Source organism: Balearica regulorum, chromosome 4 (assembly GCF_011004875.1).
Source record: "Balearica regulorum gibbericeps isolate bBalReg1 chromosome 4, bBalReg1.pri, whole genome shotgun sequence".
Classification (NCBI taxonomy): domain Eukaryota; kingdom Metazoa; phylum Chordata; class Aves; order Gruiformes; family Gruidae; genus Balearica; species Balearica regulorum.
In genome coordinates, this window is record NC_046187.1 from 82,032,798 (window position 1) to 82,089,977 (window position 57,180).

Here is a 57,180-nt window from a genome sequence, read left to right on the forward strand (position 1 = left end):
GGGACAGAGAACTGGGATGGACACCATGGCTGGGATGGACCCTTCCCTGGGGTGGACATCTTAACTGGGATGGACACCACAGCTGGGATGGACACCGTAGCTGGGATGGACCCTTCCCTGGGGTGGACACCACAGCTGGGATGGGCATCTTAGTGGAGAAGGACGTCTTAGCTGGGACAGACACCATAGCTGGGATGAACATCTCAGCTGGGATGGGCACCATAGCTGGGATGGACATCTTAGTGGAGAAGGACATCTTAGAGGAGAAGGACATCTCAGCTGGGATGGACGCTTCCCCAAATACCATCAGAACAGCCATCTCTCCCCAGCACAGGGGCACCAGTAGAACCAGCCATGTTTGTGGGTGGGCACTGAGGACTCCCCGGGACGCCGGCACCGTGGTCACCCCGGCAGTAGCCCACGTGGCTCCTGGCAGCCGTGCTGCGGGCTCGCGCCCGATGAAGCCGAGCAGAAGAGCTGGCTGAAAGTCAGTCAAAGTCGGTCAGCTGTCGGTGCCACGGCTCAGGCAGGGTCCCTGCTCCGCTGTGCCGGCACACGGGCAGGAATGGGCAGATTGTGGCGCTGCGGGCAGCGATACCGGGGTGAGTGAGGTGCTGGGGACACCGATAAGCCCCGTCTGCAGCTCAGTCCCCGGCAAGGTGGGACGGGGACAGTGCGGGGATGACTCCCACCGATGGGGCGGTTTTTCTGCCACCGCCACCTGCTCGGTGCCCGCTGCTCCCTCGCCACAGCAGGAGCCAGACCCGGTAGCTCCGGCTCTGCTGCCAGCAGCTCTGCAGGATGCGTGCCTCAGTTTCCCCACCCCACCCCTCTTCTGGCCACAGCAGCTGCGAGAGACGGGGAGGGACGGGGTTTCACTCCTGGTTTGCTTCTCCCTGAAGGTAAAAGCGGCCTGAAAGGGTTTATTTTTGGCCAAACCAGAACCGAATTCAGTGTGTTACACCAGAACCCCCCGGTCCATCACAGCAGCCGCTGCCCCGGGCCCCGAGTCGCAGGAGTGGGCGGCAGCCGCAGCCTCCCCTGGGTGCGCGGAGCAGAAAGCAGCAAAACAGGAAGGAGGGGACGGAGACGCCCCATTGCCCCCCTGCAGTTTCCTCCCCGCCACTGAGGTGCTTCGGGGTGGGGAGGTTTTGCTCCGGGAGCCCCGGGACCCTCCAGCCACAGCTCCCGAAACCGCAGCCTCACCCAGAGCCTCCGCCGCGGCCGTGGGTCCCGGCTGTGCCGGCAGAGCCACATCCCGGGCCACCCCTCAGCATCTCGCTGCCAGCATCCTCCTCCTTGGCTCCTCAATGTCTGGAGTCTTTAAAATCTCTCAAATCCTCTCTTTTGGTGCTAAGGTGCCCCAGAGCCCCGCACGCCCCACAGCTTGGGAGGGGGGTGACCCCCCCCCTCACCGCCCGAACCGTCGGTTCAGCCGCGATCCCCACCCAGAGCCACCGGTGGCTTCGCAACGCCCACGGTGACACCGGCCGTCTCGGTGCACATGCTGCCCACGAGCAGGACCCCGGCCACCCCGGGGATTGCGGGGTGCTCAGGGTGGGGGACACAGAACTACGGGGAGCACTGGGGTCCTGCCACGGCCCCGCCGTGCAAAATAACCAGCGATGGCTGTAAAGGATTTGGGAAAACCCCAGCCGGATGGGCACGCTCTGCCAAGGAAGCCTTTTGGGGCAGAAAACTGGTTTTCCGCAGCCGGGCGAAACCTCTCGGCATTTTTGGGGCATATTGCTGCCCAGAACACCCGGCTGGGGGGGAAACGGGGATGCTGCGCGGGGGGGCTCGTCCCCCGGGTGGGGCAGCCTGGGCTGGGTGAGGGGCTCGGGGACACCCACAGCTGCGAACAGCCCCCCACCCCGTCCTCATTAATTAGGGTAATCTTTATGGCAGGTCTCGCTGTGCGGCCATTAAAGCGAGCCAGCCTCCTCCGGCCCCTGAAGCCCCCCCGCGTCGTGCCCCCGCTTCAGCCCCGCGCCCCTGCACCGGGGCAGGCAGCAGCACCCCAGGGAGGTGGGGGGCTTTGGGGGGAACACCCCTGCACCCCACCACGGGGAGTAGCGGATGGGGCTTGTGCGGGTCCTGCTGCACCCCCCCCCGTTCCTCTCTCCTGTGTGCAGTCCCACTCCCCAAAACCCCCTGTTTGGGGGGGGGGGTGCAGAGCAGAGCACGTGGCCCCTTCCCCGAGGACACAGCTGCCTGCAGACCCCGTGAGCCCCCCCTCGTGCAGCTGCGGCCGGGCTGGCCGGAGCCCCCCCTTCCCTTCCTTCCCTCCCCGAGGCCCCCAGCGCGGGCTGGGGCAGCCATCAGAGCTGACCCCCCCCCGGCCCCCAGCCCCAGCCCAACCTCGGTGGCTGGAAGCAATTAAAGCCCTTGGTGGCAAGGGAGGATGTCCCGCAGCTGCCCCGAAGCGCTGGGGGGCCAGAGACCCCCCCAGGACCGCCGGTCCTCCTCCCTGGGGCACTGCGGGGTGCTGCAGCCCCCCCCCCACGCCCCGAGGACCCCCCCAGCCCACGGCAGCAGCGATCCCCAGCCCCACTGCGCTGGGATGTGCTGGGGTGTGCCTGGCATCCCTGCGGGGGGGGATGCAGGACCCCCACACCTTGCACGGGCTCCAGAGAGCAGAATCTGGCCGCGACGGGGGCGTCACAGGAGCCGGTGGGGCCGAACCCCCCCAGGCTGCCCCTGCCCCGGCTGGGGAGGGGGTCTCCACCCCGGCCCCCCTCCTCCTTTCTGTTCCCCTCTGAAAGGAAAGAATGGGGCTGGGGACAATGGGGGCCAGGCCGGGCCGGCCACCCAGGCCGAGCCGCCCAGCGCGTTCCTGCCCAGCGGTCCGTCCCAAGGCCCCCCTGGGATGCAGACCCCCCCCCGGGCAGGCGGGCTGGGGGACGGGCGGTGGGTTTGGGGTTCAGGCAGCACCGTGGCCCGGTGACACGCAGGGGTGGCACGTGGCTCTGCTGAGCCCAGCACCCCCCAGCACCCGCTGCCGGGGTCCTGGAGCCGGCACGTGGCTGGGGGTGGGGGACGGGGGGGCAGGAGGGGCCGTGTCTGAACACTGGGACCCCCCCCGGGTTGCACCATTGCCCACGGACACCCATCTGTGTGCATCGCACACCCACCGCTCCCCCTCCCCAGCTGCGCCCCCAGCCACGCACCCCTCCACGTGTCCCCCCAGCCATGCCCCCCCCGTGCCCCCCAGCCATGCCCCCCAGCCACGCACCCCTCCACGTGTCCCCCCAGCCATGCCCCCCCCGTGCCCCCCAGCCATGCCCCCCAGCCATGCACCCCTCCACGTGTCCCCCCAGCCATGCCCCCCCGTGCCCCCCAGCCATGCCCCCCGGCCATGCACCCCTCCACGTGTCCCCCCAGCCATGTCCCCCAGCCATGCCCCCCAGCCACGCACCCCTCCATGTGCCCCCCCAGCCATGCATCCTCTGTGTCCGCTCCCTGAGCCATGTCCCCCAGTCATGCACCCCTCCACGTGTCCCCCCAGCCATGCCCCCCATCCTCTGTGTCCCCCAGCCCCAGCCATGTTCCCCCTCAGTGTCCCCCAGCCATGCACCCCTCCATGTGCCCCCCCAGCCACGCACCCCTCCATGTGCCCCCCCAGCCATGTTCCCCCCGTGCCCCCAGCCACACGCACCCCTCCTTCTACCCCCCCGGCTGTGTGTCCTCGTTCCCTGCACCCACGTTGGGCCGTGTGCCCCTGCACCCCCAGCCATACCCCCCCAGCTGTGCCCCCCCCAGCTGTACCCCCACGTTGGGCCGTGCCCCCCCCAGCTGTGCCCCCCCCGGGCCGTGCCCCCACGTTGGGCCGTGCTCCCCCCAGCTGTGTCCCCCCCCGGCCGTGCCCCCCCCAGGCTGTACCCCCACGTTGGGCCGTGCCCCCCCCAGCTGTGTCCCCCCCCGGCTGTGCCCCCCCCCCAGCTGTACCCCCACATTGGGCCATGCCCCCCCCAGCTGTGCCCCCCCCAGCTGTACCCCCACATTGGGCCGTGCCTCCCCCGGCTGTGCCCCCCCCGGCTGTACCCCCACGTTGGGCCGTGCCCCCCCCCCCCCCGCTGTGCCCCCCCCGGTCCGTGCCCCCACGTTGGGCCGTGCCCCCCCCAGCTGTGCCCCCCCCGGGCCGTACCCCCACATTGGGCCGTGCCCCCCCCAGCTGTGCCCCCCCTGGGCCGTACCCCCACATTGGGCCGTGCCCCCCCTGGGCCGTGCCCCCCCCCGGGCCGTGCCCCCCCCCAGCTGTGCCCCCCCCAGCTGTGCCCCCCCCGGGCCGTGCCCCCCCCAGCTGTGCCCCCCCTGGGCCGTACCCCCACGTTGGGCCGTGCCCCCCCCCCCCCGGCTCGGCGTGGCCCCGCCCCCCGAGGCCGCCCATTGGCTCCCGCCGCGCCGCTCCCCTGTTATTTTTCGAATATAAATAGGGGCGGTGGCAGGCGCGCGCGCCCGACCGGGCTTACCCGAAGCGGTTCGGCAGCGGCCCGGACACCCGGCGCCGGGTACTGGTACGGGTTTGTAGTCCCGGTCCCTGCACCCCCATGGCGGCGCGGAGCGGCCCCGGCCGTTGTGGGCTGCCCGGCATGTCCCCGGTCACCACGCTGGCGTTGGACATGGACAACCTGGCGGGACTGGGCAGGTGAGCGGGGCCGGGGGGGCGTTGGAGGGGAGGGGGGGGCTGCCCCACGCGCGGCTCCTCCGGCACGACGCGCGGCTCAGGGACCCCCTTAGCCCCTGCAGCTGCTCCTGCCGCACCCCCCCGGGAAGAGACGGGGGTCCCCCAGGGTAGCGGGGTCCCCGCAGGCTGACACCACCCCCCCCGGCCCTCCCGCAGCCACTGGGACACCCCGAAGCGGCGGGTGGCGGGGCTGTCCTTCCAGAGCCGCTGGTCCAGCCTGTCCTCGGAGTCGGTGGCCTCGGACTCCTCCCGGGACTCCGTCTCCTCCGAGTCCTCGGATGTGGGTGAGTGGTGGGCGCCATGCGGCCCCCCGACACCCCCCCCCGGCCTGGGGGTGTGCGGAGGGACCTGGGGGGGCTGGGGGCTTCTCGGGGTGCACATGGGGGCCGGGACCCCGCTCTGCTCCTAGCTCTGCTCTGAGTCACCCCCGGTTTGAAGCGGGCGCAGACTTCCTACGCCGCTTCCGACTGCGGGGGACACCGGGCGAGAGCCCCCACCCCGCTCCCCGGGGGCTCGGGCATGGGCCACCCCGGCGGGGTCCCTGGTCGGGGTGACGTGGGACGTCCTGGCTGGGATGGGGGCTCCTGGGGTCGGTGCCATCCCCCTTGCCATGCTGGGGGGCTGCCCCCCGTCAGCACGCAGCGGGTACTGCCGGCCCTGGCCCCCTCCGCAGCGCGGGGTGCAGCTGGGTTGGGGGGTGCAGCTGGGGTGGGGGGGGACCCTCAGCCCGGTCGCATCCTGCGAAGGACCCCGTGGGCACAGTGCCGGTGCTGTGCTGGAGCCGGGCCTGGGGCGGGGACCCAATGGGGCCCGATTTCCCCCCACCCCCCGGTGTTACCCCTGCCCCTTGTTCCCGCAGGAGTGGGGCTGGACTCCCCCACGCAGGAGGACCCTGCGGTGCTGGAGGAAGTGTGAGTACCCCGTGTCCCCTGGGGGGTCCCCCCGGCCCTCCCCTGCCTCCCGTGGGCAGCGTGGGCCCTGCCTGCATGCCCTCCTTGCTGCGAAGCTGTGGTCCAGCTGTGCCCCCCCCAAAATTTACTTATGGGAGGGGGTGAGAAACCACCCAGCACCGGGGGGAGCGGGGATGTCAGTGCCGGGGCTTGGCACAGCCGCGCTGCAGGCAGGGCGCTGGCAGCGGGTGCAGGCAGGAAGCCTACGCGGTGCTGCCTTGCTGCAGCCGGGCCAAATCCTCTTCCGGGCTGTGCCGGCAGGGACGGCTGGCTGCCGGCTCGCTGCCTCGCCATGCAGTGGGACAAGGGTGCTGAGCACCCCCCCAGGCTCCCTACACCCCCGCCTCTCTGAGGAGCCTTGGGGTGCTGCTGCACGGGCCCCATGGGGTGGGGGTGCAGGGTTCAGCCCAGAGCAAAGCCCTGCGGCACTGCCCCGTGCGGGGGTGAGGGGCTCTGCCTGCTGTGCCCGCTGCCCCCAAGGTCCCCACCGTGCCGGTGGCTTCGCCCCCCCCCGCCGCCTGCCCGGCCGTTGGCAGAGCCGGGTCCTGGCAGATGTGCCGGGTGAATGAGTAACCGGGGGCAGATGGTGGGGCTGGGGCAGCCGTGGGGCTGGGTGTGCTTGGCCGCGGGGGACTTTGCCGGTCCCCGTCCTGTCACCACGTCGTGCGCCGGCATGGCCATATGGCTGCCGGCCAGCATCCCCAGCATCCCCGCCGCGGGCGGATTTACATACAGGTGGAGAGCGGGCGCTGCTGCCGCCCCGCGCGGGGCCCTGCCGCCGGCTTTGTCTGGGTGTGGAGCGAGGTCAGCGGGGCGCCCCAGACCACCCCGGCGTGCGGCCCCCCTCCCCGCCCCCCCCAGCCTGGGGTCCCCAGCCTGAAACCAGTGGTGTCCAGATGGGGCTTTAACCCTTTGTGGGACTGAAAGCCCCGGCTGCTCTCCCTTGTTGGGGGGGGGGGGGGGGGGCACTGCAAGGGCTGGGGCTGCCCATCCCCGGGGCTTCAGGGCTGCCTGGGCTGGGGCACAGGGCTCGACCCCCCCTCACCTCGGCTCTCCTCTCCCCGCAGCTTTGAGAAGGCGATCCTGGCATCCGGGAGAGTTCTCAAGGAGTAAGTGACGGGGCTGTGTCCCCACAGCGAGACCCAAAGGCCAGGCTGTCCCCGTGCCCTTCCTGGGGTCTGCATCGGGCCATCCTTGTTACTCAGTGCCTGGAGGAGCTGCTGCCCTGGGTCTTTTGAGCTGTGACAGCTCCAGGGAGGTCTTTGCCGTACTGTGGGGACCTGGGGGGACCAAGGAGGCCGTGCCAGCCTCAGGGGCGTGGGACACCACCAGTGCAGGACACCCTCGCTCATTTGGTCCTCCTCTCTCCCTGCTTCTTGCAGCAATAAGTTCCCTATTCGGAGGATCCAGTCGCTGCCGGTAAGTCCCGAGGGCTCTGCAGGGCTGAGCAGGGGGAGGCCGGATCCTGCTGCACCCCTGGCCGAGCAGGGGGGGAAGAGGATGGAGCTGGGGAGGGCAGGGGCTGTGCAGCACCTCTCACCCCCCCACCCTGCAGCCGCAGCTCCTGGGGGGCAGCCCGGTCCTGAGGAACATCTCCCACGCCCGGGAGTTCAACGGCTGCAGGGCCAGAGAGCAGCAGGGCCGGAGGGAGCCAGAGGACAAGGTGAGGGGGGGCAGCAGGCTGGGGGGGGGCTGGGGAAGGGGCAGGGGGATGCTTACGCCGTGTCCCCCCCGCCGCAGGAGGGGTTTGTCTTCAAGAAGCCGCAGAGGCCGGGTCAGCGCAGCCAGCTGCCCGCCGGCGATGGGGCTGTGGGCAGGGACCCCTTCGCCCAGAGACCCGGCTCCGCGCCCGACCTGCTGGTGAGAGGGGCTTGGGGGGGCTCCGGGGGGGCGCCGGGGGTGGAGCACACCGCTGAGCGGGACCCTGCTGCTCAACATCCACGTTTGCCCTGGAGACCCGTGGATGTGGGAGCTGGAGGGGCTGGGGGCCCCCCGGACACCCTGTCACCAAACAGGGCTGGTGTGGGGCTGGCCCCACTCCTGAGCTGGGGGTCACGTCCTCCCCAGTTCGACACCCCCGAGAAGGAAAACGTCGCCGAGGGTGAGAGCCCCATCGTACTGCGCCGGTGCTCCTTGACCTCTTCCATGTCCGAGGAGGAAGATGATGGCTTCATGGAGATCCTGGACGAGGAGGAGATGAAGGTAGGGAGGGCTCCTCCACCTGGGGGGTGCTGTGGGGTTGGATGGACCCTGAGCAGGGGGTTTGTCCCTGCTGGGGGGGGGGCATTGGGAAGCAGCCAGTGGGACTCGGCCCCTCCACGCTCTCCTCTGCAGAGCGATGCTGACGTGCCGCAGGGGATGGAGAACCTGCTGACCGCGCCGCTGGTGAGGAAGGAGGAGGCAGAGCCGGTACGTGGGAGCCTTGGGGGTGGCTGGAGCCTCAGGCTCCCCCCCCACCGGGGTCTCCAAGGGGGGTGGTCTGTGGGCGAGGGTCCCTGGCGAAGGGGCTGGTGGGGGAGCAGTACCAGCCCAGAGGCTTTGGACTCATCCTGGGCGGTGTGCGGCCACCGGAGCGGGGATCCTTGTCTCCCCCACCCTCATGGTGCTGGGGAGGATGCAGGGGGGGGGGCAATGCCAGACCACCAGGCAGCAGCACAAGCTCTCCCCGCACAGCGTCCTGCAAAGCGCAGCAAGTGCCGGCAGCTCTTCCGCTCGCCCTCGATGCCCAGCAGCGTCATCAGGCCCATCCTGAAGCGGCTGGACCGGCCCCAGGACCGGGACACCCCCGTCAAGACCAAGCGGCGGAGGAGTGTGGCCGGTACCCCCGGCGAGGAGGCGGCGGAGGAGCCGGTGGGTGACAGGGAACGTTTTGGGGTGAGGGGTCTTTGCCGTTGTCCAGCTCATCCCCGGTGGGACTGTGCCCTGTCCCGGCTCCACCGGCGCCCTCGCTAACGCCCGGGGGGTGTCTCTGGTTTGTGTCCCCGCAGAAAGCGCGGCTGCTGCGCTCCAGGTCCTTCAGCCACGAGGAGATCGAGAACCTGCTGGCCAACGACCACCGGGAACTCATTGGGGACTTCTCCAAGGTGGGGCCCTGGGGGTGCTGCCCCCTTCCCCCCCAAAGCAGGGGGCTGCCAGCGGAGCCCTGGGGGAGCCCAGACCCAGCTGGTTGCCTGGGGACAAGGGGACTTGGGGCTGTGGCTTTCAAGCCTGCGGCCCCCATAGCACAGGAGTGCTGCTCCGGTGCCAGCACTGGGCCACAGCTCCCCTGGGGGGAGCAGCCCGCAATGTTGGGGGGGCAGGTGGCAGCCTGGGGGGTCTCCCTGGGTCAGGATCTGACCCAGCATCCCACCTCTCCCCAGGCTTACCTCCTGCAGACGGTGGAGGGGAAGCACCAGGACCTGAAATACATTTCCCCTGAAATGGTAAGGGAGCAGCAGCCTCTCCCGAACCCCCCCGTGGGGCTGCCTGCCTGTTGTGTGTGTCGTCCCCCCCCCATGTCCCCCACTGTGATGGGCTCCCCCCGCAGATGGTGGCGGTGCTGACGGGGCAGTTCAGCAGCCTCATCGAGAGCTGCGTGATCGTGGACTGCCGGTACCCCTACGAGTACGAGGGAGGCCACATCAAGGTCAGAGCTGCTGCTGTGCCCGTGGGGGCAACTGAAACCATCAAATCCCAGAGGGGCTGAGCCCCCCCACAGGGGCTGAGCAGCCTCCCCAAAGGTGCTGAGCCCCACTGGGAGGAAGGGTGATGGTGCCCCAGTAGACAGATGATGCTGGAGCAGGGGGAGGCTGGAGACATTGTACTGAGCCCCCCAGGATGAAACGGCAGGCAGGGGGGATGGGGATGAAGGTGCCTCCTCTCCCTCCCCAGGGTGCTGTCAACCTGCCCATGGAGCAGGATGTGGAGGAGTTCCTGCTGAAGAAGCCCATTGTGCCCTTTGACGCCAGCAAGAGGGTGATCGTCATCTTCCACTGCGAGTTCTCCTCCGAGAGGGGGCCCAGGATGTGAGTGGGGGGGCTGGGGGGGATGCTGGGGTCTGCCGGAACCCCCGGGCATGGCCGGACCCCGGCTGGGTGACAGTCCCTCCTGCGGCCCCTTCCCATCGCCTTCCCTGTCCCCCAGGTGCCGGTTTGTCAGGGAGAAGGACCGAGCCTGTAACGAGTACCCCCACCTCCACTACCCCGAGCTCTATGTCTTGAAGGGGGGGTACCGGGAGTTCTTCCCCCAGTACCAGGTGAGCCCCCCCCTTTGCTCCCTGTGTTTGGGGGGTGGGAAACACCCTCTCCTGTCCCCAAACCCTGCCCTGCGGGGGGGAAGGAGGAGTCTGGCTCCGAGCATCCTCCCCAAGGAGGGTACCCTGGGGGGCAGGGGGGTCCTGGGGGGCCGGGTGCTGATGGACCTGTGGGTGCCCAGACACACTGCGAGCCCCAGGACTACCGGCCCATGCACCACAAGGACTTCAAGGAGGACCTGCGCAAATTCCGACTCAAGAGCCGCACCTGGGCAGGCGAGCGCAGCAAGAGGGAGCTCTACAGCCGCCTCAAGAACTTCTGATGGCCCTGGGGCACCCCCGCAGCCCCCCCCTGCCTTAGGGGGTACCCCCGCAGCCCCCCCCTGCCTTAGGGGGTACCCCCGCAGCCCCCCCCGCCACCCTGGGGCACCCCCGCAGCCTGCCCAGGGCTGCCAGCAGGCACCATCCCCCAGCCCAAAATCTGGCTGCCCCCAGCTCTGCACAGCACACCTCAGCAGTGGGGGGGCACAGTTAGGGTTTTACTCCACTTAAACCCTTTTTAGGATAAAAGTTTTACCCAAAATGGGAGTGGGGGGGGAGCTTTGGGCTTGCAGCCACCCTGGGCCGTAAGTCCCTGCCGATGGGGGGGCAGAGCTGTGCTGGGTGCTCCCCCAGCTCTGCCCTCCCTGCAGCAGCGATGGGGGGGCTGGGGGTGGGGGGCAGCCCCCCAGGGCAGCGCTCCAGCCCCTGCACCCTGGGCTGGGGGGGGGGGCTCTGGGTGCCCCCGGGGGCTCTGGAGGGGCAGAGCTGTTGCAGAAAAGCACTTAACCCCCCTCTGCGGGTGCTGCGGGGCCCCGGCCCTTCTCTGCGCAGGGGGGGGTGCTGGGGGTGGGCACCCTGTAATGGTCACTGGCTGCAGCAGCCTGGGCGGGGTGGGGGTTGTTTGTTGGTTGATGTTGGGGTTTTTGCCCTCTTTCCCCCCTTATTTAAATAAAGTGGGTTGTTCTGACTCCGCTGTGGTTGTCTGGGCTGGGGAGGGCGGGCAGGAAGCGTTTCCCCGTGGGGCCGTACCCGCGTGTCCCGGGTGGGAGAGCCGGGCCCTGCCCTGGGCCTGGGGGGGTGTGTGGGCTCCGGGGGGAGGGTGGCTGGCGTGTGCAGAGCCCAGAGCTGTGCCCCGCTCCTGCGCGGGGGGGGGGACCGATCCCACAGCCTGACACAGCCCCACACACACCCCCCCCCCGGGCGGCGCCGGGCCCCGGCCATGCTGTGTGTGTGTTCCCCTCCCCGCCTGTACTTCCTCCCTTTGCCCCGCCCCCCGGCCCCTATCCGCCAATCATCGCGCTCCCCCCGAGTAGCCTTGACCGATCACGGCCCAGCGCAGTGGGGCCAAGCTCCCCGCCCCCTTCTCAGCATTCACCAATCGCCGCCGCTTCCTTCCTTCCTCATCGGCCAACCGCAGGAGATCAGAGCTCCGCTACACCCGCCGACCAATAGCAACGCGGCGGAGGGGCGCGTTGACTCCGCCCATTTCCCCCCCCCACACACACGTGACGGACAGGCGGGCCGGGGTCGCGGCGCCGTTGCCATGGTGAGGGCGTTCATCCTGCTGGCGCTGGGCGGGCCGGACCCCCCAAGCCCCGCCCCCTGCCGCGTGCTTTACGCGCGAAACTTCGGGACCCCCCCGGGGACCCCCCTCGATCCCGGGGGTCCCCCCCGGCAGCGTCTCCGTCGCAAGGAGCAGATGCTGGCAGTGGCCAGGTACAGGGGAACAACCCCCCCCCCCCATACACAGACACCCCCCCCCCCGGGAGGGGCTGGGCTGGGCGCGACCCCCCCCTCACCCCGGGACCCCCCCCCCCCCCGTTTCTGGGTTCGGGGGGACCCCCAGAGCTGTGACAGCTCCCTTGGGGCAGAGGGGGGACAGGGCTCGGCGGGACCCCCGGGGCCGTATCACGGCCCCGGGGGTCCCGCCGAGCCCTGTCCCCCCCCGTCCCCCCCCCAAAAATAGAGGGGGTCACCCTGTCCCTGGATGGATGGGGGGGGTCTTAACGCGAGGGTCCCCCCCCTTTCTCTCCCAGGCAAGTGGCCTCCCAGTGCCGGCTGCTTCAGTCATCTTTGGGGCGCCCGTCCATCCCCCAAATCCCCCAGCTCCCCGACGAACCCGTGTCGCTGCAAGACGCCCCTGGGGGGGTTTTCCAGCTGCCCCCCGGAGACCCCTTCCCCGAGCGGGTGAGGGTAACCTGGTTATCGCTGTTCGCCTTGGCTTTCGCTTTCGTTTGCGATCCCCGAGAGAATTTATCGTTGGCCGAAATCACCCTGAGGCGTCTGGCCCCCCGACTGCTCGTTTCCCTGCGTCTCCTCGGTCCCGGCGCCGACGTCTTGCTCCGACCCGACGTCATCGACGTCCTCCTCGATCGGCTCCTACCCCACGGACAGATGCTTTTCCTCAACGAAGGGTTTCTCCAAGCGATGGACCGGGAGATGGGTATCAAAGCATCCCGTTGAGCCACGACCGGCATCCCTGCTCCGGCACGCCCCGATATTTCAGGATCCGGGATGGACAGGAGAAGCGGCTCAGGAATAAAGACTAACGAGCAGCAAAGAGCAGGTTTTTAATCCGTTTAATCTGTTTATCCCCCCGATGCCATCGCGGGAGGGCTGGGGGTGCTAATAGCCGTGCCCGTAAAAATCCAGCCGGAGCCGGGACGGTGCCACGTTCCGACACCTCGTGCACCGCTTCGTGCCGGCAGGACAGCGGGCGGTGGGGCCGTAAGCGGGTGTTCAAAGAGAGGGGGGGTCTCCCGCAGGGGGGGGTTCTGCAGAGCTCTCACCTGCCAGCCTGAAGGATGGATGGGTGCTGGGTGCCTCCGTCCCCGGGCCCCCGGGTGGGGGTTTCCCCGGCCGCGTGCTGCGGGGCAGGCGGGGGTCCCCGGAGGGACAGGACGGCTGGAGACGGGGGTCCGTCATCTCAGGACGGGAGGGACCCCGGGGGGGACGGGGCGGAGGAGTAAATAAACGGGCAGCGGGGCAGGGGGTGGCCGTGCGCCCCGTTTGGTGGTCCCTGGGTGATGCCGCTCGGGGCGGGGGGACGCGTGTGACGCCCTGGGAGGTGGCAGGAGCCGGCACCCCCCCACTGGGCTCTGCAGGGCGCGGCGGTGAGCAGGGTCCTGCCGCGGCAATTTCTGGGTGCTGGGAGAGCCAGGGAGCTGGGAGCCACCGTTCCCGGCTCTCCCACCGCTGCCGGCGTGCCAGGGACGGGCTGGGCGCTGCATCGCCCGGGATGGCCCTTGGGGGGGCTGCCAGGGGGCCAGACCCCAAAACACTTCCCCCCGTAACCGCACCGGTAAAGCTGAAGCATCAGGTCGTGGCACCGGGCACCGGCGGCACCGGGCTTCGGCTGCGGTGGGTCCCTCTGGTCACGACGCTGGGTGGGATCCGGCCAGGCGTGCCGGTGGGGGCTGCGGGCGCAGAGGGGTCCTGCCACCCCCTCCCGCCCCGCTCACAGGGCGGACGGATCCGTCCTTCCCGCGGCGCTCGTGGGCCCCCCGTGCCGTGAGAGGTGTGGCACCGCGGTTGACGCCAGCAAAGGTCCCCAGGGCAGGTCAGGGGGAACCTCACCGGGTGCGGGGGGGGCTGTGGGGCGATGGAGCCAACCCCCCCTCGGCAGGGCGGGCGAGAGGCAGCCGGAGGAGGTGCGGCGGGAGCAGTTTAATCAGAGCCGAGCAAAGGGCTGTCGGCGCGGGGGGCAGCGCCGGGACGGCACCGGGGTCTGGAGCGGCGGCGGCGGTGCGGCACGGGCGCTGGCCTGGGAGCTGCCCCGCTCCAGGGAGGAGCGGGGGTCCCCGGGGGGGCTCATCCGGCACCCATGCGTGGGGCGAGCGGGCCGGCGGCGCGGCGTCAGGGCCTGCTCAGGTCCCTCTTGCAGATCCAGAGGAAGGTGAAGTTGCAGTTATGGTCGTTCCAGAGGCCGTGGCCCACCGGGTGGATCTGGGCGCAGCCCTCCCGGCCCCACTGCCCATGGTCCGTGTTGTCCGGCTGCCCCGGTGCCCAGAAACTGCCGGGGCAGAGCAGGGTCAGGGGGGGTGCCGGGGGGGTGCTGGGGGGTGCCGGGGCAGGAGGGTGCTCACCTCTGGGTCCGGGAGTAGGCAGCCCCATCCACCCAGCGCCAGGAGCCATCCGTGGCCGCCAGCCCGATCCAGTAGGATCCTCCTCTGGCCTCCCGCGCCAGGTAGTCCTGTGGGACGGGGCACGGGTGGGGGGGCGTGCGGGCGGGGGGGCACGGGGAGGAGGGTGCATGAGGCAAGGGGGTGCACAGGGCAAGAGGGTGCATGGGGAGGGGGGTGCATGGGGAAGGGGGTGTGTGGGAGCAGGCAGGAGCAGGCAGGAGCAGGCAGGAGCAGGGCAGGAGAGGGCAGGCGATGGGCGCTGCAGCCCCACGCACCCACCTGCTCCTCGGGGCTGGTGATGGAGGTGAGGTGGGAGTGCGTGGAGCGGCAGGCGGCCTCCGCCTCGCTCCAGGGCTTCTGCTCCCCCGAGAAGAAGTAGATCTTCCCCCGGTGGTACCGCCAGCCCAGGGACAGCCCCTGGAGCCACTGCCCTGGGGAGTGGGCAGCCGTGGGCACGGGGCGCCGGCTGCCGGGGTGGCCCAGGGACGGGTGTCACCCCCGCCTCGTCCCCCTCCTCCCAGGTACGTTACCGAGCTGATCCTGCCGCCTCTGCGCCGCTGCCGGGCTCTCACGGGGGCTCCGGGGACCTGCCACGGGTCAGGGAGAGGAGCCGGCAGCAGCCTGCCCGTCACCCCAGGCACGGGCTGCGGGCAGGGGCCAGGGGCTGCGGGCAGGGACTGCGGGCAGGGGCTGGGGACAGGGGCTGGGGACAGGGGGCAGGGGCTGGGGACAGGGGCTGCGGGCAGGGGCTGGGGTACCGGGGGCAGGGGCTGCGGGCAGGGGCTGTGGGCAGGGGCTGCGGGCAGGGGCTGTGGGCAGGGGCTGGGGTACCGGGGGCAGGGGCTGGGGACAGGGGGCAGGGGCTGCGGGCAGGGGCTGGGGACAGGGGGCAGGGGCTGCGGGCAGGGGCTGTGGGCAGGGGCTGGGGTACCGGGGGCAGGGGCTGCGGGCAGGGGGCAGGGGCTGGGGACAGGGGGCAGGGGCTGCGGGCAGGGGCTGCGGGCAGGGGCTGGGGACAGGGGGCAGGGGCTGCGGGCAGGGGCCAGGGGCTGCGGGCAGGGGCTGGGGTACCAGGGGCACCCCTAGGGTCCCACTCACCGTCGGGGTCAGGCAGCAGAGGGGTCCTGACTGCCACCAGCTCTGCCCGTGCTGCCTGCAGCTCTGCCTGGCCCTGCACGTCTGGGAAGGGCAGGGCAGCGGGTCAGCGCCGTGCCAGGGCTGCCTGCGGGCTGCTGCCCACTCCTAGCCCCTGCCTGCTCCTGGCCCCCGCCAGGCATCACCGCGGCCCCCGCCCGCGGCACTTACACAGGGTGATGAGGGTTGCCAGGGCGGCCCCCAGCACCAGGACCACCCCCATGCCCACGGCCAGGATGGTGCCCAGCGGCCAGCGGGATGCGGTCGGAGGGGACGCAGGCGCCGGCGCTGCGGGAGAGAAGCCGGAGGTTCCCTGAGCCGGCGCTGAGCCAGCCCGGCGCTGCTGGGGAAGGAAGGGGCTCGGCCAGCTGCCCGCTCCTGCCCGCAGCATCCCAGCCAGGCAGGGCTTACCTCGCGTGGGGCTGGGCGGGTAGCGGATCTGCAGGCTCTCGTACAGGTCCGGCCCCGCCGCGGCCATCCCCGGCGGCCGACCCGGCAGCGGGACCTGCCTTCTGCCGAAGCCTCGGCGCATGCCGGCGAGGGTGGCCCAAGGCACCAGGAAAGGGAACCTGGCAGCTGGGCGCCCACAACCGTGTCTGGGTGCTGGTTCCTGCTGCTGGCCGGGGAGTCACACGTGTCCCCCCGCCCCGGGTGGCATCATCTGGGAACAACCCCCGTGTAGGGCACACGGCCGCGTCCCGGCCCTGGACCGGTGACCGCCCCCAGCCCCTGCCCCTGCCCCCGCGGGTTTGTCCCAAAACGCATCCCAGTTGCAGTTGGGGTTTCCCACCCCCAGCCACAGAAGTGCCGGGGGAAATGAGTCCCAGGAGGGAACCGGCCCCCCGGCCTGGCGTGTGCCGGTGCAGGGGGGATGCACCGTGCCGGCGCGGTGTGGGGCTCCCAGCCCTCGTCCCCTATCTGCCAGGGCCTGTTGTTCTCATCCTCCTCCTCCTCCTCATCCTCACTGTAGGCGATGTGCACAGGCAGTGCTGGAGCTCCCCCCGGCAGTGAACCCCAAAGGGGGGGGTGTCTGTGCCCAGGGAGGGGCGACCCCCCCGTGCCGTGGGATCTGCTCGGGGCTGCCCAGCTCTTCCCAGCCCCGAACCCGGGGTGCTGCGGCAGGACAGCCGGCACCACCGCGCATGGCACAGAGCTCACCGGTGCTGCCACCGCACCCTCCCCGGGCCCCCGGCTGCCCGCGCTCTGCTCCGGAAACACCAGGACGTGGTATTTCAGAACTTCTGGGCTCGGGAGGTTTTTCTTTCCCCTTTTTGGCCCAAACCATCATTGCGTTTGATGCAGATGCTGGAAATAGCTGCAGAAACAGCATTTTCCCGGCAAATGGAGGAATTGCCCAAAAGCCCAGGGGCACCTTCCCCCCCGTACCCCCCTGCGCCCCTCAGGCACGGGTCCGACCCCACGGCTGCGCCGGTGGCCCCGCGGCAGGCAGACCTTCATCCTCCTCCCTGCTCCTCCCCTTCCCTGCTCCCCCTCCCCAGGGCTCGGACCCCCGGCTCGGCCACCACCGGCTGCGGTGCCGTCCCCATCCCCTGAGCTCCAGCTGAGTCGCCGCCCGGCTCAGAGCCGGCTGCCGGCACCGAATCGAAGGCAGCCCGGGGTGCACCGGGGTGGCGAGGGGCCACCGCCGAGGGTCCTCGCAGCCGCGCTCAGCACCTCTCCACATCCCCTTTGAGCTGCTCCGTTTAATTGTCTCTTAACACTTTTAAGTGCCCTCCTCCCCGGGGAAGTCTTAGCGCAATGGACTTGGTGACTTTCGGGTTCGGCCGCAGGGTGGGCTCTGCGGCAGGGCTGGGGTTGGGGACGATCTCTTGAGCCACGTCTTCGCGGCCAGCGCCAGCGAGAGGAGCAGCAGCAGGACTGAGCGTGGTCCAGGGGCTCTGCGGAGCCCGGACCCCCGTCCCCGGCGACGCCTGCTTTCCTCCTGCTTGTGCCACAGCTCATTGTCCAGGACCGGCGGAGCCGGACTCACCGACAGCCGCGTTCCCCGGCGTGCCTTGGCTGAGGACGTGGCGGGGGGAGAGGTTCTGCCTGGGACCTCGAGCATCATTTCTGCATCCAGCCTGGTCTCACCTTTGCCAGTCTCTGGGGAATTAACTGAATTGTCCTGTTACTGCAATTGCATTTTCTGCCCCGGCAGAGACCCGCAGCCTCTCCGGAATTCCTTGGCATTCTGCGGAGGCTGCCGGCGTCCTTCTCCACTCACCGTTGCCGTGGCTCCCCTCTGGCTCGGTCGGGCTCCCGGTCCGTGAAGGTTCTCTGCTGAGACTGGACCTTGGGAAAAGGTTCTTCACGTGGAGGGCGGTCGGTCCCTGGAGGGGGGTCCCCAGGGAAGCCGTCACTGGCAGAGCTCGGGGAGCGTCCGGACGATGCTTTCGTTCACACGGTTCAGCGTTGGGTGGTGCCGCGGGGAGCAGGGACTCGATGGTCCTTTACGGGTCCCTTCCAGCTCGAGGTATTCCGTGACTCTGATTCTACGTATTGGCATAATAGTAACAGCTCATTTATTGGGCTGTGCTTTGCTTTTCTGCCAGCACAAGTCCAGCGTTCCTACGTAACGTGGATATGGACAGTGACGCCTCGAGTCCTTTGTTTGCTACCTGAATTTTTAGGAAGCTTTTCAGGGACACAGCATCCCTCAAACCCAGGAGCAGCCTTGGGTGGAGGCGCTCACCCATTCGAGGCTGTCGGGACCTCGGGAGGTCAGAGGATGTGGTTGGGGCTTGCAGCGTTGTGAAACGGGGTGAGTCAGGGCTGACGTTCCCCAGCACCCAGCACCGAGAGGCTGGATGATGCTGAAAAAGCAGCTGGAAGAACATGAAATGGCTGGGGAGGAGGAAGGAAGCCAGCTCATCTGCAGGTTGCACAAGCAGTGAATCATACAGGCGTAGAAGATCTGGAGCTGGACGGGACCCGTCAGAATCATCGAGTCCGTTGCACGCTGAGGAGCAGGGGCTTGGACTGAGAGATCCTGACGGGTCCCGTCCAGCTCCAGGTCTGCTATGATTGTTTGGCTACCTAATACCAAACCGTGTGAGAGCATCGTCCGGACCCCCCCCGAGCTCTGCTGCTTCCCTGGGGAGCCCGTTCGGTCCCAACAGCCGATCTCCTCCTCCTCCTCCTCCTCCTCCTCCTCCGGGGTGCCCCAGCAGCACCACGGGCCAGGGCAGTGCAGAGCGGGCTGGTTCGGTCCCTTGCCCGGCCGGCCCGGGGGCTGCCAGGACACGCTGCACCCCTCTGCACCTTGCCGTCGCCCCGAGCCCCGGAGCTCTTTCCAGGGGGCTGCTCTCCAGCCTCTCGTCCCCCGGCGTGTGCGGACAACCGGGATTGTCCCATCCCGCGTGGAGAACCCGGCACTTGCTCCTGGTGAATCCCCTACGGTCGGTGACTGCCCAGCTCTCCAGTCTGCCCAGATGTCTCCGAGGCCTCTCCACGCTCAAGGGAGTCCACAGCTCCTCCTGCACCAGCACCGCCAGCCAACGTAACGGCCAAAACGTCCAGACTGTTGATAAAACCATTAAAGAGCACTGGCCCTAGAATGGAGCCCTGGGGAAGGGGCCGCCAGCCCGAGCAGACCCCGTTTACTGTAATTCTTTGAGTTCGACCCGTCGGCCAATTGCTCACCCAACGTGGGATGGGGCTGGGTGCTTCGTCCAGAAGGACGCTGCCAGAGACGGTGTCTCAAGCTTTGCTAAAACCCCACACCCCACATCCACCGGCTTCCCTTGGTCAACTCAATGGGCCACCTTGTCATAAAAGGGAGTGAAGTTGCTTTGGCAGGACTTTCCCCTCGTGAACCCGCGCTGGCTATGGCCAACGACTGCGAACCGACGATAACTCCTGGAAAAACCTTCTCCATCATTTTCCAGGCACCGAGCGAGACTGACGGGCCTGTAATGACCAGGGTCTGCCTTGTCTGGGAAACTGGGATGACATTTGCCAGCTTCCGGCCGATCGGGACCTCTCCAGACTCCCAAGGCTGTTGAAAAATAACGGAGAGAGGTCCTGCGACGACATCAAGAGATGTTATCATGATATCATGACGTTATATGATAACATCAAGGAGCGGGCGGGGAGGGACGGTCCCTGCCGGGGAGCATGGCGCTGGGGCCTGGCCCCATTCCCTGTCGGTGGCGGCAGCTCCAGGCAGGCCTGAAGGCAGGGAGCAGCCCGGGGCGGTAGCGAGGGGCCGCCTCTCCCTCCGGGGTCCCTGGCAGAGTCGTGGCTTTTCGTGGTCAGGAGGAGGAGGATGCCGGCACGAGCACCCGCGTGCGCATCCCCACCAAACACCCCGGCTCTGCCAGGAGATGCAGCCAGACTGGGCACAGGTCCTGTCCGGGCAAGGGGCCCTCTGCCCGTCGGGGAGCACAAAACCCCAAAGTGATTCAAGATCAGCTTTGCAGCAGCAGGCAGGAGCCCAGGCAGGAGCCCTCGCTGCAGGCTACAGACCCAAACCGGGGCACAGAACAGAGAACAAATAATGCCAAATAATGAAAAACTCCTTCAAACCAGGATGGGGCCCATGTGCCGTCCTCAAACAGCCGAGGTACCAGGTGGGAGGACGCTCCAGGGCCACCCGTCACCCCGTGCCCCTCTCTGTGCGGGGTTCGCCCAAACCTCCCCCACGCCCCCACTGCCTGCACCCACCTCTGAGTCCAACCTGGCTCAGCCCGCTGTCTGAGGGGCTGGAGGAGCAAACCTTATCCTGGGGCTCTGCCAGGAAGCTCACCTGCACCCTGCAGCACCCCTGTCCGTCCATCCCTCCATCCCTCCATCCCTCTGTCCATCCATCCCTCCATCCCTCCATCCCTCTGTCCATCCATCCCTCCATCCCTCCCTCCATCCATCCATCCCTCCATCCATCCCTCCATCCCTCCCTCCCTCCATCCCTCCATCCCTCCCTCCATCCATCCATCCCTCCATCCCTCCCTCCATCCATCCATCCCTCCATCCATCCCTCCATCCCTCCCTCCCTCCATCCCTCCATCCCTCCCTCCATCCATCCCTCCATCCATCCATCCATCCATCCCTCCATCCCTCCCTCCATCCCTCCCTCCCTCCATCATTCCCTCCTCCTGCTGGCTACGTTTCTAGTTCTGATCTGATCCAACCTAGTGCAATCTAACCTGGGGTGCCATGGCCTGGGGTACCACGGCAGCACCCGGTGAGGGGACGGGCCCTGCTCGGCACTGGGTGAGCGAAGGCAGCCGTGGGCTGGGGCACCGGAGACGCTCGGGCTGAATTAACCAGGTGCCGCTCTGGGATTGCCAGGTCCCCGCCGCGCCGGGCAGAGGTGAGCAGGAGCAGGGCAGGGTCCCACGGGAGCTTTTTGGGGAGTGGGCGGAGCAGCACCCACAGCCCCTCTGTCCCCCCGGGTGCCCTGCAAGCGTCACCCTGGGGTGAAGGACTGAAGGACGGGCTGGCCTGGAGGAGACGTGCTCTGGGGACGGGGGGGAGGCAATGGCGGTGGCTGGGCACAATGGGGGTCCCCGGCCCTTCCCCGCCGTGGGAGGACTGTGTGGCGCGGGCTGGATGCCGAAGCAGCATGGGTGCTGCGACCTGGCTGGGTGCAGACCTGGGAGCTGGGGAGGGTGGGGGAGTCAGGGCTGATGCAGCCGGTTGTCGTGAGGTGCAGCTGTTTTGGGGTGGTTTGGGCTATTTTGGGGTGGTTGGGGGCTGGTTTGGGGCTGGGGAGGTGGTTTCACGCTGCTCTGAGCAGGGGTGCTCCCACGTGCTGCCCCATGCTGCTCCCTCCTCCTTCACCCTCGGCAGCTTCCCGGCCGGCTGCACCCCTCCGGTGAGCACCCCTGGGTGCAGGGGGTCCTGTCTGCGCACTGACCGCAGGCACCAAGGAAACACCTCGAGGGCAGGACACGTCCTCCCTTCCAGCCCGCCGCAGCTGGACCCAGGATGGGGGGCTCCCCTGGGGCACCGGGGCTCCTGTGGTGTGGGGAGCCCAGCTGTGGGGATGGGGGCCCTGGGGTGCAGCAGTGCCAGGGCGTGGGGTCCCTGGGGCACTGGGGGGGGTCGGATGGTGCACGGGTCCTGGGGTGTGGGGTTCCAGATGAGGGGTATCCCAGGACCTGGGATCCCATTGTTGGGGGCCCTGGGGTGCAGGTTGTCCAAATTACGGGGTTTCCCTGGGGGCACGATGCATCGCATTGCACGGGGCTCCTGGAGCGGGGGGTCCCAGCCATTCTCCGTTAGGGGGGACAGGGAGGGGGTGGCTGGCAAAGCCCCACAGAGCCAGAGCCAGAGCTGGCGGCGGTTCCCCCCGACCCCAGACACACTGAGCAAGGGCACCGGGCAGCGGACAGGAGGCAGAGACCAGGCACCCGGGATGGAGACCGGGATGGAGCAGCTGGGGCGCACGGTGGGGGGGAGCGGGGCCAACGCTGTCTGGGGGCTGTGGGACGGCAGTGGGGAGTGGGAGGGGAGTGGGGCTGCACTGAGCCCAGCCTGCAGGACGGGGCCACCCAAAGCCACAGCACCGGCAGCCCAGCAGTCTGTCCTGTGCCCGTCTGTTGATCCATGTGCCCATCGGTCCATCCCTGTGCCCATCATCATCTTCATCCCAGAACCCCAGCCTGGTCTGGGTGGGCAGGGACCTCCCAGCCCACCCAGTGCCACCCCTGCCATGGGCAGGGACACCCTCCACTAGCCCAGGTTGCCCAAAGCCCCATCCAACCTGGCCTTGAACACTGCCAGGGAGCCAGGGGCAGCCACAGCTTCTCTGGGCACCCTGGGCCAGGGCCTCAGCACCCTCCCAGGGAAGGATTGCTGCCTCCCATCCCATCTCCATCTCCCCTCCTGCAGCTTCAGGCCATTCCCCTTGGCCTGTCCCTCCCTGCCCTTGGCACCAGCCCCTCTCCAGCTTTCCTGGAGCCCCTGCAGGGACTGGAAGGGGCTCCAAGGTCTCCCCGCAGCCTTCTCTTCTCCAGGCTGAAACACCCCAACTCTCTCAGCCTGTCTCCAGAGCAGAGGTGCTCCAGCCCTTGGATCATCTCCGTGGCCTCCTCTGGACTCGCTCCAACAGCTCCATGTCCTTCTTGTGCTGGGGACCCCCGAGCTGGACGCAGCACTGCAGTCCACCCTTGCACCCATCAGCCCACCCACGCGTCCATGGGACCATCCCCGCCGGCCCGTGCAGGAGCACGCTGCTCTTTTACACTCGGTCTCTGCTAAGCCGAGCTGCAGCCGCCCATTCCCCGGTGAGATCCCCGGCAGTGCCCGCGCTCCAGCAGGCACCGGGCAGCCTCCCCGGGAAGGCAAGAGCCGCCGGTGAGCCTGGGGCCGAGGCGAAGGCACTTGGGCAGCGCTGGCTGCATGAGCCGCGTCCCAGTGGCCAGGACGGGGTTGGACCTGGACACGGCGCGGGGGACTGAGGTGACGTGAGGAGCCGCTTGTTCCTTGCCCTGACTGCGATGGGTTTGGGGCTGGGGGGGATCCCCGCCATTGGCGCCGGGGCTTTGCCGCCGCCGGCGTGTTCCCTCTCGCCTTGGCCTCTCTCCAGCGAGAGACTTGGCCCGATCCTCTCTGGGCTCTGCTGGGTTCCTTGCCCTGCTCCTGGCAATGCACCAGGGCGAGTCCCAGGCCCAGGACATGGAGACCCCGAGGACGTGGAGACCCCGAGGACGTGGAGACCCTGAGGATGTGGGCACCCTGAGGATGTGCAGCCCCTGAGGACATGTAGCCCCCAAGGGCATGGAGACCCTGAGGACGTGCCGACCCTGAGGACACGCTGACCCTGAGGATACGGAGACCCCGCGGACGTGCAGCCCCCGCGGACGCGCTGCCCGCAGGCAGGGGCCAGGCAGAGGGCCCGGGCAGGAGCTGGGTGCCGAGCAGATGTCGGTGCCAGGGGCTGGGTCCCCGTCCCTGTGCCCCTGCTGTCCCCTGTGCCCTTGGCAGGCTGGCGGGACCCCCACGGCGACCAGCCCAGGGAGAGGAGTGGGGGCCCTCGGGGGTCCCTCTGCACCCCCCTCCCCTTGCCCGCCCCGGCCCCACAGACCCCGGCAGGGAGACGGGAGCAATTGCAATCGGCGGTGTGGGGGGAAATCAGCTTCACCCGTGGGAGATGTGCCGAGGCAAAGGGTTCGAGACTGCCCCGTCCCCGGCGCAGGGAGCCGCCCCCCGCAGCCCCCCGCTCCCCTATCCAAATGGCGGCCAGCGCCTGCCCTCACCCCCTGCCCGCACTCAAGATGGCCGACGCGGGGCCGGGCGGGGCGGTGGGAGTGACGTCCCCGCAGAGGGCCGCGCCCCTCTCCAAGATGGCCGCGTAGTCCCCGCCGCCCGCGCCTTGCCCTCATCCAAGATGGCGGAAGGCAGACGGGAGGAAAGAGAGTTGCGCCCTCTTCTAAGATGGCGGGCGCGGCGTCAGCGCAGCGCCCTGGCGCAAAGCCTCTCCGCTAACGCGTTGGGCGTAGGGGCGGGGCGGGAGAAAGCGAAAGTGGCGGAGGGACCGGAACGGCGGCGGCGGGAGCGCGAGCGCGAGCGGGAGCGCGAGCGGGGCCCACCCCGGCGGGAGGCGGCCGGGCAGACAGGCCCCTGCTGGGCGCGGAGCGGGCGCCCCCTGCCGGGCCGGGGGAGGCGGCGGGGGCGGTGCCGGGGGGGGGGGTCCCCCCGCTCCCCCCCCCCCCCCGCTCCCCCCCCCCCGGTCGGGGCTGCGGGACGCGGGGACCCCCCGCCCCGCGGGCCATGGCGCGGCTGGAGGCGGTGGCCAACGTGGCGCTGCGGGTGCCGGGGCTGGCGCTGCTGGACCTGCTGTACCGCTGGGACGCGGCGGCCCTCGGCGACCTGCTGCGGCCCCGCCGCGGGGACCCCCCGCTCCTCCGGCCCCCCGCCCTCCGCGGCGCCTACTGCCTGGGTGAGGGCTGCGGCGGGGACCGGGGCACACGGCGGGACCCCGGCGGTGGGCGGGCTGGGGACACGGGGGGTGCCCGAAGGGATGGCCGTGCTGGGGACACCCCGAGGGATGGTCAGCTGGGGACACGGGGGGACACCCCAAGGGATGGCCACGTTGGGGACACCCCAAGGGATGGCCACACTGGGGACACGGGGGGACACTTGGCGGTGGACGGGCTGGGGACACGAGGGGACACCCCAAGGGACACCCAGGCTGGGGACACATGGGTACATGCAAGGGCTGGAGAGGTTGGGGACACAGGGAGTCACCCCAAGAGATGACCAGGTTGGGGACACCTCAAGGGATGGCCACACTAGGGACATGAGGGGACACCCCAACAGGTGGATAGGTGGGGGACGTGCAGGGGCTGGGCAGGTTGGGGACACAGGGAGTCATCCCAGGGGATGGGCACGTTGGGGACACAAGTGGAGACCCCACGGGATGGGCAGGTGGGGGACATGAGGGAACACCCAGGGCCTGCCCAGGCTGGGGACACCCCAAGAAATGACCATGCTGGGGACATGAGGGGACACCCCAGGGGGTGGACAGGTTGAGGACACCCCAGGAGACAGGCTGGGGACATCAAGGGACACCCCAGGGGAGGCACAGGTTGGGGACAGGAGGGGACATGCAGGACTGGAGAGGTTGGGGACACAAGGGGACACCCAGGCCGTGGCCAGGCTGGGGCCATGAGGGGACACCCCACGGCTGACCATGTTTGGGGCCATGAGGGGACACCCCACGGCTGGCCGTGTTCAGGGTGTTGCCTCCGCAGCCCCTGCTGACACCCGCTTGGTGTGGGGCTGTCCCCAGGGCCGGTGGCCACCGTGTCCCCAGCGTTGTGCCCTCAGCACCGCGTGCCCTCTCACAGCCCCAGCGCGGTGACGGCAGCGTCACCAGCGGGCGCTGCGTGGCTGGAGGGGGGGCTCGGCCAGGCGGGGGGCTCGCTGTGGCCGTCTCACCCCGTGTGGTGTCCCCCCAGGCCACGTGCTGTGCGTGGTGGTGCTGATGCTGCCGGTGCGGTCCCTGGTGAAGCTCTACCTCCACCTCCTCACCGCGCTGCTGCTCGGCGCGGGGCACGCGGCGGCCAGGTGAGCCCGGGGGGCTGGGGGGGCTGTGCCGGGGCGCGGGGGGGGCTGGGGGCTGAGCCTCTCTCCCTGCAGGGACTACGTCCACCGCGAGCTGGAGTACGGCTTCCAGGGTGCTGTGTACGGCAACACCGCGGCGCTCAGCCGCTTCGCCACCGCCCTTGCAGGTGAGCCGGGGGGTCCCCCCAGCCCCCCAAGGTGTCCCCTGCCAGGGGGAGGGGGTGGCACTGGGCAGGGTGAGGGTCTTCTGTGCTGACCCGGCTGTGGGACGACGTGTGGGGTGACGATGGCACGGCTCAGCCAGATTGTCCGCGCCGCTCGGCTCGAACAGGGGGCTGGAGGCAAGCCCTGGGGGGTTTCCGCTGCCCCGCCACCCCGGGGCTCGCAGGGGAAGGGGCTGGGTGGTCTCGGGGTGCTGCCCATGGCGGGGCGAGGGCGGCAGCAGGGTTTGCCGTGGGGCACGGCGGGGCTGGCTGCGAGGTGTGTCGTGTGTCACCCCCCCGAGTCTCCTCTCTGGCGGTCGGCGCCCGGGTACTGGTGCGAGGGGGCTGTGCCGGGGGAGCCGGGGAGGGGGCACGGGGGTCTCATGTCCTCGGCGTGCCCAGACGTCCCCGTCCCCGCCGCAGGCCAGCTCTGCCTGTGCGCCCTCTGCTCCCTGCTGATGAGGAGCAGGCGGCCCTGGCTGTTCGGCGCCCCGCTGCTGCCGGTGCTGGCTCGCCTCTGCGGCCTCCCCCTCCACGTCCTGCCCGGCCTCAACACCTTCGCCGCCGTCCTCACCGCGCTGGAGGTGCTCTACGTCCTCGGCACCCACGTCCTCGTCCCCTTCCAGCTGGCCGCCGCCGCCTGCCGGGAGGTCATGCAGGTGAGCGGGGTGGGGGCTGTGGGGTGGGGGGCTGCGGGATGGGGGCTGTGGGATGGGGGGCTGCGGGATGGGGGGCTACGGGATGGGGGCTGTGGGGCGGGGGGCTGCGGGATGGGGGCTGTGGGGTGGGGGGCTGGAGGATGGGGGGCTGCGGGATGGGGGCTGCGGGATGGGGGGCTGTGGGATGGGGGGCTGCGGGATGGGGGGCTGTGGGATGGGGGGCTGTGGGATGGGGGCTGCGGGATGGGGGGCTACGGGATGGGGGCTGTGGGGCGGGGGGCTGCGGGATGGGGGCTGTGGGGTGGGGGGCTGGAGGATGGGGGGCTGCGGGATGGGGGCTGTGGGATGGGGGCTGTGGGATGGGGGCTGCGGGATGGGGGCTGTGGGATGGGGGGCTGTGGGATGGGGGCTGTGGGATGGGGGCTGCGGGATGGGGGGCTGTGGGATGGGGGCTGTGGGGCGGGGGGCTGTGGGATGGGGGCTGTGGGGCGGGGGGCTGTGGGATGGGGGCTGTGGGATGGGGGCTGTGGGATGGGGGGCTGCGGGGCGGGGATTCCCCTGCTGAGCCCGGCTTGGTGCAGAGGTGGCTGCAGGGCTGTCCCCTGGCATGGCCAGGCCCCCCCGCACCCTCCGCTCCACACGTGGGGGGCAGCCCCGCTGAGTGTCCCCTTGCCGCAGGCACTGGAGGTGTACCGGCTGGTCGCGCTGGCGGTGTCCCTCTGGAGCCAGCTGGCCGTCCCGCTGCTCTTCCTCGTCTTCTGGCTGGTGCTCTTCTCCCTCCGGCTCTCCTCCTTCCTCACCTCCTCCAGCAGTCCCTTGGCCCAGCAGGGCCTCCTCTTCCTCCTCCTCAGCAGGTAGGGACCGGGGCAGGCAGGAGCTGGGGGAGCTCAGCCTTCCTCCAGCGTGGCTGCAGGAGGATGAGGAGGGGCTGGGGCTCCGGTTTGTGCTGCCTGGCCCCCGCCGGCCCCTGCGCTCACCCCGGGCTCCGTTGCAGCGCGGCCGAGTGCTGCAGCACGCCGTACTCCCTCATCGGCCTCACCTTCACCGTTTCCTACCTCGCCTTGGGAGTCCTCAACCTCTGCAAGTTTTACCTGCTGGGCTTCGGCGCCTTCCAGAACGGCAACGTCATGCACAGGTGAGCCCGCGGCAGGGGGCACGGGCCGGCGGGGGGCGCGGGCAGACGTCCCTCCTTCCCGCCCCGTCTGCCTGCAGGAGCCCAGCGCAGGGTGGGCTGGACGGGAGCGTCACGAGGGATCCGGGGACCGGGACGCGTCCCCGAGGGGTGACCGAGGCACGGCACGCGCGGTGCCGCCTGGCACGTGCCTGCGGCCGCTGGCCTCACGCCCCGCTCCTGGCAGGGGGGTGACGGAGGGCGTGACGCTGCTGCTGCTGGCGCTGCAGACAGGGCTGCTCGACCTGCAGATCCTCCAGCGGACCTTCCTCCTCAGCATCATCCTCTTCATCGTGGTGACTTCCACGCTGCAGTCCATGATCGAGATAGCTGATCCCATCGTGCTGGCGCTGGGGGCCTCCCGCAACAGGTACCAGGGAAGGAAGAGCAGCAGGATCCGGCCCCCCGGAGCAGCCCTGCCCCAGGGGGGCTGCGTGCTGGGGGGGGTGGGCAGCGGGGAGGAGCGGCGGGGGTGTCCATCCCCCCCCCCGCTGTGGGGAAAGAGCCAAGCTGGGCCCGTGTGCTCCCTCCACCTCGGGTCCTTGCTGCCCATTTCTGGGCAGAATCGGTGCCAGAGGAGGGGGCTGGAGCGGGGGTCCCAGCGGGGGTGGGTGCTGCTCCCGGGGTGGGCATGGCCCCGCTGAGGTGTGCCTCCCCTAGGAGCCCCTGGAAGCATTTCCGCGGCATCAGCATGTGCCTCTTCTTGCTGGTTTTCCCTTGCTTCATGGCCTACAAGATCGCCCACTTCTTCCACCTGGATTTCTGGCTGCTGATCCTGGTCTCCAGCTGCATGCTCACCTCTCTGCAGGTACGGCAGCTCCCGCTCCCCCCGGTCTGGGTGGGCGTCCCTGCCCATCCCACGCCCACAGCCCTGCCCCGGTCCACGCGCACCCCGCCACCATCAACAAGGTGCCGTCCCGCCGCTCGCCAGGTGATGGGCACCCTCTTCATCTACGCCCTCTTCATGGTGGAGCTGCTCCAGGACACGCCGCTGGAGCGGATGGACGAGATCATCTACTGCGTGAACGCGGTCAGCCGGGTGCTGGAGTTTCTGGTGGCCGTCTGCGTGGTGGGCTACGGCACCTGGGAGTCCCTCTTCGGGGAGTGGAGCTGGATGGGCGCCTCCGTCATCATCATCCACTCCTACTTCAACGTCTGGCTGCGCGCTCAGTCGGGCTGGAGGAGCTTTCTGCTGCGCCGGGAGGCTGCCAAGAAAATCAACTCCCTGCCCCGGGCCACGGGCGGGCAGCTGCAGGACCACAACGATGTCTGCGCCATCTGCTTCCAGGTCAGCCCCCTCCCCTCGCCGGCACCCCTGCGGCGCCGGGGGACCCTGCTCTGGGCAGCGCCGGGGGTCCCCTGCCCACCGGGTGACGTCCTTTCCCTGCCGCAGGACATGCAGGTGGCCGTCGTCACCCCGTGCAGCCACTTCTTCCACGCTGCCTGCCTCCGCAAGTGGCTCTACGTGCAGGACACGTGCCCCATGTGCCACCAGCAAGTCACGCCGGCGGCCGCCGAGGAGGATCCCAACGCCGGGAGGGCGGCTCGGCCGGCACCGGCCGACGGGGATGAGGGGCCAGAGGACAGAGGAGCCACCGTGAGCCCAGCCCCGGCTCGGCCCGGCGGGGACAGCGTGGTCTGGGGCCAGGGGGACAGCGGGGATTCCCAGGACGATGGGGCTGGAGACCTTCGCCCCTCCCACCCCGCTCCTCCCCACGCCTCCACCCCGCAGGAACGAGAAGCGGGTGCCGTCCCCCAGCCCCACAGGGACCCTCAGCCCCAGGGCTGGGACACGCGGCATCTCTCCCCCCCACCCGCCAGCCCGGACCCTTTTGCCAGCCCCGAGCTCGGCGTGGGGGACAGCAGGGACTCTCACAGCGATCGCCGCCCCTCCTAGCACTGCAGACTGCCACCCCGGTGCCGGGGTCCCTCCGCGGGGGCCGTGCTGGCAGTGAGCGGGGCTGGGACCCCGCGCGGCACCAGCGTCCCCGAGTGCCCGCATCCCCACGGACTCTTTTTGCAATAAAGCCGGAGCTGAAGCGGCTGCGCCCAAGGGTCGGGGCTAGGCGTCTCGCCCACCCCGTGCTGGGACGCTGCCCTGTGCACGGCGTGTCCCTGGGGGGGGACAGGGCTCTGCCACGGGCATGGGAAGGGTGGGCACCTGGTGGGTGCCCAGTGGGTGCCCGGCTGCCTTCTGGCCTTACCCCACTAGATGGCACGGGTGGCACATGCCGGGCGGTTTGGCATGGGTGGTGGTGGGGCTTTGGGGGTTTCAGGGTGGTGCTGGGGGGTGCATGGCCTGGGCATAGATCTGGGGTGGGGTGGCGTGGGGCTTGGCATGAGTCTGGGGCAGAATGGCGTGGGCTTGGCGTGGCTCTGGCACGGGATGGCGTGGGTCGCCTTTCCCAGCTCTGCTGCCAGCCCCCTTTGCCCACGCCAGGATGGGACCGGGGGGTCCTGCTGCAGCCCCGCAGGAGGGGAGGCTTGGGGGCAGGAGCCTGGCTGCAGGGGGGTCCCCATCTCCCAACTGCGGGTGGGACCCAGCACCCCCGACGCTGCCCGCAGGGGAGAGGGGTCCCTGGGGAGGTGGTAAATGGGCTGCGCCCCACCCCGCACTTACCCTGACGCGGGGGCTCCCCTGGGCCCGCAGCCCATTAGCCGGGGAGGGGGAAGCCCAGCCGTAAAACCCAGCTGGGCGCAGGCGAGCGGGCTGAGGCCCCCTGCCCCCCCCCCCGTTCTCCAGCCCCCCGGCCGCCCCCGGACCCCCCTGGCTGCTCCCCGGGGTCCCGGCCCCCTCCCCGGTGCCCCTCTGCCTGCAGCAGGTGGGGGGGCATGGGGGTCCCTGCGGGTGCCCTGGGCAGTGGGTGCAGCAGCCCCCACCTCACTGCTCGGCCCCACAGAGGTTTGTGGGGCAGCTGGAGCGAGGGGCCCTGAGCATCCCCCCTCACCCCCAGCCACGGGTGGGGTGCAGCCCCCGCGGTGCTGCCGGCCCCCCCGCCCGGCGCTCGGCCATGCTGCCTCCATTAGGGCCCATTACCGGAGCCGCGCCGGGAACACGGCTCCCCACGGGGCCAATCCCGGCGGAGGGACCCGCGTCCCCTGGCACCGCTCAGCCCAGCACTGCCTGGAAGTGGGAGATGGGGGGGCACAGGGAGCAGGTTCCCCACCGCCCCCCGCTCTGCCCGCAGCGGGATCTGGGGTCCCTTTGGTGGTGCCCATCCCTGGGGTATCTGGGCAGGATGGGGGGGCATGGATGGATGGACACCAGGATGGACGGGGCCACGGGAGGACGGACGCTGGGATGGACGGGGGCACGGAAGCGCAGACGCTCTCTGCAGAGCCCCGTGCACGTGCTGCGGCAGCCCCGGGGCCGCGTGGCCGGAGGGAAGCGGGCACAGCCCAGACCGGCGTCGGGGATGCGCTGCAGAGCCCCACGGCGTGCGAGCGAGAGGGCGGCGTGCGAGAGACGCTGCCCGCAGCGAGGGGCTGCCTGGGGGGTCCCGGTGTGCCACGCTGACCGGCTCTGCCCGCAGGGGTGGGTCGGCATCCCCTCCTGCAGCAAGGGAGAGCCGGAGCCACTCGGGATTCGCAGCCCCTTCAGCTGCTGGAGGCCTCTGCTCCCCCAGGACCCCCCTCGCCTCCCCCCGGCTGGCAGCGCCGGCTCCCCGGCGGAGGATCAAGCAAAGCCCCGACTCCTTCGGGGCCTTTCCCTGTGGGCGAGGGTCCCCTGGGCAACGGGCACCCCCCCCCCAGGGCTCCCTGCCCACCCACTGGGTGCTGGGGACACCCCAGGAGGGACTGGGACAAGCGTCTCCTCGCTGCCCCTGGGGTCCCTGCCCCCTTTGGGTGCTGCCCGCTGCCCCCTGGCCCCCAGCCCAGGGACTGGAGGCAGCTGTGCAGGGCTGGCACCCCCTCCCCTGCCTGTACCCTGCCTGCACCCTGCCTGCTGCACAGCGGGGAGGGGATGAGGGGCCTGCGGGAGGTCCCTGCGGGGGATGCCCTGGGGTGTCGGGGGGATGCGGAGGGGTCACGCTGCTGTCGGGGGGATGCGGGGGGGTCACGCTGGCTCGTCTCCAGAGCTCGTCTTGGGTCCCTCCGAGGCACCTCGTGATGCGGGGGGGGCTGCGGGGTCACTCCGGGGTATCCCCGGGGCCCGCTTGGGTCCCTCCGGGGCGCCTCGGTGCCCGCAGTGGGGTCCCTCTGCGGAGCCTTTCGGGGTCCCCCCGGGGCCTGTTTGGGATCTCCCCGGGGTGTCTCAGGGGACGCAGCGGGGTCTCCTCCGGGCTATCCCGGGGGGGGGGGCGGTCGGGGCGGGAGGCGCCGCGGCCGCCCCAGGGAGCGCCGGGGCTCCCGGTCCATCCCCTCCGGGCCGCCCCCGGTCCGGGGTGCCCGGTCCCCGCCGCCGCCGTCTTCCCCCCCCCGGCGCGGCCGGTGCGGCGCTGGCCGCGGAGCCCCTCCGCCGGCGCGGGGAGGGACCGCTCCTCCCCGGAATGATGTCAGCCTGCCCGGCCGCGGCCCCCGCCTCCCCCGGCGGCTCCGGCCCTGCCTCCCCGGGGAGGCGGCGGCGGCATGGCCCGGGCCGGCGGGGCGGCGGGGCCGCGGCGGCGGGTGCTGGTGCTGATGGTGCTGGTGGCCGCGGCGGGGCGGCGGGGCCGGGGCGCGGGGCGGCGGCGGGGAGGCGGCCCCCCCGGACCCTCGGGCCCCCCCGGGCCCCCGCCGCCCCCCGGGCCCCCCTCCCGCCCGCTCCTGCTGCTGCTGCCGCTGCCGCTGCCGCCGCCGCCGCCGCCGCCGCCGCCTCCCCGCGCCGCGCCCGCCGCCGCCGCCCGCCCGGTAACGAGCCCCCCCCCCCTCCCTTCCCCGCCGCCGCCGCTCGCCCCCGCCCCATCCCGGGCCGCGCCTGCCCCCTCCCGCGCCCCTCTCCGGCCTCCTCCCCCCTCCGTCCCTCCACTCCTCCTCTCAGCCTTCCTCCATCCCTCCCTCCAGTCCTCGCAGCCTCCCTCCGGCCCTCCCTCCAGTCCTCCTTTGCCTTCCCCATCCCTCCTCCGCTCCTCTAAGCCTTCCTCCCTCCCTCCCTCCACTCCTCCTCTGCTTTCCCCATCCCTCCCTCCATCCCTCCCTCCGCTCCTCGAAGCCTTCCTCCATCCCTCCCTCCCTCCCTCCCTCCCTCCACTCCTCCCCTGCCTCCCCCCCCCCCCGCCGCCCCCCGCCCCTCCCCTCCCGGTCCCCGCACTTGGCTGCTGGTCGCCTCCGTCTCCAACTTCTCCGGCCCTGCCTCCGCCTGCCTCCGCCTCCCGCCGCCCCCGAGCCTCCCCCCGAGCCTCCCCCCGCTCCTACCCGGCCACCCGCCGCAGATGCCGCTTCCCCGGCGGCCCGGACGGCGGCCCCCGGCACCTGCCCGGCTCTGAGCTCCGCTGCCGGGCCCGGGGCAGGAAAGTTGGGGGCGGCCGCCGAGCCCCTGCCATGTTCTCCGTGCAGGAGGCGCTGCCCCGGGGGGGGCTGCCCATGAAGGAAGAGCCGCTGACCGCCGGGCTGCCCTCCGTCCGCTGGCTGCAGGGCACCGGCATCCTGGACGCCAGCACGGCAGCGCAGAGGTAAGGGGCTCCGCGGGCATCCCGGGCTCCGTGAGCATCCCAGGTGCTGTGGGCATGCCAGTCACCATGAGCATCCCCGGCTCTGCAAGCACCTCGAGCACTGCGGGCATCCCAGGTGCTGTGGGCATCCCGGGCACCACGGGCGTCCTGAGCACCGCAGGCATCCCGGGCACCACGGGCATCCCTGGTACCACGGACACTCCTGGTACCATGGGCATCCCGGGCACCACGGGCATCCCTGGTACCACGGACACTCCTGGTACCATGGGCATCCCGGGCACCGCAGGCATCCCGGGCACCACGGGCATCCTGGGCACCACGGGCATCCCTGGCACCACAGGCTCCAACGGGCATCCCGAGTGCTGTGGGCATCCCAAGTATCGCAGGTATCCCAGGCACCCTCCCCGTCCCGGGCACCCTGGGCACCCCACAGCCTCAGCACCCCAGGATCCCCGGGCAGCCTGGACTCCTTGGGCATCCCAGTGCCTCGTCCCCTCGGTACTTCAGGCACCCCGAGTGCCCCACATGCCCTGGGCTCCTTGGGCCTCCCGGTAACCCCTACCCCTGTGTACCTTGGGTGTCCCGGGGGCCCCCATGGACTTCAGCACCCCCGGGTACCTGGGGCACCCTGACCCCCCTGGCACCCCGTGCATGCCAGGCCTGTTGCCCCGTGTTGGAAGGGTCCATGGGTGCTGGCAAGCGGGGCAAAAGCCGTTGCCAGACCTGCCAGCTTGTGCCGTGCTGTGTGTCCAGCGGGGCCGGGACCCGCACCCTGAGCCCCGGCTCTGCTGGGAAAAGCGTCCGAGGGCGAGGGCAGGGCTGGCAGCGGTGCCATCCCCGTCTCCCGGGCAGGGCTGGTGGCATCGGCTGGGGCGAGCGACCGCTGCAACGGCTCAGGCAGCCTGCACCCCTGGGCTCGCTGCGCCACAGCCCGGTGCTCGCCTGTACCCGGCTGGCCCTGTCCCCTTCCTCGGGGGACTCCGTGTGTCCTGTCCCCATCCCCTGCCCTCCCCGGGGGGCTCAGGGCTCCGTGCACCCCCTCCCCTGCCCTCCCCGGGGGCTCTGTGCACCCTGACCCCCTGCTCTCTCTCCACCCTGTGCCCAGAGGGGTCCCGGCTGCAGCTGGGGGACACCTTCGCCCCCACCCCCCAGCTCCTGCTGCCCCCGCCATGTGCTGTGGGGTTTGGGGGGGTCGGTAAGGGGTGCTGTGCTTGGAGCGCACTGTGGCTTTGTCCAGGGGGGACAGGAGATGCCCCACAGCCTGGAGGGGCGAGGGGACCCAGGCCAGCCTGGGTGCTGCCTCCCTGGGGTGCCCCACGCCCTCTGCCCGGCCAGGGACAGCGGGTTTGGGGGTCTGGGGGGTGTCTCCCCTCTGCGTGGGGCCCCGGTGGAGCAGGACATCCCCGGCACTTCCAGCACCGACCCACTCCGTGGGCGAGACGTTCCGGTTGTGTGCACCATCCCCGAGCCTGGGGTCCCCAGCCACGGCGTCGGCCCCGCTGCCAGCTCTCTACCGGGTCCGTTACTGCGCCAGAGGCTGCATCCCACAGCTGAAGCCCTGGGGGCTCCCCAGGGCCTCCCCCAAAGCCGCTGCAGTTGCAGATAGTCTGGGATGCTTCAAAACTGCAGCGGTCCCCCCCCAACCCCGGCAAAGCCACCCCAACCCCGTCCCAGCGCAGCCACCGCCGGGGGGAACAGCCACCGCCGCGGCCCAGCCTGGAGCCCCCGGAGAGCGGCCGGGCCGAGGGTCCCACCTGGCCGCAGGGAGCTGCGACCCCCCCCGGCCACGGTGGGCTGGCCCAGGAGCTGGGGGTGGGGGCAGCGCCAGGGTGGGGGGGCTGCGGTGTCCGAGCTGGGGTGCAGGAAGGAGCTGACCTTGCCGCTGCGCACCCAGAAACTTCCCCGTGCCCCGGAGCAGGGCTGCGAGAAAAAGGGCTGAGATCCGGCCCCAGCGCGGGGGGACGGGGGGGACACGCACAGGGCTGGGACCCCCGCAGCGGCTCTGCAGGGACGTGGCTGCCCGCGTGTCTCCGTGTGCCGATGGGGTCCTGCGTGCCACGCGCCCCGTGTGTGAGGATGGGGCTCGCAGACCCCCTGTCCCCACCGAGCCGGGTGCCGGGCAGCCTGCGGTGCCCCCCAGGCCCCCTCTCCTCCCCGGCCCACCGTGGGAGCCGGTGCGTGCCACGCTGCAGGCAGTGACACGCGTGTGGACATGCTCGTGGGGTGCTCGTCACCCCCAGACCAGCCTGCCTCTGCCCCGTGTCCCGCGCCCCTCTCAGACCCCCAGCTGGGGGGCTCACACCACCACCCTGCAAACACCAGCACCCGCAAAGACACCCCCCCCCGCCCCGTGGGACCCCGTGGCCACCGCAGGCTCCCCGAGTGATGCCAGCCCGCACCCACGGCTGCGGAGGGGCTGCCCCAGGCGTGGGGAGGGCGGAGGGGCTGGGGGCCGTGGGCTGAGCCCACACGGGGTCTCGGCTTCCCGGGTGGGGTCCGGCGCTCCCCCCTCTCCCCCCGTTTGGCGGAGCCGCCCGGGGAGCCGTGGCTGCGTAATTGTGCGGTGCCCTGGGTGCCTCCGCCAAGGGAAGATGCTGCTTTACTGTAAGAGACGTTCGCAGGGCTCCTCTGCTAGGAAATGCTCTGATTGCCTTTAATAATTAATGGCAGCCGGGCTCGGCTCTCGGAGCGCCGGGGTCTCGGCAGCGCTGGGAGCGGAGATGCAGCCATTACCCGGCTGGGCTGGCGGCTCCATCACCCGCCCCCCCCCCCAGCACTTTAGGGCCGAAGCTTTTGGGGGGGCAGAGGAGAATGGGGGGGCCGGCAGGCACTGGCTCGCTGCAGCCGCCCTCCCCGTCAGCTGGGAGCCCCGTGGCCGCGCTTCAGCGGGGGGGGACAGGGGGGTCCCCAGGGGACATCTGGGTCCCTGGGGCACCGGGGGTCCCCGTCCCTTGGGGAGCTGCGTGGCGTGCCGGCTGGGGACACCAGGATGGGGGCCCGGTGAGCCTGTGGGGGCCCGGTGGGGTCAGCGCCCCATGGCACAGGGCCAGATGCCACGGGGATGGGCCCTGAGAGCAAACGCGTTGGCACTGTTTGGAGCAGTGGTGGGGCACAAGGGACACCCACGGGGTGTGCTGGGACACGGCCGTCAGCAGTGCCCAGGGACACGAGCGCACACATGTTTGCACACGTGTGCCTAGACACGCGTGTTGGCCGCGCACACAGGTGCCCGTGTGCCAGGCGAGCGTGCCAGGCACATGCCCTGGGATTTGCTGACTGGGGACATTTTGGTTCCTGGGTGATCAGCTTAACGAGGTTTTTCCTCCATCACGGAGAAGTGTCCCCAAGGTTTTCGGGGTCTGGGCTGTGCACTTGGCCTTGGCTGGTGCCCACGGCTGGGGTTGGGGCTGGGGCCGAGGGTGATGCTGGGGGCAGTTAAAGCCCAAGGAGCAGCATTAAGGGGAGGGGGGGCCCTGGGGGCCTCTCCCCACCCTGCGCTGGCTCTGCCCGGGCTCCTGGGTGCTGCTGGCACCAGCCACAGGGGCAGGTCGATGGTGAAGGGGCTGAACCCTGTTTTCTTCTCTTGCTTGGAGGAGATGCTGGTGGCTGTGGCTTGTGTGAGATCCTGGGAAGTGTCCCCGTGTCCCCGTGTCCCCATGTCCCTGTGTCCCCATGTCCCCTGTCCCCATGTCCCCTGTCCCCATGTCCCCATGTCCCCATGTCCCTGTGTCCCCTGTCCCCATGTCCCCCTGTCCCCCTGTTCCCGTGTCCCCCATCCCCATGTCCCCCTGTCCCCCTGTCCCCCTGTCCCCCTGTCCCCATGTCCCCTGTGTCCCCCTGCCCCCATGTCCCCTGTCCCCATGTCCCCTTGTCCCCATATCCCCGTGTCCCCCTGTCCCCCTGTCCCCCATGTGCCCCTGTCCCCGTGTCCCCCTGTCCCCCTGTCCCCCTGTTCCCGTGTCCCCCATGTCCCTGTGCCCCCCTGTCCCCCTGTCCCCCTGTTCCCGTGTCCCCCATCCCCCTGTCCCCCTGTCCCCCATCCCCCTGTCCCCCTGTCCCCCTGTCCCCATGTCCCCATGTCCCCATGTCCCCGTGCAGCCGGCGATGCCCCCGGCACAGGGGTCTGCCCTGGGCAGTGCAGGCAGCGGGAGCGGCCGTGGGGGAGCGGGGTGGGAGCCAAGGCCCCCCACGGCAGCGGGGTGTAAGCAGGGGGTCGCGTGGGACTGGGGGGGGTCTGCGGGGGCAGGGCTCGGGCACACACCCCACCCTCCGGCTGCAGACGGAGGGGTGCCCTCAGCCTGGCCCCCACCCGTGTGCCGTGTCCCCGGCCACCCCTCCGGGGGTCAGGGTGCTGGGGGTCCTTCTCCTCACCCGTCACTGTGTCCCTGCACCCCGGGGCTCCTCTCCTCGATTCCCCCCCCGCCAGCAGGGTGCTGCGGGCAGGGGGCTGGGTGTGACACCCCCCGTGCCGTTCCCAGGCCACCATGGGGTGACAGTTGTGTCCCTCCGTGGCTGGGGGCGGTGGTGGAGGGAGCCCTGCAGCAGGCACCCCCTCGGGCTGGCAGTGGGGGGGGGTCACACCTAGCCCAGCACCCCCAAACCGTGTCCCCAGGTGGGCGCCTGGGAGCAGGGCCGGGGGTGCTGGGGCAGGCGGGGACCCGCAGCGGGGTCTGTCCCTGTGCATTTGTGTCTGTGTGTGTGTGTGTGTGTCCCCCTTGTTTGCACCCCGGTGCTGAGCCCTGCCCGGGCCCTGGCTGCCCCACACCAGTGGGGTCTGCAGGCCATGGCGGGATCTGGGGGGCTGCAGGGTCCTGCTCCATGCTGGGGGGTGCTGGAAGGTCCGTGGGGTCCTGCCCCACACCGGGGGGAGGTCTGCAAGGTCCGTGGGGTGCCCACGGGGTGCAGGGGCTGTCCCCAGCGCAGCGTGGGAACTGGCTCCGGCAGTTTAACCCCCCCCCGAGGTCGGTACAGGAGGAGCCAAACCCCCCCCCCGCCACTCCTCGCCCGATGTGTTTTTAATCACGAAAGGGGGGAACTTTTTACATCGGCCTGTTTATCTTGGCCCCCTCGCCTCGCCGGCTGCCGCGCTGGGGGCTGGTCCGGCTCCCGCGGCCCCCCACGCTGCCGCCATGCTGGCTCCTGCAGCACCGGGGGTGACAGCGGGCAGGGACGGGGACCACGGGGACCGCGGGGACCACGGGGACCACGGGGACCATGGGGACCACAGAGACCACGGGGACCACAGGGACCATGGGGACCACAGAGACCACGGGGACCACAGGGACCACAGGGACCACGGGGACCACGCGCCGGGCTGGGGGCAAGGTGCCACTTGTGTGTACCCAGCCGGTGCTGGAGCCATCATCCCTGGGGACGGTGCTGCCACCACCCCTGCGGCGTGACCGTCCTGTCACCACGGGTGTCGGCGCAGGGACAGCAGCGGTGGCCCTCGGAGCAGCTGGTGCCACAGGCGAGGCCAGAGGTGCCTCTGCGGGCCGGCAGCGGGATGTCCTGGGGCTGGGCTGGGGTGCGGGGGGCTCGGTGCCATCCCCTCCTGTCCCCGGTGCCCCCCCATGGGGGGCCGGTGATGCTGCCCCAGAGCTGCCGCGTGTCCCCTGGGACGCTGCTGTGCCACGCGGGTGTTCGGCAGCTCCCACTGACTCCTTCCCCTGGGGATGGGGTGGCCCTGGGGAGGGGGTGCTGGGGGTCCCGGCAGCCACCCCGTGCTCACCACCTCCCCTCCTTTCTGCCGGCAGCGGGGTGGGCCTGGCTCGAGCCCACTTTGAGAAGCAGCCCCCCTCCAACCTGCGGAAATCCAACTTCTTCCACTTCGTCCTGGCCATGTACGACCGGCAGGGCCAGCCCGTGGAGATCGAGCGCACCTCCTTCATCGACTTCGTGGAGAAGGAGCGGGTGAGCCCCCCGGGGCCGGGGTTGGGGGCGGGATGGGGTCACTCTGCCCAGCCATTCCCCCCCCCCAGCTCTCGGAGGGGCGCGGGAGCCTGTGCTGCGAGGGCTGAGACCTCTCCCAAACTCATTGCGCACGTGAGGCGCTGCTGGAGCGGCTCCGCAGCCCTGGGCCAGGCTGGGGGTGGCGGAGGGCTGCGCCGAGAGGGGACCGTGATGTCCCCTGTCCTCCCCCCCCCCCCAGGAGCAGAATGGCGAGAAAACCAACAACGGGATCCACTACCGGCTCCAGCTGCTGTACAGCAACGGTGGGTACGGCGGGGCCGGGGGGCCGGGGGGCGCGGGCAGGGCTGAGCCCTCTCCTCTCGCCGCAGGGCTTCGGACCGAGCAGGACCTCTACGTCCGCCTCATCGACTCCATGTCCAAGCAGGTAACGCCGTGGGGCCGGCACCCCCGGCACCGCAGCCCCCGACTCCGTCGGCCACCGAGTCCCCAGGGCCATCTGCACACGCGTGTGCACGCGTGGGGGTGCCGGGCAGGCGCGTCTGTGCGTGTGCATGCGGCTGTGCAGAGCAGGCACGTCCGTACACGTGTGCGCGAGGCAGGCACATCTCTAAGTGCACGCACATGCGGGTGTGCAACGCCGCGCAGCTGTACGCGCACGCCCAGGTGTGTAGAGTGGGCACGTCTGCACTTGCACACACCCCCACGTGCACGAACACACACCTGTGCACCGGCACGAAGGCAGGCGCGCACGGACGCCCGCAGCAGCACGGGCACGTACAGCTGTGCACACGCAGCCGTGCACGCACACGTGCATGGGCAAACACGCGTGTGGATGTACACGTGCACCCGCGCGACTCCTCAGAGGTGTGCACGGCCGCACGCCCACCCGCGAGCGCTCCCTGCCCGGCCCCTCTCCCACCCGCTGCTCCCCCCCGGGAGGGTCCGCGGGCTGGGGCCGGGCTGGAGCGGGGGCGGGCAGGGTGCCGGGGGGCGGCGGCCCCCCCCGCGGTGGCACCCCTGGGTGCTCTCTGCCCCCCCAGGCCATCATCTACGAGGGGCAGGACAAGAACCCCGAGATGTGCCGCGTCCTCCTCACCCACGAGATCATGTGCAGGTGGGTGGGGGTCCGGGGGGGGTCCCGGGGGGGGCTCCCGGCAGAGGTCCCGTGGGGGTCCGGCGGCACGTGGGATGCAGGGTGGGACGGGGTGCTGCTGCCCCAGCTGCCTGCCGCCGGCGCGGGGTCCCCCGTGCCCCATTAGTGCCGCTCTTGTTTACCACCCTCGCGCGCGGTGTTTGTGCAAATTAGCGCTCCGTGCCAGCGCGGCTAATTGATCTCTGGGAGCCACGCTAACGATGCCAGGGCCGGGGTCCCCCTCCCCGCTCTGCTCCCCGGGGCCGGCGCTGCCCTGTTCCTTGGGCGCCAGCGGCACGAGGCCAGCCCTGCCGCGTGTCCCGGGGGTGGCGTGGGGCCCCTGGGGGTGCGGGGCCGGGACACCCCCAGTTCAGATCTCCCCCCCCTTGTCTCACTGAGCGTTTCCCAGGGCTGGGGTGCACCCCGAGCCCCAGAGAGCCCCAAACTGGAGCCCAGCCCCGTGGTGTGGGGTGGCGGCATGGGGTGGGTAAGGGGGGTACCCCAGGGGTGCCCTCTCTGCCACAGCCCCCCCCGTGCCCTGGCATCACACAACCAATGTCCCTGTCTTGGGGTGCCCCCCCAGCCCAGCCCCCTGGGCCCTTGTGGGGCACCCGCCTGTCCCCTCAGCCCCCCACCCCATCCCGCCGTGGGGCAGGACCCCCCCCCACTCCGCAGCACAGGGCTGGGCGATGGGGGGGCGCACGGGTGGGCAGTGGGGTCAGGCGGGTTCTCCCCTGGGGGTTGGGGGTGTGGGGCTGGCCCCGGCCCCCCCCCCCGCTCCCCTGACGCCGGCTCCTCTCCCCGGCCATGCCCAGCCGCTGCTGCGACAAGAAGAGCTGCGGGAACCGCAACGAGACCCCCTCCGACCCCGTCATCATCGACAGGTACCGGGGGTCCCGGGCGCGGGCCCCCCCTGCGCATCGCTGGGGCTGAGGGAGGGGGGCAGCGGCGGGAGGTCCCCCAGGGAGCCGGCGCGGGGAGTCCCCAGGCTGGGGACCGGGTGCAAGCGCTGCCTCGTTAGCGTTAACGAGCTGGGGGAGCAGAGTTTGGGGGCCGGGAGGGCGCGCGGTGCTCCCCGGTCCGGCACGCTGCGGTGGCTGCTGGCCCCGTGCCGGGCTGCGGTGACAGCCAGCTGTGACAGATGGGGAAAGCGCCGTTTGCCGTCAGCGCAGCACTTCCGACGCGCATCAAACAAATAAATAATACAGGCGGCATCCAGCCACTTCAGCGACCGACGGGGAACGCGTGGCAGCCCTGCTCCCGCGCCGGGGCCACGTGCCGCAGGGACGCCCCGGTGCTGCGCGGTGTCCCCAAGCGTGTGCCCACGGCACGGGCCAGGCACATGTCCCGTGGCGAGGGATGCATCCGTCCTCCCTGCCCGGCCGGGGCCACCAGGCCAGGGCAGAGTGGAAGCAGAAAGCCCAACCCAGTGCAGGCAGCGCTCAGTGGTGTGTGCACAGAAACCCTGTCCTCCCGGCACTGGGACGTGTGTCCGTCTGTCTGTCTGCAGCCCTGTCCCTCCCTGAACAGCACACACCTCACCTCCCTCCATCCACCCATCCTTCCCTCCAGCCACCTCCTTCCATCCATCCACCATTCTCCTCCATCCATCCCTCCATCCATCCACCATTCTCCTCCACCCCTCCATCCACCCCTCCATCCCTCCATCCCTCCCTCCATCCCTCCATCCCTCCATCCATCCCTCCATCCATCCCTCCATCCCTCCATCCATCCCTCCATCCCTCCATCCATCCATCCCTCCCTCCCTCCCTCCATCCCTCCATCCGTCCGTCCGTCCATCCACGCCCCTCACCCGTCCCCTCACCTGTCCTTTCCTTCCTCCCTCCTCTCTCCTCTCCCTCCCTCCTCCAGCCCCTCACCAGCCCGTGGGCTGTTCCTCCACCCCGCAGCATCCCCAGACCCCACACGTCTGACTGTCCTTCTGCCCCTCCACCCGGCGTGCCGTGTCCCCGTCGCTCCGTCCTCGCCAGGGGTCCCCGTGCAGGAGCCCTCCTGCATCTCCTGGCGCGGTGGCACGTCCCTGGTGACGCCGAGCGAAGCCCAGGCTCTTCGGGGCGCTGGGGGCTTAGGGGCCGCGGCCGGCTCTGCAGGGCTCAGTCACCTCGGCACTGGGGACGTGGTGGGGAGGACGGGGGCCGGCCGGTGCTGGGCCCCCTCCTCTCCTCAAGTTGGGTCCCTCGGTCCTGGGGGGTCCCTGTGAGCCAAGTCCCCGGGGCGCTGGAGGGTGCACGGGTCCCCGGGGACGAGGGACGGCACAGCCCCCGCTCCCGCACCCCGTCCCCGGTTCCCCCGCCGTGACACCGGCCCCGCTGCGGCAGGTCCCCGAGCCCTGGGGTCCCCGGGCCCCGCCACCCCTGGCCAGCTGTGCTGCCCCCCGCCCCCCCGGCCAGCTGTGCTGCCCCCCGCCCCCCCGGCCAGCTGTGGGGACCGTGGCCCCGGGACTCCCAGCAGGGCTGCGGGATGCAGCCGCCGCGGCCCAGCCAAGATGAACCTCCCGGTGTCGGCGTGCCCGTGCCCCCCCGGCCCCTCAGCCGCCTCGTCCCACGGGTGTCCTGGGTGCTGCACCCCGCGCTGGTGCTTTTGGGGTGCGCGGGGGGGGGGGGTGTCCCGGGTGCCTGCGGGGTGGGGGCTGGTCCCCTCCCAGGGCAAGTGTCCCCCGAGGCCACCCCAGCCTCCCTGTCCCCAGGGACCCCTCGGGCCTGTGCCCCAAGGAGGGGACATCCCCGGCTGCGGCACCCCGGTCCCTGTCCCTCTCTGCGCCCAGGGCAGCTGGGGGCTTCCCCCGTGCCCCCGCGTCCTCCTCCGTCCCCAGGGCCCTCGGGGGTCACCCGGGGCCAGGCGGGTCCCCAGCCCGCCGCCCGCTGCCCCCGGCCCCCCCAGCCCCGCTCCCCAGCCCGACGCCCAGCCCCACTGGTTTAGAGAGCCAGATAAGTGCCCTATCAACATGTTAATCAAATTACTTAGGAGCTAAAATTGACGCTTTTCATTAATTATACAAGATTATTCTAATTGCAAATTCAAATTTATGCGCTCGGAACAGAAGGTGTTCGGCAGCAGCGCCGGGAATTTGCATATTAAATGGGGAGCGCTGTGCATTAGGGATGCTAATGCATGCACAGCGCCTGTATTTTTAACTCCCGGGCCCATATGCGCGGCTGCCGCTCGGGGGGGACGAGGCCGACCTGGGGTTCAGGATTATCCCCCCCCAGCAGCGCAGAGCCGGGGCCGGGGGGCTGGGGGGTGTCGGGGGTCCCCCCCAACCCCTCGCCGTCCCTGTCAATCTCTTGGCGGGGGGGGGTGGGGGTGTTTTCCTGCCGTTTTCCAGCTCCTTCCTTCCCCTGATTACCTCCTGCCAGGCGGCGGGTGATGGGGGGACACGGGGGGGGTCCCCCTCTTCCGGCCCTTGCCCGGGAAAACCGTCCCCCCGTGGGCAGCGTCCCGGCAGCACCGGTGCGGGAGCCCCTCTCCGTGTGCTCCGGCACTGGCCGAGGGCAGGGTCCCCTGGGGGTGCACGGTCTGGGGGTGCCCTCTCTGCTCAGGGGTCCCGCAGGGTGCCCAGAGTCCCCTGGGGGGGGGGTGTCCCAATGGCCCCAGGGGCCGTGTGCCCCCCGGCTGTGCCCCCCGTGTCCCCAGGGTCGGGGCTGGAGGGGGGTTGGGGGCTGCACCCACTGCCCCATCCCTGCGCCTGCATCCAAGGGGGTCCCAGGGGTGCCCGTGGCCCCGGGTGCCCTGTCAGCCCCGGGGGTCCCGTCCTCCCCTCCAGCCTCCACCAGCAGCCAACGGGGCCGTGGGAACCTTCCCACTGGGCACCAGCGTGTGTGTCCCCCCCCTCGCCCCGTCCCCGTCCCCTGCGTCCCCTCCCCTGCCCTGCTGAAGCCCTGGGGCTGGGGGCTGGGGGCTGGGGGCTGGGGCTGGGTGCTGGACCGGGATGTCAGGGCGAGGTGCCAGGGTCAAATGCTCCGACGAGGTGCTGGGCCAGGCTGCCGAGACGGGATGGGGCAGGGTGGCACGGTGCGGTGGGGACAGGATGGCACGGAGGATCGCGGTGGTCTGGCACGGCTCAGTGACCTGGCACGGCACGGTGGCCACACATTGCACGGCGAGCTGGGGCAGCGTGGTGAGCTGGCACGGTGCGGTAGCCTGGCGTGGTGCGGTGACCTGGCACAGCTGGGGACTCACCGTGCCGCGGTGACCTGGCACAGCAGCGACGTGGCGCGGTGCAGTCCCCGGGCCCGGTGCGGTGAGCTGGCGCAGCGCGGTGAGCTGCCACGGCAAAGAGAGCTGGCACGTGACGGCCGGGCACGGTGCAGGGCATGGTGCAGAGCAAGTCTGTGTGTGCGCGCGCACGCGCGCACGCCACAAGTGTGTGCAGGGTGACCGTGCCCGTGTGCCCGTGTGCGGCCACGCAGGGTGCCCGTGACCGTGCGTGTCTTTGGCCGTGCACCCCGCGCTGGCCCACGGCTGGGGACGGGGGCTCGGCTCTCTCACCTCGGTGCCCAAAAGCGCACGGGGTGGGAGTCCCGGCGTGCACCCAGGTGTGCGCAGGGGGACACCCCCCCACACACACACACAGACACCCTGGGTGGGGGTCCTGGGGACCACGTCTGGCCGTGCCCCCAGGCGTGGATCCGTGCCCCCAGGCGTGTGCGCCGCCATCCCCACGCGTGTGCGCTGCCGTCCCCGCGTGTTCTCCTCCCGTCCCAGCCCTGCCTCTTGCGTGAGCGCTTCTGCTGCCGCTGCCCATTAATTATTGAGGGGCCGAGGCTGATTACACGGGGCCACGGACAAACAGCCTGAATATTTCATCCGCCCGGGACGCGGCGGGAGCAGCTCACCCTTCCACCGGGGACGCTGCCAAACCCCCGTGGGCAGGGAGAGGCAGCACCCCGCACAGCCGGGGGGGGTCCCACGGGACATTTTGGGGTCCCTGCAGCCTCTCGGTGCACCCGTGCGCACGGCAGCGTGCAAGTGCACCCGTGTGTATGTGTGTGTGTGGTTTTGGCTGTGCACACGTGTGAGCACGAGCATCTCCAGATGTGCAGGGTCCGTTTGGGGACACCAGAACAGCGGGGACGCTCACCCAGCGCCGGAGCATCAACCATTGGGGGTTTTTTTTGTGTGTGTTTTTTTTTTTTTTCCCTTCCATCCCAGGTTTTTCCTCAAGTTTTTCCTCAAATGCAACCAAAACTGCCTGAAGAACGCGGGGAACCCCCGGGATATGCGGCGCTTCCAGGTAAGTGTGGGGATAATCCTGCTCTGTACACCGGGGGGCTGAAGGAGGGGATGGGTTGGAGACCTCATAGATTTTTCCCAAAGGGGTTGAGGGGAATTAGGGACTCGATTCCCCATTCGGGGAATCGAGTCCCTAATTCCCCTCAACCCCTTTGCAAATCCCCAATTCCCCTCCGCAGCCCCCCCCCCCAGCTCCCCTGGCCCCCGCACGTGTCCCCTGCCCGCAGCCCCGCTCTCCCCGCAGCAGCTGGAGGTTCGGGAGCGGAGCAGAAGTGTATTGGGGGGGCGGGGGGGGGGGGTCCAGCCCGTCCCCCACCCAGCACGGGCGCCTTCATTAGGGCCTCTCGTAAAGATATGATAATTGTGACATTTTTACATGATTAACGACCTATCCAATTTGCATAGCGCCAAGCAGCTCCGGGAGAGCAGCCAAGTCCATGCCGGAGGGGGGGGGAGAGCGGGGTGCAGGGGGGTGCAGGGGATGGGCTGGGGTGTCCCCTGGGGGTCCGGGGTCCCCCTGGCCGGTGACACGGTGACGGGGCTGGTGGTGATACCGGGGCAGTGCCAGGGCCGGTGCCGGGGTCCTGTGGCGCTGCGTGCTGCGTGGCTACGGTGGCACACGCGTGTGAGGACACGTAGGTTTTGCACGCGCACGCGTAAGTGGTCCTGCACTCACATGGACGTGCACATGCGCGCGCACACCCCTTGGCACGGGCACATCCGCGCACACGTGCACGGCCACACAGGTGCAGATTTGCACACGCATGTCACCACCGAGGCACGCAGGGTCTGGAGGACACCCGTGACAGTCCTGGGATGCTCGGGGGGACGTTAGAGACGAGCAGGGGGGTGGGGACCCCACTGTGGGGTGATGCACCCACCGCGGGGGGGACGGGCCTCTGCGGGGTCCCGTGGGGAAGGGCATGCCAGCCCCGGGGCCGGGCAGCGGCGTGGCCGTGGGGCGCGGGGGGACGGTGGCCCTGAGCCGGCTGTCCCGCAGGTGGTCGTGTCGACGACGGTGAACGTGGACGGCCACGTCCTGGCCGTGTCCGACAACATGTTCGTCCACAACAACTCCAAGCACGGGCGGCGGGCACGGCGCCTCGACCCCTCCGAAGGTGAGTCCCTGCCGGGCGCCCGGCGTGCCCGTGCACACACACACAGAGCTCGGGCCCAGGCACACATGCCCATGCACACGCGTGTGCCGTGCCCCGGCACACTTGCACGGCTGTGCGGAGGCACAGACGCACCTCTGTGCTAGTGGGTGATGCTCCTACCGCGGCATCCCCTGCCCCGGCTGTGCCAGAGCTGGCCCCACGGCCGTGCGTACCCCACGGCGCCAGAGCTGGCCCCACGGCCGTGCGTACCCCACGGCGCCAGGGCAGCCCCACAGCCGTGCGTACCCCACGGCGCCAGGGCAGCCCCATGGCCGTGCATACCCCATGGTGCCAGAGTTGGCCCCACGGCCGTGTGTACCCCACGGTGCCGGGGCAGCCCCACGGCCGTGCGTACCCCACGGTGCCAGAGTTGGCCCCACGGCCGTGCGTACCCCATGGCGCCAGGGCAGCCCCAGTGACCGTGTCCCCATGGCGGAACCCCGAGGGGGACGTGCCTGCGCCCAGCTCTGCCCCGCACCGCTCGGGGGCTGCAGCTCCCCCGGCCCCGGCACCTCCCTGCCGGGCACCCCGGGCACCCCAGAGGGGGGCACCCAGCCCCGTATTTATGCCTTGTACGTCTGTCCGTCCGCCCAGCACACGCACGTGGCCTCCCCATCCGCCCGCCGTGTACCCGCGTTTTCCGTCTGTCCCCTCGCCCCGCCGTCTGTCCCGCGCGAGCAGGCTGTGCTGCCCTCCTGGGTGCTCCACCGCTGTCCGTCCATCCATCCGCCCCGTCTGTCTGTGTCCCTCTGTCCGATGCTCACGTGCCCCGTCTGACCTGTTTGCTCTCTGTCCGTCTGTCCGTCCCCTGCACGCGCTCTCCCCCGCTGTCCCCATCCGCCCCCCACGGCCTGGGTCCCCCCGTGCCCCCCATCCCCTGCTCCCGCCCGCTGTCTGTCCGTGTCCGTGCGTCCGTGGCCGCCCGTGTCTGTCCCCTGCCCCTCGCCGCTGCCTGGTTCTCACTCTCTGCCTCTGCTCTCCCTCTCTGCCTTCTCTCCCCCAGCCTCGCGCCCCCGGCCCCGACCCCGGCGCCCCCCGCTCCCGCCCCGCGCGCCCCCACACTCACTGCTGCCCTGTCTCTCCCCTCCCGCCCGAAGCAGCCACCCCCTGCATCAAAGCCATCAGCCCCAGCGAGGGCTGGACCACCGGAGGTGCCACCGTCATCGTCATCGGGGACAACTTCTTCGACGGGCTGCAGGTCGTCTTCGGCACCATGCTGGTGTGGAGCGAGGTAGGGGGCCGCTGGGGGGGGGGTGCGGGGGGGCCAGCAAAGCCCCCCCCCGCCGGCCACGGGCTGAGCCCCATCTCGCCCCGCAGCTCATCACGCCTCACGCCATCCGGGTGCAGACCCCCCCGCGGCACATCCCCGGCGTGGTGGAGGTGACGCTGTCCTACAAGTCCAAGCAGTTTTGCAAGGGCGCCCCGGGACGCTTCGTCTACACCGGTGAGGGGCGCAGACCCCCGGGAAAGGGGGCGCAGACCCCCGGGATGGCACCCAGGGGTCTCTGTGCCGCTGCCAGCCCCTGGGCACAGCCCTGGCCAGGGACCCCCCAGCCCCGGCAGCTCTGCGGCAGGGTCAGGGCCAGGGGGCGAGGGGCTGTGACTGGGGGGACCTGCTGGCGGGGACGGGGTTGGGGGGAGGGTGGGGGGGTATGGCAAACCACGACTGAAACCCCCGGGCGGCAAGTCCAGGGGCCCTGCACGCGTGTGCGGTGTGAGCAGGGCAGCGTGCACGCGTGTGCGGTGTGAGTGGGGCCCTGCACGTGTGTGCGGTGTGAGGAGGGCAGCGTGCACGCGTGAGTGGTGTGAATGGGGCCCTGCACGCCTGTGCAGTGTGAGCAGGGCAGCGTGCACACGTGTGCGGTGTGAGCAGGGCAGTGTGCACACGTGTGCGGTGTGAGCAGGCAGCGTGCACACGTGTGCGGTGTGAGCAGGCAGCGTGCACACGTGTGCGGTGTGAGCAGGGCAGCGTGCACATGTGTGCGGTGTGAGCAGGGCAGCGTGCACATGTGTGCGGTGTGAGCAGGCAGCGTGCACACGTGGGGCGTGGGTAGGGGATGATGCACCCGCAGGGTGTGAGCAGGGCAGCGTGCAGTTGCAGCGGAGGATCGGTCCCACCGTGGTGGCCACGTGCCGTGTGCCGTGGCGTGTTGCACGCGCAGTCTCCTCACACCAGCTCCGTGCCGTCGCCCCGGCTCCTGCCTCCCTCTGGCACCGTCCTGTCCCCCGGGGACCCCCCAGCGGGGCTGGGGGCTGTGACTGCCGGACGGGGGGGTGGGTGAGGAAGGGGCGCGGGGGCTGTTGCCGCGGGTGGGGGACGGGGGGGGACAGCTGGGGTGTCCCTGCGAGAGGCGGGGTTTGCTCCCCCGTTATGCCCTGGCTCAACCCGCACGGTCCGTGCCTCAGTTTCCCCCTGGGGCTGGGGCAGGGGGGGCCGGGGGGCCCCGCACGCAGCAGCCGCTGAGCCCCTCTCTCTCCCTCGCAGCGCTGAACGAGCCCACCATCGACTACGGGTTCCAGCGGCTGCAGAAGGTCATCCCCCGGCACCCCGGGGACCCCGAGCGCCTGCCCAAGGTAGGGACCCCCGGCCCGTGGTTCGGATGCTGTGCCGTGTTCTGCCGTGCCCGGTGACACCCGCGGGCGCAGGCGGGGACACGCCATCACCCACGGGTGCTGGGCACCACCTCGCCAGAGGCCCAAGGAGCAGAGGGCCATGGGGGGGTGGTGTGACGGGCCCCCGCCGGGTCCCAGCCCCACGGGTCCGTTGTGGGGTGCTGGGCTGGGACCGTGGGCATCGCACAGCGGCTGGGGACGTGCCGGCGTGGGGACGTGTCACCGGTGGGGGGCCGGGGCAGGGTGCCTGCACGTCCCCGTATGCAGATGGGGCTGGGGGGGGGGTTGCCCCCCTGAGCCCTGTCCCGCTCCCTGCCCAGGAGGTCCTGCTGAAGCGGGCGGCCGACCTGGTGGAGGCTCTCTACGGGATGCCGCACAGCAACCAGGTACCACGGCCCCGGCCCCCCGGGCCCCCCCCGGCTCATCCCACCCTCCGGCCCCCCGCCCTGCCCCCCCGGCGGGGTGCGCACCCTGAGCCCGCCGCGCTGGAGCGGGGACGCAGGAGCCGGCCCCGGGCTCCCGGCCCCACATCTGCTTCGCATCAGGATTCCTCGGGTGCTGAGTCAGCGCTGCGCGGCCCCCCGAGCCCCCCACCTGCAGCGGAAGGGAGAGCCGCTGGTCCGGCCGCGGGGCTGGCGCCTCCAAAGCCGCCTTTGTTCCCACGTCCTTTCCGGCCGGCAGCACGAGCTGGGGGGTCCCGGCCCCCCCGCCCCATCGCTGCCCAGCACGGCCCATCCTGCGCCCCGGGGACGCTCGGGGCTGCGGGGTCCTGGGAGGTGACACGAGCCGGGGCGGTCTCAGCCGCCCCGTCCCATCGCCGCCCAGCACAGCCGTGGGGTCACTCCAGGCTCCACGTGCCGCGGGGTGACGCCGTCCCCATGTGTCCCCCCCCCGCCCAGGACATCATCCTGAAGCGAGCGGCAGACATCGCCGAGGCGCTGTACAGCGTCCCCCGCAACCCCGGCCAGCTCTCCTCGCTGGCCGGCACCCACGGCCCCGCCGGCATGATGGGGGTGAACTCCTTCGGCAGCCAGCTGGCCGTCAACATCGGCGACTCGCCGCAGGGCGCCGAGCAAGGTGGGCCGGGGGCCGTGCCGGGCAGCGGGAGGGGGGGGTCCCTGCCTGCCCGGTGCCACCCCCGGCCCCTCTTGCCCACAGGCTACTCCAGAAACACCGGCAGCGTCTCGCCGCGGGGCTACGTGCCCAGCTCCACGCCGCAGCAGAGCAGCTACAGCGGCACCACCGGCATCAACGGCTACGGCGGCGGCACCATGGCTGGCCTGGGGGTGCCCGGTTCCCCTAGCTTCCTCAACGGCTCCACCGCCAACTCCCCCTACGCCAGTGAGTCGGCGCCCCGGGGTGTCCCCAAAGCCGTGCACCAGCCCCGGGGTGTCCCCAAAATCATGTACCAGCCCCGGGGTGTCCCCAAAGCTGGCTGCAAGGGCGAGAGGGAGCAGGACCACCGTGACCTGAGCTAGCCCCGGCCCCAGCCCTGGCTCTTGCCAGCTGGGTCGCACGCGGTGTCACCGGGGCGTGCCGGCATCCCGCACGGGGAGGGATGCCCCGTCCCCAGCTCTGCCCGGCCTGAGTGGGTCTCTCCCCGCAGTCATGCCCGCCAGCCCCCCGCTCGGCGCCTCCTCCATCACCCTCCCGTCGGGCACCAACGCCTCCACCCCCACCGGGGTCTTCTCCTTCTCCCCCGTCAACATGATCTCGGCGGTGAAGCAGAAAAGCGCCTTCGCCCCCGTGGTACGGCCGCAGACCTCCCCGCCGCCCGCCTGCGCCAGCACCAGCGGCAGCAGCCTGCAAGGTGAGCCCAGTGCAGGCAGGGCTGCCCTCACCTGCCCGCGCTGCCCGCGGCTCCCTGCCCACCCCGGCCCACCCCCGGATCCCTCTCGCCCCATGGAGGGGGGTCGTGGCGGCACCGTGCCCACCCTGCTGCCTGCACCCTGCCCAAGAAGGGCGCTTGCCTGCAGCCTCGCGGATCCCTTCCTGCAGGCTGCCTGCACTCTCCTGCCTGCACTGCTGCCTGACTGCACGCCTCCTCCCCACACCCGGGGCATGGCTGGGGCTGCGCTGCAGGGATGGGTGCGCCATGCCATGTCCCTGTCCCCCCCCCGTGCCCACCGCTGCCCCCCGCCTTGGCTCACCCTCTCTTTCCCTCCCTCCCTCCCGCCACCCAGACCCGGCTTTCGAGGACTCGGACAAGTTCCACACGCCCGCGCGGCCGCTCCAGGGACTGGCCTATTCCTAAGCACAGTAGGTCCGGGGATGTGCCGGCCCCAGAACCCCCCATCCCGCTGGGACGGGCAGGGGAGCGGGGCTAAGGGGGGCAGGGACCCCCCGCCCCGGCGCACCCACCCCTCGCCTTCCCTTGCAGCCGTGCCCGGCCGCCTCGTGCCGCCCACGTGAGCCAGGACGGCGCCGGAGCCGTGACACGGAGCGGGACTGAGCGCGGCCTCGCAGCCCAGCAGTGCCGGCCCCTCTGACCCGCTCCCGGGGGCTCCCCTGGGGATCGGGGCGCGCAGGGCTGCGGGACCCCCCACCCCGCTGCCCTGCAGCCACCCCAGCCCGGCCCCCTCGCAGGGGGGTGACCCTGGCCCAGGCCAGCATCGGCACGGCTCGGCACGGCTCGGTGGGCAGCCCCTCCCGGTGCCAGAGAGGGGCCTTGGGGGGATCCCCCGGGAGTGACCCAAACGCTCTGGGTTTAGCCTCAGAAAGACACCGAGAGACCCGCGGGGGTGCGGGGTGGCAGCGGTGGAAGCCGCAGGCAGGATGCTCGAGGGGAGGCGGAAGGGACGGTGGGTGCTCCAGGGCAGGGCGGGGGACATTCCGGGGCAGGAGGATGCTCGGGGGCGGGAGGGATGCTCCGGTGGGACCCCGTTCCCCCACACACTTCCCGGCTCTCTCACCGCCGTGGCCAGCGCTCTCTCCCCAGATGTGCAGCTCCACATCTGGAGCTGCCCACCCGCAGCTCCCGGACGGCCGAGGCTGGATCTCTGCCTGCGCCCCGCGCCCCCGCGCAGGATCGGGACCTCGGCGCCGTCCGGACGGGGGGTCCGGCTGCCCCGGCCCACCGAGCCGAACCCCCACGTGGGGATGGCACGGTTCCCGGCCCCGTCAGCCGCCGGGGCTGGCTGCCCCAGGACACAGCCGCAGCTCTTTTCTCATTATTATCACTATTATTATTAATATTAATATTATTATTATTTTTAGCAGCAGGCGAGCCCGGTGGCCGGGGCTCTGGCAGGGCGGGCGGGAGACCCCCGGTCCCGGTGCTGCCTCCTCCTGCCGGGGTTGTCCCTGCCCTCCCGGCCGGGGGGGAGCCGACGGGAATTTTGTAAATAAAGAAAAAGGGAAAAGCCTCCACCCCACTCCCCCCACCCCCACATCCCACCCGTGGGGGTGCCCCGTGTCCCCCCACCGTGTCTCGTGCCGCCATGTGCCACAGCAATGGTGCCGCCACCGTGCCCTGCTCAGTGTCAGCGCGTGTGTGTCCCCCCCCGTGCAGCCCCTGTCGCCCCTCGCTCAGCGCTGGCTCTTCAGCCGACGTCCCCAGCCCCTGCCTGGGGTGACCGGGGGGTCCCGGGGCCGGGGGCAGCCCCCCGCCCTCCCTCAGGGACAGGGGGTCCCCACGGGGGTCCCGGTCCCCTTGTGGGGGTGGCGCAGGACGGCTGTGCCGGGGTCCCTCGGAGCGGGGGGGCTTTCTGACGTGGAAATAAAAGGCCTTGCGGAAGGGCACTGGCTGCGGGGTCTGTGAGCGGGGAGGGGGCGGCGCACGGGGACCCCCCCAGGGACAGGGACACCAGCCCCGCAGGAGTGCTGGGGGTCCCGGGGAAAGGGGATGGGCGTGCTTCCCCCACAGCCCCCCGAGCACCCACTGTTCTGGCAGCACCCACCCTGCACCCCACGGCCCCCCGGGGTCCTGCCCCCCCCCACCCTGAGCGGCTCAGGGTCTCAGCCCACCCACCCCAGCTGGAATCGCTCACCCCGGCTCAGCCCCCCCAGCCCGTTCCCACTGCCGGAGTCCCGGAAAGGCGGGCGCAGTGCTCCCTCCCACGCCGGACCTGTGGGACCCCCGGGCGGCTGCCCCCCGCCCCCACGGGGACATGGGGTCATGTCCCCCCAGCCCACAGCCCCTCGGGCACCCCCCAACACCCATGAGCAGGCAGCAGCTCCTGGGGTGCACCCGCGGCCCACCCAGCTCCCCCCAACTCCCTCAGCCGGGGGTCCCTCCTGCGGGGATGGGACACCCCCCGCGACGATGCAGGACCCAGCCACACCGCCAGGAGGGGGAGCGCCACAGCCCCCCGAGCCCCCAGCCCCACCCGGGGGGCTCCTCTGGCCCCAGGGGACACAGGGGGCTGCCCCATGGCGGGGCCTGGGGCGGGGGGTCCCATGAGCCGTGGTCACCTCAAGGACCCTCCCTGGTCCCCCCCCCTTCATCCCAGCCCTTTGCAGGGGGGCTCTGCCTGTGGGTCTGGACAAGGCGGGGCAGGGAGGGGACCCCCACCTGGGGGTCCCAGGGACACCCCCCGGCCCTGCCCTGCCCTGCTGGCATCCCCGCGGCACCCGGCCCCTCCGACTGCGGGCGTCAACTCCCGCCCTCAGCCCCCCCCGAGCAGCGCAGCGGCGATGTTTAGATTAGAGGATAATGCGCTGGAAATAATTGCCTTAATCAAGAAAGGTTAATGAGGCTGCCTGCGCGTACAGCAGCGGCGGGCGCCAGCGCAGCACAGGCCGAGCGGGAGCCTTGGGCAAGCGGTAGCTGCGGCACCGCCGGCACGAGGCCCCGTGCCGAGGGCGAACGGGCAAACCCTGCCTGCGGTGGGCAGCCGCTGCCTGCTGCTGCCTGCCGGGGCCGTCCGGCAGCCGATGGACGCAGGAGGGTGGTGGCACCGAGCATGGCACGCTCTGGGCAAGCAGCGTGTGTTTGGGGCCACCTCGTCCCCGTGACCCCCTTGGGATGTGCCGCGTTTCCACGGGACGTGAGCCGCCACCGATGCTGCCGTGTGCCGGTCCCAGAGCCCCCCTGCCCGCGTGGGGGTCCCCGTCCCGGAGCCGAGGCGTCCCCTCGGGGTGGCCATGACCGGCTGCGGGCCGTGGCTCTCCCCGGAGGGAGCGGGGACTGCGGGCACGGCCACCCCCAGCGCCTGGCCCAGCGCCGCGGCGCAGCTGGTGCCGGAATTGGCACTTCATGGGCGAGCGCACGCTCGATGGCTCTTCAGGCTGCACTCGAGGGAGCCGCGGCGCAGGGCGAGAACTGGAGAGGTGGGGAACGTGCCCCCCCCACGGCCCCTCGCCGTGGGGCACCGGGGATCCCTCCTGCCACCCCACCGGGACCTGCCGTCAGCGGGGGGCTCGGCTGAGCAGGGCAGGGGCACCCCGCTGCTACGGGGGTCTGCACCCCCTCGGGACGACCCAGCGTGCCTCACCCGTCCCCAATCCTTGGGGATCTCGTGCCACCGGGGGCTTTGCTCGGGCTTCTCCCTGGCTGCAGGACTAGGGATGCTGGGGCAGGAGCCGGGGGTCCGGCCAGGGACCCCACCATGCTCCGCTCCGCGTCTCGCAGGAGACAGGGGCACCTGCGGGCTGCGGGCCTGGGCGCTGCACGCTGCAGCGGGGCCCTGCACGCTTGCGATGGTGCTCTGCGTGCTTGCACGGTGCCCCGCACGCTTTGCATGCTGCAGTGGTGCTCTGCGCATTTCAATGGTGCCTGGCGTGCTCGCACGCTGCAACAGGGCCCTGCACGCTCACAGTGCCGCCCTGCACGCTCACAGTGCCGCCCTGCACGCTCACACGCTGCAGCAGCGCCCTGCACTGGCAGCAGTGTCCGGTGTGCTCGCGTGCTGCAGCAGCGTGCTGCACACTTGCAACCATGCTGTACGCACTCGCACACTTCAACGGTGCCCTGCACACTTCGCACGCTGCAACGGTGTCCTGCATGTTTGCACACCCACAGTGGTGCCCTGCACGCACACCCCACTCATGCTCACAATCATGCTCTGTACACGCACCCTGCTCGCACACGACATTTGTGCCCAGCGCACGTCCCGCTCACGTGCTTGCAACAGTGCCCCATGTGCACATCCTTGCACGTGCCTACTGCTTGTTTGCAACAGCGCCCTGCACACACCCCCTGCTTTGCACAAGCGTGCAAGCTTGCTTTGGCGCCCTGCCTTTGCACCCCACCTGCTTGAGCAATGTGCTAACATCGGTGCCCCACACGCACACTCCACTCACACGAGTGCTGCGCTTGCACCCGTGCCTGCACACGCATCCCACTTGCACGAGCAACATGCTCGCAACAGGACTCCGTGCATACACCCTGCTCGCACATCAGCGCCCAGCACCCTGCTCACGAGTCACGCGCTCACATCGGTGCCTCGCACACACGTCCTGCTTACACAAGCACCATGCTCGCACTGGCACCCTGCACGCATCCCGCTCGCACGAGTGCTGCGCTCACATCCACGCCCCACGCACGCAACTCCCGCTTGCACAAGCGCCGTGCTCCCAGCACGCCCCCGCCAGTGCCCGGCCATCCCCCCGGCCTCTGGCCTCTGCTCGGGCTCTGCAGACACCCCGGGCCCGGCAGGGCCGGCAGCACGGGAGACACGGGAGAGCTGCGCGTGCGTGGGCACGCGTGGGTGTGCGGGCACGCGTGGGTGCGCGTGCCCCCGTGCCCCGCGGACGCCCCCCCGCTGGTTTCAGCGGGCCAAGCAGGGATGGGCCGGGGCGCGGCGGGGGGGGCCCCGGTGCTGCCCGGTACCCGCAGAGCCCCCCCGGCTGCAGCGGGACCCGCCGCTGCGGGAAAGAGCCGGAGCCGGAGCCCCCCCACGGGGACACGTCCCCGTCCCCGTCCCGTCCCCAGCCGGGCCCCGGCAGAGCGGGACCGGGCCGGCCTCGGCTGCACCGGACCACAAGAGGGCTGTCGCGGCCCACGGATGCTGCCTGCACCCCTGCCTGCACCCCTGCCTGCACCCCGCACCCCAACGTGCTCCCTGCCTGCACCGCTGCCCTGCACCCCAGGCTGCACCCCTGCCCTTACAGCCCTGGCCCCGCACCCCGACACGCACCCCAGCCCCCGCAGAGCCACCTCGCACCCCAGCCCCCCTCCCGGCTGTGGGTCCCCGGAGCCCAGGGGTTCGGCTGCTCCCGTGGAGGGGCCCAGGGCTCCGGGGGTCTCCAGGCTGGGGGCACAGCCAGGGAGCACCCACCCCGCACAGCCGCTTCTGCAGCTCCCCCACCCTGGAGCACCCCCCTCCTTGGGAGCACCCCACTCCCTTTCCCCAGAGCACCCTGCTCCCAGCCGCCGGCCCGTGGTCCTGGAGGGCTCCAGCACCTGCAGCCTTCGCAGCGCCGTATTTAAGAGTGACGCTGACATTTCCAGCTTTCGGGACGCGTCAGGAGCTCTCAGCCGCTCCTCGTGGCTCATTAACAGCCAGACGAGCTGCAGCAGTAATTGCTTTAATTTATTTGCTTACGGCTGGGCAGAGGGGAGAGGCATGTGGCACTCGCTGCCTTTATGGGGACCATATGGAAACCATTTATCACCATTTGCTGCAGCGGGGCAGGCGGGGAAAGGAAAGACTTTTATTAACTCGCGTGTAACGTTAAACTTTTCTAATCGAGCCCCTGCTGCGAGCAACACGGCCAGTAACGCGGCCAGTAACACGGCCCGTGGGCCAGAGGGGGGCCAGTGCCTGGGGGCTGTGGGTGCCGAGGAGGGGCTGGGGCAATGTGGGTGCTGCAGGATGCAGCCCGTGCACCAGCCCCACCCAGCCCTGGCACGGCCCCCATGCACCATCCCCAGCCCTTGCACGGCCCCGTGCACCATCCTGTGGCACCATCCCCAGCCCTTGCACGGCCCCGTGCACCATCCCCTGCACCATCCCCAGCCCTTGCACGGCCCCGTGCACCATCCTGTGCCCAGCCCTTGCAGAACCGGGCAGGGTGTGGGGAGGGGGCAGCACGGACGCAGACCCCTGGCTCCCTCCTGTCCCCGGACAGAGCTGCCCGCGCAGGGGACGGTGCCCAGGGGTTGCTCCTTCTCCTCCACAGAGCAGAGCCCCGTGCGAGAAGGGACGGGGGGAGGCAGCTCCTGATTCCCACCCAACTCCTCAAAAGGCCTGAACGACAGAATGACAGAATGACAGAATGACAGAACCCCAGATGGGTTTGGGTGGGCAGGGACCTCCCAGCCCACCCAGTGCCACCCCTGCCATGGGCAGGGACACCCTCCACCAGCCCAGGTTGCCCAAAGCCCCATCCAACCTGGCCTTGAACACTGCCAGGGAGCCAGGGGC

General features: G+C 70.8%; 5 protein-coding genes across 8 annotated transcripts; 4 read left to right on the forward strand and 1 right to left on the reverse strand.

Annotated features, from left to right (window-relative positions):
- The first annotated feature begins 4,512 nt into the window (after positions 1-4,512).
- On the forward strand, positions 4,513-10,246 carry CDC25B (cell division cycle 25B). The gene is made up of 16 exons (XM_075752884.1): positions 4,513-4,648; positions 4,844-4,971; positions 5,547-5,598; positions 6,705-6,746; positions 7,020-7,056; positions 7,193-7,300; positions 7,378-7,497; positions 7,705-7,839; positions 7,972-8,046; positions 8,311-8,487; positions 8,625-8,720; positions 8,997-9,059; positions 9,164-9,262; positions 9,508-9,641; positions 9,760-9,871; positions 10,051-10,246. The coding sequence occupies exons 1-16, from the start codon at positions 4,551-4,553 to the stop codon at positions 10,189-10,191; spliced, it is 1,617 nt and encodes a 538-aa protein (XP_075608999.1). The 5' UTR covers positions 4,513-4,550; the 3' UTR covers positions 10,192-10,246.
- Positions 10,247-11,318: 1,072 nt separating this feature from the next.
- Positions 11,319-12,473, forward strand: AP5S1 (adaptor related protein complex 5 subunit sigma 1). Its single transcript, XM_075752966.1, has 2 exons — positions 11,319-11,626; positions 11,947-12,473. The coding sequence occupies exons 1-2, from the start codon at positions 11,454-11,456 to the stop codon at positions 12,371-12,373; spliced, it is 600 nt and encodes a 199-aa protein (XP_075609081.1). The 5' UTR covers positions 11,319-11,453; the 3' UTR covers positions 12,374-12,473.
- LOC142601838 (C-type lectin domain family 4 member F-like) lies at positions 12,462-16,006 on the reverse strand. Of its 2 annotated transcripts, none has more exons than XM_075752962.1 (7): positions 15,580-16,006; positions 15,340-15,456; positions 15,133-15,213; positions 14,565-14,621; positions 14,314-14,451; positions 13,996-14,102; positions 12,462-13,922 (listed from the first exon to the last, which is right to left on the reverse strand). In XM_075752962.1, exons 1-7 carry the CDS (start codon positions 15,698-15,700, stop codon positions 13,818-13,820), a joined length of 726 nt encoding a protein of 241 aa, XP_075609077.1. In that variant the 5' UTR covers positions 15,701-16,006; the 3' UTR covers positions 12,462-13,817. The 2 variants fall into 2 exon arrangements, with proteins under 2 accessions (XP_075609077.1, XP_075609076.1); XM_075752961.1 differs by having other exon boundaries at positions 14,314-14,465.
- A 7,724-nt stretch (positions 16,007-23,730) lies between these two features.
- Positions 23,731-29,251, forward strand: LOC142601830 (RING finger protein 145-like). The gene is made up of 10 exons (XM_075752941.1): positions 23,731-24,052; positions 25,074-25,182; positions 25,255-25,346; positions 25,806-26,041; positions 26,720-26,895; positions 27,036-27,176; positions 27,400-27,582; positions 27,873-28,020; positions 28,144-28,500; positions 28,606-29,251. The coding sequence occupies exons 1-10, from the start codon at positions 23,884-23,886 to the stop codon at positions 29,107-29,109; spliced, it is 2,115 nt and encodes a 704-aa protein (XP_075609056.1). The 5' UTR covers positions 23,731-23,883; the 3' UTR covers positions 29,110-29,251.
- Positions 29,252-31,725: 2,474 nt separating this feature from the next.
- Positions 31,726-52,609, forward strand: EBF4 (EBF family member 4). Of its 3 annotated transcripts, none has more exons than XM_075752886.1 (18): positions 31,726-32,042; positions 32,688-32,803; positions 38,560-38,716; positions 38,955-39,018; positions 39,085-39,140; positions 39,757-39,830; positions 40,664-40,732; positions 45,021-45,102; positions 46,102-46,219; positions 47,359-47,489; positions 47,576-47,702; positions 48,744-48,832; positions 49,192-49,257; positions 49,771-49,948; positions 50,030-50,212; positions 50,478-50,681; positions 51,055-51,130; positions 51,252-52,609. In XM_075752886.1, exons 1-17 carry the CDS (start codon positions 31,782-31,784, stop codon positions 51,123-51,125), a joined length of 2,046 nt encoding a protein of 681 aa, XP_075609001.1. In that variant the 5' UTR covers positions 31,726-31,781; the 3' UTR covers positions 51,126-51,130; positions 51,252-52,609. The 3 variants fall into 3 exon arrangements, with proteins under 3 accessions (XP_075609001.1, XP_075609000.1, XP_075609002.1); XM_075752885.1 differs by having other exon boundaries at positions 31,727-32,042; positions 47,356-47,489; XM_075752887.1 differs by having other exon boundaries at positions 31,767-31,820; positions 32,691-32,803; positions 47,356-47,489.
- Positions 52,610-57,180: the final 4,571 nt, after the last annotated feature.

What these genes read in the sequence shown, in the direction of transcription:
- CDC25B (XM_075752884.1), top strand. Translation starts at nt 4,551, where the DNA reads ATGGCGGCGCGGAGCGGCCCCGGCCGTTGTGGGCTGCCCGGCATGTCC. An exon ending in GCTCCGCGCCCGACCTGCTG is followed by an intron (nt 7,498 to 7,704) that starts GTGAGAGGGGCT and finishes CGTCCTCCCCAG; the next exon opens with TTCGACACCCCCGAGAAGGA. An exon ending in AATACATTTCCCCTGAAATG is followed by an intron (nt 9,060 to 9,163) that starts GTAAGGGAGCAG and finishes CTCCCCCCGCAG; the next exon opens with ATGGTGGCGGTGCTGACGGG.
- LOC142601838 (XM_075752961.1), bottom strand. Translation starts at nt 15,700, where the DNA reads ATGCGCCGAGGCTTCGGCAGAAGGCAGGTCCCGCTGCCGGGTCGGCCG. An exon ending in CCCGCCCAGCCCCACGCGAG is followed by an intron (nt 15,457 to 15,579) that starts GTAAGCCCTGCC and finishes TCTCTCCCGCAG; the next exon opens with CGCCGGCGCCTGCGTCCCCT. An exon ending in GGCAACCCTCATCACCCTGT is followed by an intron (nt 15,214 to 15,339) that starts GTAAGTGCCGCG and finishes TGCCCTTCCCAG; the next exon opens with ACGTGCAGGGCCAGGCAGAG.
- LOC142601830 (XM_075752941.1), top strand. Translation starts at nt 23,884, where the DNA reads ATGGCGCGGCTGGAGGCGGTGGCCAACGTGGCGCTGCGGGTGCCGGGG. An exon ending in CTCTTCCTCCTCCTCAGCAG is followed by an intron (nt 26,896 to 27,035) that starts GTAGGGACCGGG and finishes GCTCCGTTGCAG; the next exon opens with CGCGGCCGAGTGCTGCAGCA. An exon ending in TCTGCGCCATCTGCTTCCAG is followed by an intron (nt 28,501 to 28,605) that starts GTCAGCCCCCTC and finishes TCCCTGCCGCAG; the next exon opens with GACATGCAGGTGGCCGTCGT.
- EBF4 (XM_075752885.1), top strand. Translation starts at nt 31,782, where the DNA reads ATGGCCCGGGCCGGCGGGGCGGCGGGGCCGCGGCGGCGGGTGCTGGTG. An exon ending in CCGCCGCCGCCGCCCGCCCG is followed by an intron (nt 32,043 to 32,687) that starts GTAACGAGCCCC and finishes TTCTCCGTGCAG; the next exon opens with GAGGCGCTGCCCCGGGGGGG. An exon ending in ACCCACGAGATCATGTGCAG is followed by an intron (nt 39,831 to 40,663) that starts GTGGGTGGGGGT and finishes GGCCATGCCCAG; the next exon opens with CCGCTGCTGCGACAAGAAGA.
- AP5S1 (XM_075752966.1), top strand. Translation starts at nt 11,454, where the DNA reads ATGGTGAGGGCGTTCATCCTGCTGGCGCTGGGCGGGCCGGACCCCCCA. An exon ending in CAGATGCTGGCAGTGGCCAG is followed by an intron (nt 11,627 to 11,946) that starts GTACAGGGGAAC and finishes TTTCTCTCCCAG; the next exon opens with GCAAGTGGCCTCCCAGTGCC.